General features: G+C 48.3%; 2 protein-coding genes across 8 annotated transcripts in view; one reads left to right on the top strand and one right to left on the bottom strand.

Moving 5' to 3' along the window:
- Window positions 1-6296, top strand: part of Skp1 (S-phase kinase associated protein 1) — a 13370-nt gene extending 7074 nt beyond the window's left edge. For both annotated transcript variants that reach the window (XM_051180734.1, XM_051180735.1), the window contains exons 3-6: window positions 1247-1320; window positions 3162-3305; window positions 4326-4466; window positions 5476-6296. In XM_051180734.1, the coding sequence (XP_051036691.1) occupies window positions 1247-1320; window positions 3162-3305; window positions 4326-4466; window positions 5476-5511 (395 nt within the window). In that variant the 3' untranslated portion in view covers window positions 5512-6296. The remainder of the gene's footprint in view (window positions 1-1246; window positions 1321-3161; window positions 3306-4325; window positions 4467-5475) is intronic.
- A 4361-nt stretch (window positions 6297-10657) lies between these two features.
- Window positions 10658-40065, bottom strand: Tcf7 (transcription factor 7). Of its 6 annotated transcripts, none has more exons than XM_051180727.1 (12): window positions 39664-40065; window positions 39448-39514; window positions 38894-39018; window positions 20104-20215; window positions 19058-19148; window positions 17524-17616; window positions 16339-16458; window positions 15611-15773; window positions 15404-15511; window positions 14654-14702; window positions 13558-13630; window positions 10658-12335 (listed from the first exon to the last, which is right to left on the bottom strand). In XM_051180727.1, the coding sequence occupies exons 1-12, from the start codon at window positions 39913-39915 to the stop codon at window positions 12050-12052; spliced, it is 1539 nt and encodes a 512-aa protein (XP_051036684.1). In that variant the 5' UTR covers window positions 39916-40065; the 3' UTR covers window positions 10658-12049. The 6 variants fall into 6 exon arrangements, with proteins under 6 accessions (XP_051036684.1, XP_051036686.1, XP_051036687.1 ...); XM_051180731.1 differs by having other exon boundaries at window positions 12247-12358; XM_051180729.1 differs by lacking the exon at window positions 17524-17616 and having other exon boundaries at window positions 39664-40063.
- Between the last annotated feature and the right edge of the window lie 30376 nt (window positions 40066-70441).

Genomic DNA, 70441 nt, shown 5'->3' with positions numbered 1-70441 from the left:
TTTATTACTACTTAAACCTTCTTCCAAATAGCTTTGTATTTAAACAAAGGTAGTATTTTATGTTGTCTTTCAATATCAATGTCTGTTACCCAAATAAAAATTTTACAGTGTAGATTATTCTCTTAACAGTATTTGTTTGGTGGTGGTTGGGGGTTGATTTTATATATATGAAACTTGAGGCTTTGCTTTTTGATTTTTGTCTTTGTTTAGTCTAAGGTGGGAAGGGAGTCTGGGACAAGTATTGGAGTTATTAGGAGAGAGGAAATGATCAGTTCTTACCACGCTGCTGAAACTTCTTGTAAAGGACCTTAGTGTCAGTTTCGTTCTCATCTAGATTTGCAGTACCTAAAGATTGACCTTTTAGTTCTCATTTGACTTCCAGGATATGTATGTATATATATGTGTGTGTGTGTGTGTGTGTGTGTGTGTTATGTAAGCGTTTTGCCTGCATGTATTTATGTACACCCTGTGCATGCATTCCCTATAGAGGCCAGGAGAGAATGTCAGATTCTTCTCTGGAGTTACAGACAGTTGTGTAAATTGATGTAGAAGGGGAAACCTTGTAAAGTTGTTGATTGCAGTTGTGTAGTGGCTAAGCACTATGGCAAAGAATCTCAGGCCAAGAATATCCCCAGAGTACTTCAAATATAAAAAATAAATAAATAAATTTGGCTCATATTTAAAAAGAGGGAATAGGATTCAGCTTTTCCAGATTGTTTCTCTTTTATCCATACTTCATTAAATCACTGACAGGTATGTGCCCCATGCCCATCCATACTAGATTTATGTCAGCTTGACACAAACTAGAAGCATTTGTAAAAAGGAACCTTAATTCAGAAAATGTTCCCACCAGATTGACTGGTGGTGGTGGTAGTAGTAGGGGCAGCCCATTGTGGATTTGTCTCACCTCCAGGCAGGTGGTCATGAGTTGTATAAGAAAGCCAGTTAAGCCAGCACTTGGGAGGTAGAAAGCAGGTGGATCAAGGCCAACCTAGTCTATAGAACAAGTTCCAGGATGCCCTGGGCTATTACACAGGGAAACCCTGTCTTGGAAAAGGGGGGAAGAAAAAAGAAAGCTCATTGAGCAAGCCAGTAAACAGTGGCTTCTTCAGTTCCTGCCTCCATGTTCCTGCCTGCTTCAGTTCTCTCCAGCCTGCTTTTGCTGTTTTATGGCAAAACAGAAGCCCTAACTAAGGTGTTATAGAGTTGAGACTCAATAATGACTTCTTTTTCCTGGTTTTCTTAGATTTGGGAATGGATGATGAGGGAGATGATGATCCTGTTCCTTTACCAAATGTTAATGCAGCAATTCTAAAAAAGGTGAGTGATTATTTTGTTTTTCTTATTTTGGTGTTAGGGATTGAATTTAGGATCTCGAACATGCTTAATGAATGTTCTGATACTGAGCTACATCACCAGCCCAGGTAAGGTCTTTTGTGATAGATTTTTTTTTATTTGTTTGTTTGTTTGTTCGTTTATTCATTTATTTATTTATTTATTTATTTGGTTTGTTCTTGTTTTTGAGACAGTTTCTCTGTGTAGCCCTGTGTGTCCTGGAACTCGTTTTGTAGGCTAGCCTTGAACTCAGATCTGTCTCTCTGCCTTGGCCTCTTGAGGGCTGGGGTTAAAGGTGTGCACCATCACTGCCAGGTTTTTTTTTTTTTTTTTAAGGTGGGGTCTTGCTTGATAGCTCAGGCTGGCCTTGAACTTGGAAGTAATCCTACTGCTGCCTTGTGAGTGCTAGAATTGCAGGCATGTGTCACCATGCCTGTTAATAAACTTAGCTTTTAGCTTTCCACTGTTTCTTTGTATAAATTAGTAATTTGGTTTGTATGTGGTATGTGCATACATGTGTTTTGGATGTCTACCTGAATGAAGCCAGAGGAGGATATCAGATGTTCTGATATATTACTTTCTTTGTGTCTTGAATCTTGACCTACACTGGTAAGCTTCCCACCCCATCCCACATACCACAATCATTAGGGGTTGCAAGTATATGCTATCTCAACTTTTTTATGTAGATGCTGAGGATTCAAAATCTGTCCTTAGGTTTGTTCAGTAAGTGTTCTTACTGATCTCCCAGCCCTGCATTTTGGATTTAGTATATATGTATGTAGGTGTTTTACCTTCCTGTGTGTGAATGCCTAGTTCCTGAGCAGGCCGGAAAAGGGCATCAAATCTCCTGGAAGGAGTTACAGATGGTTGTGGACTATCATGTGAGTGCTAGGAATTGAACCCATGTCCTCTGGAATAGCATCAAGGTACTCTTAACTGAGTGATATCTCCAACCAACCCCTCTGATTTTTTTTTTTTTTTTTTAAAGATACGTAAATGTATGTATGTATGTGTGTACAAGTGTTTTGTTAGTGTACCATTTGCATTCAGTGTCTGCAGAGATCGGAAGACAGAAAATATAGGCATTTATGAGCTGCCCATTGGGTGCTGGTCTCCTATAAGAGTGCAGCAAATGCTTTTAATCTCTGGGTCATCTGTCCGGCCTCTTGGTTTGTGGAGCGTTTATTTTATGTTTTTGAAACAGGTCTTGCTCTAACTCTCAGACTGGCTTGGAACTCAGACTTCTCCTACTTTATACTGTCAATTCCTGCCTTATTTTTCCAACTGCTTGGATTATAGGTGCACCTCAAACATCTGGTCCCTCTACCAGTTTTTTGTTTTTAATAGAGTCAGTTATGTTGCTATGAATGATTTGGTTACATCTAGTAAGATCTTTCATCTTCATCTTTGAAAGTTAAAAAGATCATTGAAGCTTCATTTTGCCTTTTGAGCTTGGTTGTTAGAGGATTTGGTGGCTGTGCTTGTAATCACAGCGTTGGATGTGTGGGGTGGTCGCAGGAGGATCAGGAATACAAGGTAATTGGCAGTAACTAGCAAGTTTCGGGCCAACAAGGTATTTTAGTGGATGATGCCTCTTACTGCTAAGCTTGATGGTCTGAGTTTGATCTGTGAATCTACGTGGTGGGAGAAAAGACCAAATTCCTGCCCAGTTGTCCAACCTTCCTGTGTATGTGCAATAAAACTTTATTTTCTTTAACTTTTTTTTAGATCAACTTTTAGCTAGTTCTTATCCTAGTGTAAGGTTGGTGCCTCCAGCATTAAACTAAAGTTTTATAACAGAATGCCTGAAGAATTTGTTGTTGTAGGTCATTCAGTGGTGCACCCATCACAAGGATGACCCTCCTCCTCCTGAGGATGATGAGAACAAAGAAAAGCGGACAGATGATATTCCTGTTTGGGACCAAGAATTCCTGAAAGTAGACCAAGGAACACTTTTTGAACTTATTCTGGTATGTTAATGTATAAGGTAGTTCTGTTGCAGAGCCTTTACCACTTAAAGGGTTGAATTTGTTAAGTGTGGATATTCTCTGGACTCATATGCAATGTTGTATGTTAGTGTTACATTAAATCTAAATGGACCAAGCACTTTTGAGAGGTAGAAATGTCAGGTCAGATAAAGTAAAACTCTTGCTGTCTGTGAAAAGCACAATTAGAATTAAAGATGGAAAAGATATGCTAATACAAATCAAAAGAAAGCTGGAATGGTCATATTTTGGAGCTAAAGAGAGTTGTTTCATAATGAAAAGGGGATTGATTTAGTTATAAACACCTAGAAACAGAACTTCAAGTAGTGAAACATAAAGATCAATACACAATTGTACAGTCACAGAAACTCCAATATTGTTTCTCAGTAATTATAACAAGTGGACAGAAAATCAGTTCAGGAACACTATTAAACAGCTTATTTTAATTGCCCATATAAATTCTTATCCAGATAGACCAATTTCTGGGTCATAAAAGTCTTGGGTTTAAAAGTATTCAAGTTATACAAAGTGGATTTTTTGACCTCAGTGTTAGAAGTATAAAAAACGTTAAAGCTTTGTGTAATAGTGCCCACCAGAATATAGGAGGCAGAGGCAGGTTGAGCTCTGAGTTTGAGGCCAGCCTAGTTTGCATAGCAAGTTTTAGAACATTCAGGGCTACATAGTGAGACCTTGCTTCAAAATAAAATCTGGAAAAAAATTTGCACATATTTGAAAAAATCAGTGATTTCCTAGTTATTTATAAGCCAAATGAAAAAAATTAAATTAGTATTTTTTACTGAATTGAGATAAAACAATTAAAATCTGGGATAAAGATAAAGCAGTATATCAGAGGAAAGTTAGTAAAAGGTAAAGTTACATTGAAAATAATTAGTATTAAAGGACAGATTTCATTAAAAGATGTATCGTTTTAAGCTCAATTTGATGTAGCTTGTTAATCACTCAAAGATTTAGTACACATGACTAAAAACCAGCTGTCATTTACAGGCTGCAAACTACTTAGACATCAAAGGTTTGCTTGATGTTACATGCAAGACTGTGGCCAATATGATTAAGGGGAAAACTCCTGAGGAGATTCGTAAAACCTTCAATATCAAAAACGACTTCACTGAAGAGGAAGAGGCCCAGGTAAGTAGCTCACAGCCTATTTTTGATTACTTTTTAAAGAGCACCTGGAACCCAGTAACATGAAAAAAAGGGTGCCCATCATGAGGCTTTGGGCTAGGGCTACAGGTTATTGGTTCACTTAATTAGGGTGCCTTTTAAAATGCCTTGACACCAGCCAGGTGTGGTGGTATATATCTTTGATCCCAGCACTTGGCAGGCTTTGAGTAAGTTCTGGCCATCCAGGTTGTATAGAGAAACCTTGTCTGAGAAAACAAAGAAAACCCAGTAACATTAACAAAAGTCTTCTTACAGAGGGATAATGTGCACCTCTGTGTCTCACATACTGCTCATCTGTCTCTGAATCTAAGTATTTAGATGATACTGTTCTTGAAGATTTTAATTTTTATTCGCGTGCGTGCGTGCGTGGTTGAGTTACAGGTGATTGTGGGATAGGAACTAAATGAAAACAGGATTCTTAATCTCTGAGTCATACCCAACCTGATACTATTTTTAAAAAATACTTATTCATGTATTTTATGTATATGGGTGTTCTGTCTTCATGGACACCAGAAAGTATCTAATCCCATTACAGATCTTTATGAACCTCCATGTGGGTGCTGGGAATTGAACTTAGGACCTCTGGAAGAGCAGCCAGTGCTCTTAACTGCTGAGCCATCTCTAGCCCCTCAGTCACCCGCCCCCCCAATAAGCATAAGAAAAATGGATTTTGAACCAAAGGTTTCTTCATTACCAGATTGTAGATTTTTTTACTTGGGACATTTGTATAGGCCATAAACAGTTGGCTTTAGAAAGTGGAGCCTGATAGTATAAGAGTGGATGAATTTTGTTTACCAGCTTGGAGAGTGGGACTAGAGCTCTCAGTTGTATGTGCTGTTTGATGATTCCTAGTACTTTTCCCAGCTTTCCATCTGCCCTTCTACATTACATAGGCTACTGATGGTACAGTATAGGTAGTGCTTTGTTGTCTCAGAAAAGACCATTAAAGGTACTTCCTTGTCTGTCTTTCTAGGTACGCAAAGAGAACCAGTGGTGTGAAGAGAAGTGAAGTACTGTGCCTGACACTGTAACACTAGAAGGGTTGTTCTAAATGCTAGTTGCACTGCTTTGTTTATAATTGTTAATATTAGAGAACATAGACAAACACAGCCTTGTCCTCACTGCATGTGTAGTTCCAGTACTGATCTGACCTATGGCTGAGTTTCTTCTATGAGCAGAAGTTTCTTTTTTCTTTTTTTTCTTCCCATTACTCTGAATAAAACTGAACTTTGGGTTCTCTGTGGAAAGTAGCATTTTGGGCTTTCCCTCTTTGTGTAAAACATTTTCTGCCTAGTTCATTGTCCAGTCAATTTCAGTGAGCCTTTCTAAGTTGGCATTGTAAATAAAACAACTTATGAGAAGTATTCTGAAATAGAATTAACAAACATGATCTTTGTTCATGAGTTGGAAACTGGAACAAGGCAACTTGAAGTTAATGTTGTGAATGGGGTTGTTAGGATTAGGATGTCTTTCAGCCTCTCTGCTGCTGGTAAGCTTGTACACAGCTGGGCTCTCTTAATTGGATCTGAGGACTTGTTTTGGTTTTCTTTTTTTTTTTTCCTTTAATTTTTAATCTTCTCAGCTTTGAGTATGTTGCTAGAGATGTAGTTTACTACCCAGTCTGGTGGGGGAGGGCCTGTAACTAGATATTTTGTTTGCTTTTCAATTGAAAAAGACATTTCATGTGGTATGTCATCTTTTTATCATCATTGTTCCCACATGGGGGAGAAACACTACTTGCATGTAAAAATAATTTAATCTTTAACATTAAAGTGTACGGCAAAACTCAGAAAACAGCCTTACTAAGTGCAAGATGCTTTTCAATAAAAAGTAGTAATAGGTAGTAAACAGTTGCTTTTGTGGATGTAAATGTGTCTCTCCACTTAACAAATTAACATTGGTTATTTTTTAATTGAAGAGATTCTTAGGCAGTTTGTCTTTCACTGGAGACTATTAACATTTATAGGTTACTTGAAACCAATGCTTAGTCCTTTTGTTGTTTTTACATTAAAATAGTTTAATTTTTAAATGTGTACATGCATGCTTGGTGTACATGCTGTGGCACATTATTGTAGGTCAGAAGATGACTTGTCAGATTAGGTGGTAGGTACATTAACTTACTGAGCCATCTTATTGGCTTGACACTCCTCCCCCCCTTAAAGCTTTGCTTAGACATATAATTGTTTATTACTATTTCTGGCTTCCCCTTTATGGTAGAAAGTTTTTTTTTCTTATTTTGTAATATTGATGATTGACCTAGGACCTTGCTCATACTGAGTGCTCTGCAATCTAAGCTTCGTTCCCTTTTGTTTTCTACACAGATAGAAAACATACATGTCATACCTTGTTTCAGACTTTGTGTGTGAGATAGTATTTACATTTACTTGAAATCTTTGTTAAAATATAAAAATATAACTGGATGGTGGTGATAAAAGGCAAAGGTGGTGGATCTCGAGTTTGAGGCAGTCTGGTCTAAAGTGAATTCCAGAATAGCAAGGACCATACACAGAAAACCTGTCTCAAAACAAATAAAATACAGTGTCTATGAGATGTCTGAGTAGATAAAAGCATTTGCTGCCAAGCCTGATGATCTGAGTTTGATCCCAGGAACTCATCACAAGATGGAAGGAGAGAATTAACTAATACAGTTGCTGTGCCACTCAAGTGCACGGCACAAAAAAATCCACACACCACTGGGCGTTGGTGGCGCATGCCTTTAATCTCAGCACTCGGGAGGCAGAGGCAGTCCTGATTTTGTGAGTTCAGCCTAGTCTATAGAGCTAGTTCCAGGACAAACTCCAAAGAAATACAGAGAAACCCTGTCTCGAAAAACCAAAATAAACAAACAAATCCACACACATATATAAAAATATATGTGAAAATAAAACATACTATGAAGTGTAATAAACACATTAACCCAGGAACCCTGCTTGTTTTAGGAAAAACCCAAGCCTTGGCTAAAGTCCTAGGGTTGCTGATATATACCAAGTTTATAAGGCAAATGTCAACTTCTAGGGGAAAGAGCCTATGGGCCTTTTTTGAGTCAAGGAGGAGCAAGTACCAGGTCCTGCTGTGTGGCCCAGGCTGATCTCAACTCATGGACGTACAGTCCCCAGCAACTCCAGTGGCTGCAATGGGGAGTTAAGGGGGTTACACTGCCTGGCTTCATTGTTGCTTTGTGAATTAGTAAGCCCAGGAATTATAGGAATGCTAGGATCAGGGACATTGCTATCTGTATGTCAAAGATGGAGTCTTTCCTTGACTTCTTGAAAGCTGTAACCTAATCTTTCTTGCTGTCTCTCTGTCTTAGATATGTCTCACTATATGATATATTGTATTGAATTATATCAAACTTCATTTCCCAAGGGGCAGAACTCTATATGCTCAATAGTTTCATGATTCCTACTCTTATTTTTGGTTCTCTTTGTAGCTCTGGTTGTACTGGAACTTTCTGTAGACCTTGCTGGGCACCTGCTTCTGCCTCCGGAGTGCTAGGACTAAAGGTGTGCAGCATCACTCACTGCCTGGCTTTCCCTTCCTTTTTTTTTTTTAACATTGGCCTGAAGTGGTACTTGACAAGTTGAAAAACAATATCTGCTATGATTTTAGTCTTTCCGTCTGTTTTTTTTTTTTTTTTTTTTAAATGGTAGCATGGTAGCTGATCCAGGATTTGGAGGCCACTGATGGTAGGCAGGGTTTACCTTTACTTAGCAGCACTGTTCCATGCATTCCTGTATAAGGATCAGAAATGAAGTAAATGAAGAAGGCACAGAATGACAATGAGGGGAAACTGCTCGTAGCCTTAGTATTTGAACCCAGGGTTTGTATGTCAGACAAGCACTCTATCAACAGCTACATTCCCCAGCCCAGGAACCAAGAACATCAAGGCTCTTGATCAACCTTCGGGCTTAATTAGGAAACTGCCTTTTAATTTGTCAGCAAAGAGGAAGGTGTTTGGCAGATAGATTGGTGATTTCCAGCTAGGACTGAAGCTGTGTTGGATTATATTTGTATCCATAGAAAGTACATAGCTGCTATCTACAATGCAGTGTTTTTTTTAATGCTGCAAACTCCTGTGACAGTTGTTTGGTTTGTCCACTTTTATGTTCTCTATAATTGTGTATGTGTACAAAATCACCTATGAAGGTCAGAGGACAACTTGGGAGAATCATTTCTAACCAAATCAAGTTCAGGTCATCAACCTTGGCAGCAAACCTTTCTTTACTTGATGAGCCAGCTGTACTTTTTGTTTTGAGGTAGGGTTTTGCTCTGTACCTGAACTTTGTATCCTGTGAAGTGTTGGTGTTAGACTTGTTAAAACTCTAAAAGCCTGAAAGAGCTTCCCCTTAGCCTGTCTAGTTCTCCCTTATGTAGCCAAGCCTAGTCTCTAACTGCCTTTTCTTCTATGTTCACCTCCCAAATAGTGGGTTTACAGGACTGAAAGCCCTGGTGAACTTTAGAAAAGCTCTGAAGAGACTCCAGAGAACTATAGCCTTCCTAACTACAGAGAAATCAGCTCAGCTTTATGTAATTAATTTGTCCTCTTAATTCTGTTTTGACACACTGGCCTGTCAAGTAGGATTTGGTATGTAAAGTGCTATCCTATTTCTCTTTATTTAGGCTTGGCCTTCCTATCATTGCTCATTGTTTCCTGAACAGAGATGCTTTCATAACCAAAAGAAGCTTTACATATAGTTGTAGCTCAGAAGAATCCGGTCACTGATTTCCTAAAGAGGGAAACTTGTCTTCTGCCTTCAAACTGGGAGACATAGGGAGGCCCTGATAATATGCTGGGCTCAACTCTCACCTTGTCCATTCAGCATAGGATAGCAGCTGCTAAGAATGTACTGCAGCAAAGTTGTGGAATGGGTCAGAAAGGATATCTTGTTCTCTAGTGGGTTGGTTCTGGCTTGCTGTGCGTAGAGATTGGTGTATTTGCAGTTAAATTAGGTTTGCATTCTCAAGTCCTTAAGACCTCCTCAGGTATCAGGAACGTAATGTTATGATTTGGGAGGATTCAAATTTCATTTTTGGAGTCTGTTTTTCTAAAGAGTTGCCAATGTGCCCCCACTACACCCTGCACCCTACAAAGAGTGTATTGTTCATGTACCCAGTGTACTTTATAAAGGATCAGATCAGATACAAAACAAACAAAAACCCCAACTTGCTCATGGTAAGAATGTAGTTTTCTAAGAATTTTTTTTTTTTAAAACTAGAGCCTCATCCAGAGTACAATTCTTTAAAATGGGGCAGGTGTCTAAAGATTGGCTGGTCATCGTTACCATCCTCCCCAAAAGAGGTAGAAGTCCAGGATTGCAATTTCTAGTGGTCTATATAAATACTTTGGGATGTAAATCCAAAGAATGTTCTGTGAACTAAAAGCTTCAATGCAGGATAATGGTCTGGTGGTTGTCCTTGAAATTCATTTTCTAAATGGTTGACCTGCAGTGGTGTTGGTACCATTTACATTTATAGTAAGAGCTCTATAAGTTAGCAGCACAGTATACTTTTAACATGGTGGGACCTGCATGTAAAAAAGTTATCACTTAGACTTCATCAGAGAAAATATTTCAAAGTACCTCAACAGACAATCCTTATAAGAATAGAGTGCTGTTAAGTCTTTGTGTAGAGAGTTGGAGAGATGGCTCAGCTGTTAAGAGCACACTGGCTTGCCCTTCCAGAGGTCCTGACCTCAATTCCCAGCAACCAGAGTGGGGTCTGATGCCCTCTTCTAGCATAAAGGCATACATGCAGATAAATAAAGCACATAAGACTTGAACTGCTTTTTTTCCTTGAAATAAGCATGGGGTATCTTTTCTCTTGCCCATAGAGGAAAGTAGATCCTGAATACATTTCAGATAGGACTCTCCAGTGTCTGGATGGCAGCTGCCAGCTCCTTAGTGTGCAGGGGTTCTGGGGAGAAGGCTGGTCTGCCGTGGTTGTGGTGTCAAAGAATTAAGAGTAGAGCTTGGAAAGAACTGTGTCAGTCAGGACTAAGCCCCCTGTAGGAGATTCTGAGAGTGATTTAGTTTTTATAGCTTGGCAGTCTTGGGATCTTTGTATGCACTAGAGAATATACTCCATGTTTTGTGACAGACAGAAAAGGAACATTAGGTAAACATTGTTAATTGAAACAGCTTACTATTCAGTCAGGCTTTGAAAAACCCAGTAAAAAGTATCTTTATTCTCATTTTAAAAAGTTCTTCTATGATAATGCATTAATACAAAAATATTTTGGATACTACATCAGTGTGTTTTTTTTTTTTTTTTTTTTTTTTTTTTTCCTTTTTGAGACAAAGTCTCTATACAACTCTGTCTGTGATGGAACTCAGAGATTTACCTGCTTTTACCTCCCAAATACTGGGACTATAAGGTGTGCACCACCACACTCCACCAGTCTTTTTAATACTTATAACACTACACTAGAAACATGATCTTTGGATTGAGAAACCAGTGGCTAAAATAGAAACAAAACATTTTTTTAAAAAAGTGTGTAGAATATACGGATAACCCCCTTTCTTTGGATTCAGGCTATATACAGTGAAGAGAAAAAAAGTTAAACAAAAAAACTTGTTTTTCAAGGCTCAGGGTTAAGTTTGGCTCAAAAAGGGTTTCTAGAATGTGGCAAAGAACCATGCCCACCACAAGAGGTTTATGGACTCCTTGCTTTAGTTGTAACAGACATAGTTCTTCCTGCAGCCCTTTAGAGAAACTGAAGCTGGCCAGTTGTAAATGCTGAAAGATGAGCTCTGACAGCTGGGGTTTGCCCTCTCACAGCTGCCCAGGAGCTGTGACTCAGCTGACACAGATGAGCTAGGAAGGGAACTGGAAGGGTGCACACTTAATTTAGGCCAACTTCAATTTACTGACTAGTTTCTAAGGCTGATGAGTTTCTCAGAAAAGATTTCCAAGTCATTCTAATTAAAGCTGAGTACTGTCCACCAGTAGCTAGGGTCGGTGTTATTCTGTTGCCTAGGTTGGAAGGGCCTTAAGTGTAATCTATCCCATTTCCTCTTGCAAGCTCCTGAGAACATAGAAGCATCCTCTGGCCCAGCTTATGAACAGCAGCTGTTATTTGTAAACAGAGCTTCTCAGCTCCTTAAGAGAGAAGCGTTATTATTTAGATTTTTGTGGCTGCTGAACAACCACAAAGTCATTTTGTGTGATAAACCAGGTATTGGTCCAAGAAATAATGGCACAGGAAAGGTGTGGCAGAGGGCAAGAGAAGCATTTGTAGGGAAGGCAGCTGTAACTCGATCCAGCCCATCTGACCCGCAACAACCACCAAAAAACCAAAAGACAGTAGGGGCATCCAGCTAGCAAGATGTAAGTGGCTGCCATAGGCACCAGAATGCCCTTAGTGAGACATACAGTTGCACAGATCTGATCCCCACCACTTGAATTGGTGATCTCTGGTTCAGGGAATAGAGCAGCCTTTGGAATCTTCAGCACCTTAAGGACCCTTAGCTGGTTCCATGTGATCTGGTCTTGTTGCCTCCTCTTGAGTTAGGATTGGGCCCCTGGAGCAAGCAGGTGTCCTGTGCATGCTAGGCTGCCTGTCTCTGAGATTCCTGTTGCTGTACCTGTGTGTTGTGGAGGGTCTTTGGGGACTCAGGGACTGGAAGAGTAAGAGCTACAGAGCGACCTGAGAATGTTGGTGCTGGCTCCACTGGGCTAGCAAGCAGTTCTGTGGGGAAGTGGGACAGCAGAAGATATGAGGGTGAGTCCTGGGGAGCTGGGGACGGGGGACAGCCTAGAGCACTGTCATCGGAAGGAACGGGGCTGGGGCAGCGGCCTTCTCCGGGTAAGTACCGAATGCATTTCTTTTTCCTCCTAGGAATAGTGAAGAGAGTTATCTGTAAACAGAGGGTGAGTCCATAGTCACACACCACAACCAGAAAATGGCTGTCCTTGAACTGACCTGGGTAACCACTTTGTCCTCTCTCTGGCCTGGAAATTATGCCCATTCCTTCAGCCCCACCTGGCCCAGATCTAGGATGAGTGCAATTACACATAACAGCCACAAGATGGCAAGAAACCTTTTGTGGGTAGGCCTGTGGGCTGCTTCCTATTTTCCAGGGGAACTATCTCTTAGTTTGGGTCCTTGTTCCATGTCTACCTGCAGGGACTAGATAGGTTAAGTCAAGGGACTGTGAAGCTTGTGAACAATCTTGGTTCTTAAAACCAGGCTAGTGGAAGAAGTGCATGGTGACTGTTGCTTATTAATAACTTGAACATCCTAGGCAAAAAGTTTGTCTTTTGTTGTTTTAGATAAGGTCTCCCAATGTAGTGCTGGTTGGCCTGCTTCAGCCTCCTGACTGGGGTTACAGGTATATACCTGTCTCCAATCATAGTTTGTCTTCTAGGGATAGAGTCTCAGATTATTACTGAGCACACACCACACACACACACACACACACACACACACACACACACACACACACACACACACACACGTGTTCCTCTTAGAGTCTCAGTTTCCTACTGAGCACAACACACACACACACGTTCCTCTTTGCTTTTGGATGCTTCTCTCCCCCTAGTCTCTGTAACCTTTATGGTACAAGATGGCAAGTCACACAGGGCTACCTGAAGGTCAGACTATTTCCAGGAGTCTCTGATACCATTACCTTGCTTTTTTTTTTTTTTTTTTTTTTTTTTAAATAAGCAGGGATTTCATTTTAAGGAAATGAGGGAGTTTGTGGACCTTAATCACTCTGAGGCTGGGAGTAGGGGCTCTGGCCACCTAAGTGTGACAGATTTGTTTTCTGAGGATCTGGTAAACCTAACTGGTACCAAAAGCCACCCACTTGTGCATGCCTTTCTTTTCTTCTAGAACACTGTCTTTCCCTTTCTACTTGTCCTACCTAGACTAGTCATCTCCACAATCTGTGTTCAATGTTCACACATATTCTTAGGAGGCGTGGGTTCCCTTCTTTACAGGGCTTGGTAAGGGACTAACGGACCAAAGGAAGGGGCTGCAGACCCGGCAGAACATGTGCATGAAGGGAAGCAGCTTGAAGCAAAGGGAGGATGATGGTGGGGACAAACCCACCTGCACGGACCACACCAATCCGTCTGCTGGTTGAGGCCAAAGCGAGCACGACATTTCTTAGGCGAGCCAGGGTCTGCTCACAGCCATGCCAGAGGGGCAGAACAGGGCAGAGGGCGAGCAGGCAGGCAGCAGGGCAGAACAGGGCCCAGAAAGAAGAGGTAACATCAGTGTTAGCCAGTTACAGACACCCCATAGCCCCCATAGGCAGAATGGACCTCTCCGTGGCATAGCTGGCCCCAGGGGAAGCCTTAGGACCCAGAGCGAGGTTATGAGAAAAGGCAGTTACCCAGTTGGGCAAGAGTCAGTGGGAAGAATGATGGAGTATGGAGGGAGTCCTCATGCTACCCTCCCTTGGCTGATCATCTTTCTAGCAATGGAGGTTCCAGGACTGCACAGGGGTCCTTTAGGGCTTTTGCATTTTTTTTATCTTGGGGCTATCTGTTCCCTTTCCCCAACTACCCACATGTTTTAATGCAGTTTTTCCTCATTCTTGTCAATGCCCCATCTCCCTCTGGTCCATATTTCTAATAAGACTAAAGGTATAGCATAATGTTCCACACAGATGGAAAGAGGACCTGTTCGAGAAAGGTCTAGGGGACTTTTTCCTGTCCCAGTCTCAGGCTCCAGCCTTCCTGTTCGGGGCAACACAACTAAGAATATCAGATTGTCATCTAAAACACAGGACAAGAATGAGGCATACAGCAGGATGGGTTCTCTGGGCTCTCTGTACACTGCCAAGAGAAACGGGAACTAGCGATGGAGAGATCTCCAGGTTACCTATCAGAAGGCTATGTGACTATTGGGTTTAGATATGGAACCATACGATATTCATTAGCTTCTCTGGTGTAGCCTAGCTGGGCTAGCAAAGATGGCATAGGGGTGTATCACTATGGCTTCTGCTGGTCTGTGCCTAGGGTACAGTTACTTGTATGGGATTAGACTTCAGAGATGCAGGTTTGTTTCCAGAGGGCTTCAGGCCCTGAAGGTTCCTAGCTGAGTATTGTATTCCACCCCACCCTCTGGGCCAGAGTAGGGCTGTTCTTGAAATGAGAACATGGAGAGAGGAGCCTCTATTACTACTGAAACAAGGTCTCACCTGTGGTGGATTCTTGATGCTTTTCCCTTGACCTCCTCTTCTTCTTTCCCTGCAGGAACAAGAGAGATGGTTGGTTCTAGTAGGTGGACACTGGGTTACCTGCAATCTATTGCCTTTGAGATGCTAGGTCAATAGGCACCTCCTACTTTGGGGCTCCTCTTTCTTGGCTGTAGTTCTTGCAAAGCTATTGTAGATAGGGTACATTTAGGAGTCTTTCCCTTTCAATTCAATCTCCCATTTGAATACAGGGAGGGATTTCTAGGCTCCTTTCCCCTTCTTATCGTCTGGAAAATAAGATTCACTGGGACAAGTATAGGTTGATTGATGTTTATTTGGGAAGAAGTCACTTACACTTGGAACAGATTACTGCTGTGGGTTCCTGCTCCAAGGATGTTACCCAGATGCTCTCCACAGCCCAACCAGGAAGTAAGAGTGAGCTGGGGTCCAGGACTCCATACCCAATGGGTGTGGTCAGTGCAACAGGTGCGGGTGGGGTAGATATCTCACTACACCTTCTCACATGGCCAAACCAAATACCGGGCAACAGTCCCACTCATAAGTGAATGTATTCTGGAGTGGAGAACTGCCTTTAAGGGAAGTCCTTTTCTGAAATATTCAAGGGAGGTCTTGGGTTCTCTATGTGTTACTTTGCCTGTACCCTCAAGACAAAAACTCCCCTTCCCATGTTGAAGTTGCCACTTTGGGAATGGTTCCCCCAACCTCCCCTGTGGTGTATAGCTGGCCACTCACGTAGTTATCCCGAGCTGACCAGCCTGGGTACAGCTGCATGTGCAGCTGCCTTTCCTTTCGAGCCAGTTCATAGTACTTGGCCTGCTCTTCTCGAGATAGTGCATGCCACTGCAACAGGGAAGTGGGGTGGACAGGATATATTGTGGAGTTAGGAAGCTGTACTGGACTGAGGGCAATCCCTGCCAGCCCACTTGCCCATGGTCTTACCCTGCGACCCAGGATCTGGTTGATGGCAGCACTTTCCTTGAGTGTACACTCTGCAATGACCTTGGCTCTCATCTCCTTCATGTAAAGCATGAAGGCATTGAGGGGTTTTTTGATAGTTGGCTTCTTAGCCTCCTTCTCTGCCTTGGGTTCTGCCTGTGTTTTCCTGGGGTGCACAACCAGATTACATTACACTGCCCCAACAGTGACCATTATCTAATACCACCACACCCCCCACCACCCCTTTTGTTTTTTTTATGTAGGATTTCTCTGTGTCCCCCTGACCATCCTGGAATTCACTTTGTTGGTCAGGCTGGCATGGAACCCAGAGATCTGCCTCCCAAGAGTTGGGTTTAAGGCGTGCACCATTACTGCCCAACTCCTCCGCTCTATGTAGTGGCTTGTAAGTAGAGTCGTCTAATTGCCACACATGAGAATACCATAGCCAAGTGGGGAGAAAACAGAGACTCATCCTTCTTGGCCCAAACAAAATTTTTCTTTCTTGTCTTTCCCCCCCTACTCTTGCTTTTGAAGATTACAAAGCACAGCAATGGTCAGTGCCAGAGCCACCAAACAGCTTGGCAGGGCTCTCCACTCCAGGCAGTCCTTTAAGATGATAGGAAGAAGGCCTTGAACCTGGTAGGAGGCATGTATATCCTGGCTGACCAAACTGCACACCTGCCTGACTCACACCTTCTTGTTCCCTCCTCCCAGCCTGTGTTTTAACTCACGGGCTTCGGTCATATGGCTGCAGCTCCTGCTTCCCTGGGGAGGGTACAATGGCTGGGTGATGGATGGCTGCTGGGTGTCCAGGTACACCAGATCCCAGCATCAGGGATGGGTGGGTGAACCTGGAGGCAGGAGTAAAGGCAACACTAAACCAGAAATATGGGCTAGACTTTGAACACATATGGAGGTCCCTGCACAGAGGACACAATTGACATACTTTATACCCACTAGCCTGGACACGGTACACAAGAAATGTATGCACAGACACTGCAGAAGACCCACATGTGTGCTATTCAAGTGGTTATCAATACTGCCCCTATCCACATGCTCAGGAACCTCTGAGTCTTTTTTGTTCTCCCACTTTGCTCCTCCAGGCACCTTGCCACACAACAGACCAACTTTTTAAAAGAATGATGCTAGCCCACTTCAGCTCAAGTTTTCCTGATACTGCTCAGGGCCTTTAAAACCCTACCTAAGCACCTCTATTACATCTCTTATCCCATCTTCCTGCATTCCTGTCACCGCCACCCCATCCCTAAGCCAGCTCAAGCTTCTCTGTCTACCTTTCTCAGGAACTGCCTCTCTGACCCATCATGGTTTGTTGGGGTCTTCTTGGGGCTTGTCTTCAGCCAGGTGGCCCATTCAGCTGTTGTGCTGTATCTTTAACTCCTATTGTGGACTGCTGAATGCCTTACTATAGCATGCCTGGCGCTATGTCTGTCACTAGGAGGATAGTAGGGGGCATATGTACACTCACCCCTCTATACACATCTTTCCTGCTGTTGTATGGAGACTACTCTGCCCTTTGCTGCTTACCAGGTGTAAGAACTATTAGTAGACAGGCTCTAGAGGGCAGGAGCTAGGAACACTACCTTCCAAGGTGCTGCCTTAGCTTAGGAAGAGCTCAGAGGATGCCTCAGTAGGGGCAAACAATAGAGCTGAGTTAACCACATATGCTTTGCTGTCCTGGCTGCTCTGGGATGCTCTGTCCAGTGTGGCTTGGGCTGAGACTCTTAATTCTAGTTGTATCTTCAGGTACAGAGCAGCATGGGACTCCCAAGGATACAGACAGACAGATGGACAAACAACTAACACAGGGTAAGCACTGGCCTGAACATAGCCCTGTGTGGGCACTGAAGCCTGGGCAACAGGAAGCAGGAGCCTGGCTGCAGGGATAGGGGACTCACCTGGGATAGGGGGCACCAGGGGCTGCAGTGGGGGCAGGGAAGTGCTGTCTATATCCGCAGGAAGGGGACAGGGGGTAGAGAGGAGGGCTGGGCCTGTGGTTGGGAGAGACAGCTGTTAGCCGTCTGACTGCTAGCCAGACATGGGGAAGGACTTCTGTAACTTGTGCGGTGGGACTCATGTACAGTGAGTGCTGCATGTATCTGGCAGCCTTCTCCCAGAAGCTGGTATGTGTCCCCTCTACTGACACTGTCTGGATTGCTCTTCTGCCCCCATCTGCCTGCTTCAACTCTTTATTTTTTTTTAATGTGTATGACTGTTTTGCCTATATGTATATCTGTGCACCACAGGCATGCCTGGTGCTTTCCGAGGTCCAAAGATGGGATCCCCTGGATCCATCATATGGGTGCTAGGAACCAAACTGGGGTCTTCTGGAAGAGTAGATAGTGCCCTTAACTGTTGAGCCATCTCTTCAGCCCTGCTTCAACTCCAAAGCCTCAGGTTCCCAAGATGAATGAGGTGCCTCTCTGGGCTCCTAGAGTCCCAAGTCAAGAAGTGTTGACAGTGCTTCATAACTATTGACTTCTTGCCTGGCTGTCTACTAGACAGACTTTGTTCTGAAAGGGCAAGGACCTAAGGTCACAGTCATCTCTAACAGTGTTTCTCTAGCACTCAGATTCCTTTGTAGCACACACAGGACTTAATGCAGAGGGTAAAAATGTCCCATGTCTCACCTACAGCAGCTAAGAACAAAGGTTCCCTTCCCTGGGCCTACATCCTTCTCCAGATACTCAAGATTTCCTGGTCTTTGAAGCTTCAGGCCTAAAGGACTTGGGAAGGCTGTCCAGAGAGTAGCCCTGGCTCCATCAGGCTACTGAGCTCAACCTTAGTCTTGGGGGTAATCACGGTAGAATGGAACTTTGTCTAAAACAATCTGGAAACAGAGCAGTGTGCTGATGATGGATAACAGGTAAGTGAAACAAGGTAGGTCCAGGTTGAAGGTCTGGCCTTCACTGCCTTCTTGGGAAGACAACCTTTCCTGCTACTGGTTAGAGACCTATTCAGTTCATACCAGTTAATGAGTAAAAGGCTGGCCAACTGGCTTGTTGAGACCAAATTCCAGCTGAGAATAGACTGGTCCACAGTCAGGCCTGGTTTAGCCTTAGCAGACCCTCCCAGTAGGCTGGTTAGGAGTATGGCTCAAACACCAGACACAAAAGGACCCCGTTCTTCATATAGCTCTGCTAAAGGTGGGTCAGACCAGCAGCAGACACTGAGGCCACCAGGAAGCTACCTGTCTGCTTACCAGGCTGCTGAGAGGCAGTAGCCTCTCTTGGTGGGGTTTATACACCTCCTTGCACATGTCTAATTTTCTTTCTTACCTTCTGGAGAATTTAGTTGGAATAGGGTTGTGGAAGTATGTCAAGCTACCTGGGGGATGCTCACAGTCACAAGAATTGCTAGCTCAGAGCCAGGTTAGGTTAAAGCATGGGAGGGCAGACACAGTGCCCCCTTTTTCTCTGGGGCCACACTTACCAGCTCACAGTGTGGGGGAGCTGTCCCATGCTGCCTGAGGTCAGAGAGTAAAATCCAGAGAGATCAGGGGTCTGCAGCGGCCTGTGAACTCCTATAGTGGAAAGGGGCCAAGTAAGCAGGTCACCCTCACCTGGGAGGTTGGGACATTCAGCAGTTACTATACCTGAGAGCTTTCCAAAGGGGTCTCTTAAGTTCCCACTTCCTTTTGCCAGAGGCCCAGATGTCAGCTGGTTTGTTTAGAACTGTCCTAGGTAATAACAACGGCCTTCTGACAAAGCAAAAGGGATCAAGGACAGAGGTGCTGAGTGACTTGACTTAGGACACTGGCTGAACAGAGGCAAAGCTTGGAGCCACTCAGGGATGAGGTCAGACCCCACCAATTCTTGGTGCACTGGTGCTGTCTTTGGAGCCTCTGCTTAGGAGTCCAGCCCAGCTCATTGGATAGAAGGCAGCCCCCTAGTCTAGAGGAACCTGGTGTGAAGAGCCAGGGCTCCACCCAGCCCCAGGGTGAGTCAGCAGGTTTCCCACAGCTGACAATGGTGGATTTCAGAATGACTTTGGCTGAGGCTGAGGTGAATCAGCCATCACAACCACCACTTTCCATTTTCTCACAGAGGAGAAAGGCCATGAGCTCTGCATTTGCTCTCACACTTGCACAGGGAGCCAGAAGCCTCATTCTGACCCTGTCCACCTCCCCGTGCCCTATGGTGCTCTCAGACTCAGTCCATTTTTCTGACTTTTTTTTTTTAACCCCTCTAAGGCAGGATCTTGTTTTTGTAGCCCAGGCTTGTCTGGAACTCACTGTATAGCCCAGGCTGGCCTCACACTTCCAATCCCCCTACCTCTGCCTTCCATACTACTTGGATTATAGGTGTGGTGTGCACCACCACACCTAGTTCCTTTCTGACATTTTCTTTAGGCCCTGGGTTTGCAAAGACCCAGCTTCTACTGTTATAAAATGTGAGCCAGCCTGTGTGGCCTCAGAAGCCAGGAACTTGGGCCATGGGTTCCCACCTCAGTGGGCCTCTCCCATCCCCTTCCCATACCTTGCTTCTGGCTGATGTCCGCAGGTGCAGGGGTGGGGTGTGGGCTGCTGAAATGTTCGTAGAGTGGAGAAAGTTGGGGGACGCCATGTGGGGGCTGGCCAGCCTTGTTATGCTGAAAAATGACCAGGAGGCTGGTGAACATGGAGTGTTCTGGGATGGGGACATGAGGGTGCACGCAAAACTTCTGTGAGCTCTGTGGTCACCCTGGCAGTCAAAAATAACAAGCTTTTCAGAAGAAGGCACTCTACACACCTTGTGTCCTGTGGCACTGTTTTCCTGTGCCCCAATCCTGCAGACTGCCTATGCAGTCCCACCTCCTAGTGAGCCTCTTCCAGGACATTCAATGTTTTTCCTCTCAGTAAGTCCTTCCTAGCTAGCGTCCTGCTCCCGGAGATCCCTCCTGATTCTATGAAGGCCAATGGCTGTCTGCAGCCTTTTCCCACCTCAGTTCTAACTGCATGTGAACTTGGGTGAGGTCAGGGGGTACCTGGCTACCCCCAGGGACAGCCTGTCCACACATAGCTCTTCTGGTTTCAGCTGCAGGACTTTTTTCCCAGTCAAATGGTTCTGTCAAGAGATGACTCAGCAGGCTGAGAGCAAGCACATGAGCCAGCCACAGGGAGTTGCTTGCTGCCAGGCCTGGTGTCTTCAGTGGAAGCCCTTACAGCCAGAGTTCTGGGGACATCTACGACTGAGGCTGAGCTTCCACCCAGACAAGCTTGTCTGTGGGAACGCTGCTGGCTGAAAGCACACAGAAGTTGCTGTTCACCGAGGCACAAAAGAAATAAACGGGACATCGTGGAGGAGGGCAGTGGATGGAACACCCGAGAGAAATCAGGTAGAGACTGTGGGCATTTCAGCAGAGCAATCCTTAGATCTTGGGTGTCCTCTCCTGGAAGTGAATGAGGCCTAGCACAGGTCCCTTGCTTGTTACTTGGCTACTGCAGCTCTAGGCTAAACCAGAGGGAAAGCTGAGCCTGAACCCCAGTGTAGCCAGGGCATGAGGCCTCTAACTGGGCGTAGCTCCAGCAGACCTCCACAAAAGTCCCAGTCCACCATCTTTCCCTGTATTCCTGCCTCCAGCTTGTAAGCTACACCTTTCTCTCAATTCTTGGGCTACCCATGCTTCCCCGTCTTAGACAAACAAGAGTTGATGTCTGAAGCTAAGTATATTGGTGGTCCTTTAATCCCAGAACTCTGGAGGCAAGCAAGTGGGTGAGTTCAAGGTCTGCATAGTTCCAAGCCAGCCAGAGCTACATAGTGTGTCTATTACGGGAGGGAGAGTCAGCTGGGGTAGCTATGAGACGTGTGGACATGTATTAGCTACCAATTACCTGCCCCATGCCAGGCACTGTGTATGTTTGTAAATTCCTCAACTTTAGGCCTAAGATGTCCCCAAACTGCATACTCTTGCAAGTGCTTTCTTACTGAGCTACATCCTCAGCCTTCAAATCAGAACCTTTGACTCTGTATGCTGTGGACTTCCTCAGTCACCAGACGCTCCATCCTTCCATTAACTGAGGACTGCTCAGAACAGACAACCTGTAGTCATTTTTGACCCTGACCCATGTACAATTTCACAGCAGATTCTCATGTTCTACCTTCAAAATCTAGACCTTAACCACTTCCTGCCTCCTGCCTGACCAGTCTAAGCCATCACTTCTCACCTGGACCACTGATCCTTTGTGCTCCTTAGCCAGGCTCCAGCAGACACAGACCATGTCATTATGCCTGACGGTCTCCTTACCTGGTGACAGACAGATAGCTCTGTGATCACCCCCTAACAGCAGAGCCTTCTACCGTGTATGCTCACAGTGCCCAGGAACCCCGCAGCACTCTTACCCAGGACTAAGTTTTGAGGTATACCATGATGTAAAGAAAGTTTGGAAGCTCTAGGCTTGCTAACCATTTACTGATCCTGTCATTCTAGGATCCTGACCTGGGCCTCTCCCCTCCTAAATAGGAATGAGAACCAGTCCTGCCCACTTCATCAGTCATTAAAAAAAAAAAAAAAAAAAAAAAAAAAAAAGCCTTGCTGAGGTCTTTTACAATTGGAAGCTTCCTGACAATCTTTAAGGCCTTTTTACCCTCATGGATTGCAAGACAGTGCCAGCCACACAGCAGTCTCATGGCAACTCCACTCCTTCGGGAGCATGAGACCTTGGCATAAGACACTGCACCATTCACTGCCTAAGGCCCAGTTTTTGCTTCCTGTGCCTCAGGTTGCAGTGCACCTCAGGCTGGGCCTAAGAAACCTCAGAGATCCAACTCGGCCTACAATTCCTGGTGTGTGTGTGTGTGTGTGTGTGTGTGTGTCCAAGGCAGTGAGGTTAGGATTGGGGGTCCTGGGAGTGAGGGGCCTGTTCTATCTACTAGTGTTTCCTGGTGTTTGGGGGAAAGCCTCATTAATTAGAAGTCTGCAGCCAAACCACAGAAGCACTGAGCAGGCAGGGTGGAGCAAAGAACCCACCAGCAGCAGCTAAAAGCCCTGAGAGGCCAGGGTTCCAGGAGGCCCTGTGGGCCTAGTTAGTCCTTCACCCAACTCCTCAGCCCCTTCCAAGCCTGATGATACTAGCCAGGGGCCACTGTCTGGCACAAGGCTCCCTGCCTTCTTCAGCCAGTAGAACGTCCCGCTCCAGGGCTTCAGCACAAGGCTGTCTCAGTGCCAGACTTCCCAGACAACAGGGTGGGGTTGCCTAGGGCCTGGTTTGTGCATGGGAAGTCCAGGCACTTGAGCTCCACCTCCCTATTCTGCTTGAAGGTAACTGTCCCTAGCCTCCAAGGGAAGGAGGAACATTGAATTGACTGTCCCTACCAGACAAAGAGCACCTCAACAGCATAGTCCCCCATCTGGTTAGTACAAAAAAGAACACAGTAAGTATCAGAGCATAGTAGGACATAAACATGCAAGCATGAGTCAGGGAATCAACTGCACTGGGTTCTTTCCCCTACATCAGACACCCCACATCCCTACTCCTTGCCTTTGCTTGAGTGCTGCCAGCTGCTCCCACCAGCCTGTGGTACTCTAGGAAAGATCCAAGACTCAGGCCCAGGGGTGCCTATAGCTACCCTACTATTCCTGCCAGGAGTTATCTAGCCTGCTACTTACCTGGTGACTAGCTCCCTCCCAACAGAGGTGGTCCTCCCTGCTATTGGCATGTTCTTGCTGTTCAAAGACTCTCCCACACCCACATGTCCTAAGGCCATCTTCTGGGAAGTCCCCAACTCCAGTGCCCTAGCCCAGCTACCTCCCCAGGGCAAGGCAGCACAAGGTCGAAATGGGGGACCCTTGAGCTCTCTGCTCAGGAGTTGATCTTGGGCCTAGCTGAGCTGCCCCTGGCCCCCCACTTCCTGCAGGTTCAGGTAAAAAATAAACACAGTCGGCATTTTCCCTGCAGACCGCAGCGGTCTGTTCACAAGGCTGTGAGCTCGCTGAGAGCCCCTGTCACTGCCAGCAGAGAAACTCCCTCGCCTCTGACGGTTGACTCTGAAAACCCCCAAGTGCTTAAGCCTCATAACACTTTCCCAGCGAAGAAAGTTGCCGTTTCCTCTGGCCTTAAAGCTCGAGGGGGGTGGAAGAACAGGTCCTCACAAGAAAGCCCTGTGGCAGGGTCTGAGCCAAAAGAAGCGTCCCTGAACATCCAGGACCCATAAGCTTGAACATGTGTCAGGATGTGTCCCTGAGCTCCTAGCATGTGCCAGGTCAAAGAATGTCTGAGGCTGAGAACAGCATTTGCTAATGACCTAGTACTGGGCGTGGGACAGGCACAGTTCTGAACACCAGACACCCCCTCCTTGAACAGACCTACCATTTGCAGGCAGCACAGAGACTATCACCACTGGCAGGTAAGGAAAGCAAAACATAAGGTCACAGCTAGAGCTCGGCAGCCAACTGCTACAGTGCAAAGACCTGTGATTAGTATGGATAGAGCGGGAGGCTGGGGTATGAAGAAAGCTGTATCAGTCTTCCCCTTCACCTGGACTAGCTTAGACTCTGCTGAGTCTGTGCTTCCCCGACTAAAAATAGCAATCAAAAGCCCACCTCACAGTGAAAGCTGGTACATGGCCCCTGAGGCCCTATCTCCTTGCCCACCACTGGCATGCTCCTGTGCTACCTCTCTGCCTCAATGCCTCTTCCCACCGGTGAGTCTCCAGACTTCCTCTGCTCCTTGCCATGCTGGCTCCTTCACAGACCTAGGTCACCTCTAGCCTGGCTAGGGGGTCTGTCAGCTTGGCAAGCAACTGTCTGAGCGACCTTCAAAACCAGTCATCTCCAGCTCTGTAGCTTTGCACTCAGGCCATTCCCTGAAGACCTGGAACAAAGGCCTGGCAAATTCTTGGTGCCCCACATTTCTGCACATCGCACCCACACTTGTCGTTGCAGCTGGGACTTCAAGTCCCTCAGGGTATGAGGCTGCTCCACCTCCTCCTGCAGAGCTGGAAAGTGGCCCCTAGGAACATCTGTGGAAGGAGAGGCAGATCCACTCTTTAGGCTCTGTGCTCCAGGGCAGGCGCTAGCAGAAAGGTGGGTCACTGCCATGGTGGCTCCCCCACTATGTTTCCAAGAGCTCAGCAGTGGAACTGAGTAGTATAAATGCTGAGGCAACTCATCTCAGGTAGGCATCAAAGCTGGGCTCTGAGAAGAGAGCACACAACACACAGCCTGCTGGGCCCCTTCAAGGATTCTCAGGGTCACCACGGATGCCAGATAGTCACACCCCTCTGAACTTTGCTTTTCTCACCTGCACTAGCTACACAAGACTGGACTTCTCTTTCTCCTGTCTGATATATAAGAGGCTGCCTCTGGGAGGCCTTTCCAACTCTCCATATGTGGCTGCTTCCCTGCTGTGTCCTTACCTGCCTTCTCCCTGTGTTCTGGGATTATGCCTTTAATTTTTGTCATTGAACTAAAGTTGGTATCCAGGCTGGTTCTCTAGAAGTGGGTGCAGATAAGCCCACATTCAAAGAGCAGACCTGCAGCACTGGGGACACCTGGGACTGGATGTAGGGTTACAGCAGCATACAGGAACTGGGGCTACTCTAGGCCGTCTAGCATGTAAGCCCCCTTGCTTTCCTCCTTTTTACACCTCTGTCTACCTGAGGGACTCTGAGAATGAACAGAAAGTAAAAACTAGACCTACCACTAGTTCATAGGCTGCCTTTCCTCTAATTAGAATAGGTATACTCATGAACAGATGCCCGAGCCTCTGTTCTGGGGAACACTGTGCTGGCTGGCTTCATCCCCAACTTAGCTCCCCTAAACAATCCAGTGGTGGCCACTGAAAAAGTCCCCACCAATTCCCACTTGTCTTCACGCTGTCAAAGAGACTGGTGCCCATGTGGAGCACAAGAGTATCACCACCCAGCACCAAAGGCAAGTGTGCTTAGGAGTTTGACTGCAGTGCTCCCTACTGTCTGAGCTCATGAGAATGAACTTCCCAGGACGCAGGTTTCCACAGACCCTCTTCGGCAGACACAAGAGGAACAGACTTGAAGAGTCCTTGCTCCTTTTGGCCCAACCCCAGCTCCTATTACCAAAGACACAGTGCTCTCAAGGGATAAACTTCTTGCCAACACCCTATGCCAGATGTCCATCACAGAACCAGGGCCATGGCCTTAGGGTCAGCAGAGCTAAGAGGACTTGGGGATGGCTGGACCACACCCTAGACCAGGAGGCTTTAGATCCACCTGCCAGCAACAAGGCTGTTGCCATGGTTGCAGAGCCCTTAACAGGTGCATGTGGCTAGTCCACTAGCCTCCTGGCCCTGACATCAGATAACGGGCCTGTCTCACCGGAGGTGAGGACCAGAGTTCCTGCACGCAGCCTTGGCAAACCACAGGTTTCTCCACCCAGCCCAGCCCAGAGGCACCATCAGAGTGAGCTGAACCCCACAAGCTGAGTGGCCTTGCCCATGGCCTCTCGTGGTTTCTATTCATTTGTCTGCTTATGTTTTCCTTCCTCCTCTTTGAGGTAAACGCCCCTCAGGACAGGATGTTTTCAGAGGAAAATTTGAGCTTCCGGGAGCTGCTGCAGCTGAGCTGCTAGCTAACACTATGAACACCCTGTCTGGGGAGTCTGCAAGCAGCCTAGGGCTGGGCATGCTCCAAGTACAGGCAGTCACCCAGCTCCTCTTAAGTGTCCACTGTGGAAGTGGCCTCAACCCTGCCTGGGCACAGCTGGAGAGATATAAGTCCAAGAAGAGCAAAGCAAGGGCAGACTTAGAGCTGGTAGTCCCTGCCAGTCCTCAGTGTCCAGCAGTTTATAGGTTCCACCTGGTGCCAGACTCCTACCAGTTTCCCCTAGCCACTGCACTGTGCACAAAGAATCTGCAGACAAGGATGGTGAAGCAAAGAGCAGTGAGCAGTCTGAACCTGAGGCTGGCCCTCTGGGTTCTCAGTCAGAAGCTCTACCACCACTTGGCCAGACCTCATGGGCAACAAGCACTTCTTATGATGGCTTGCTCCCTGCCAAGGCAACCCGGGTGGGTTGGTTGGATATTTCTGAGAAAGGGTCTCAACTCTGTAAAAGTCTGTAGCTCAGGCTGGCCTGGGAGATTCCAGACAAGCCCTAAAAGGTGAAGCTGAGAGGAAGGATGTGGAAGAGAAGGAACTCAGATACCTCATGCTCAGATAGCCTGCATTTTTACCCCAATTCAATCCTTGAAGGACAGCACAGGGCCTGCCAAGTTACCTGGACTGTCTAGACTGCCTCAAGAAGACAGTTTTGCTTGGAGACCACTTCAGGATGCCCATTCTGCTCTGACCCTCCAAGCTACTTCAGGTTAAGGCCCAGGAGCTCTGTATAGACTCAGTCTAGCCATTCATCCACAAGGCTACAAGACAAGGAACAGAAAGAAACTGCTAAGGGATCCCAGCCCTAGAGTGCTCCCCACAGGCCCTATACCCAGTGTTAGATCAGGGGGAGTTGGGCTGTTCCAATTGCCACAGGGCCCTGAGATGAAGCCCCTAAGGCTGCGTTAGGGAGCTCATGTAAAATCACTATACAGACACTACTACATACTTGTAGGAACAGTGTTCCTACACAGGGCAGGGAACATCACACTCCCATGGGCAAGGAGGCAGATGCATGAGAGCCAAAAGCACCCAGCTGCCAGTACCATGCATACTGCCTACAGGGCATTGTGGAGGAGCTGGGTTCAAATCCCTCTTCCAACACTTACACTCTTGGTGTCCACTTCTGGGTCTATAAATGCCCATGGAATGTGCAGAGGCCTAGGTGAGTTCTTATTTGCTAATATTATTTTTGTACTTAAGATCAAAGGGAGGAAGAAAAAAACAAAAAAACAAAACAAACAAACAAAAAAGACAAAAGCAAGCCCTGTCCCTAGATAAAGGCTTTTCAGGAAAGCCAGCTCCATGCCAAGTCAGGACTGCTGGCTTTCAATGTCCTTTGGACCACTGCCTGGTCACCAGCAGACTGGCCTTCTGAGCTCCTCTCTGGCGTGCAGTGACCACAGGGATGGTTCAAAAACACAGTCCTCAAAGTGCTCCCATGAGGCTGGCAGGGGCTTCCGGCTCCCAAGAAGCTTGGCCATAGGTGTCATCCCCAGGCCTTGGGGTGCCCTCAGCTCCTTAGCCCAGCTATTCCCAAGGACTCGGAAAGAACTAGGAAACTTCAGCCTGACCACAGGCATCCCAGAAAGGATTATCTTGGCCTGGGAAGCCTAGCAGCAGGTTTTGAGCTAAGTGAGGACCAAGCTGGCAAGGGAAACTCTAATAGACAATTTCTTACCATCTTCTGCCTCACACCAAACCTGGCTCAACCTTACAGGGCATTTACAGACTGTCCCTGTGTGACATTTTCTTGGAGTAGGGAGAGTCCTGGAGTCTGGTCTTCCAGCCAAGAAATGCAGCCCTCTTCACTCTGAGAGGACTGACCTTTCTAGGTGTTCAAGGAAAGGGACAGCCTGGCCCAGGCCCAGAGCTAGGAGTGGCAGGGAGAGCCCAAGTCCCTTCTTGGGGCCAGAGGGAAACCATGCAACTCCACAGCCTGCACTGTTCCCGTCTCTCATATTTTAGGACAAATGGAGACAAGCCACAATGAGCACAGACAGCAGGGTGGGAGTCACATCCAAATCCTCACCACTAAGTACTTCTATGAGCCTCAGAACGATGACAATAGTCACTGTGTGTATTTACATAATTATGCCCATGTATATGTAAGGTTATGTGCACAAGCATGTGAGTATATCCAGTGGTTCTCAACCTTCCTAATGCTGTAACCCTTTAATACAGTCCCTCACGTTGTGGTGACCCCCAACTATAAAATTATTTTTGTTGCTATTCCATAACTAATTTTGTTACTGTTGTGAATCATTAATACAAATATCTGATATACAGGACCCACAGGTTGAGAACCACTGGAATACAAGATATAGGACAAGAGAAACACTTTCTCCCTATCCCCCCCAAAGTGTGAGTGTATATGGCAGTCATTTTCTATTTTCTGAGGCAGGGCCTCTCAGGAAAACCAGAGTCCACCAGCTAGGCTGGCACACTCCAAAGTTCCAGTGTCAGCCTGTGCCTTCATCCTGGCACTGGGGTTGCAAATGTACACTAGCACTCAGCTTTTCATGGGTGCTGGGGGGCTGAAACTCAGGTCTCTCTGCCTATACAATCACACTACCAAATGAGCCCCACCCCACCCCTGACCAAACAAACCAAACCAAACAGGGCCTTGTGTAGCCTTGAACTCATAGCTGAAGGTCTGTCTGATCCTAGGATCATAGGTGTCTACCACCATACTCAGTTTATGCAGTGCCAGGCAAACACTTGGAATCTACGCTGTTTTAGTTCTGGCATAAAGGAAGATATATCATGATAGATGAGATGTTTAACTGTTTTCTGAGCACCTGGTGAGTGCCAGCACCCCCCCTTCTCCCCTCACCCCCCCCCCCCCCGGGCACCGGGAGTCTAGTATTAAAAGGAGCAGATACAGCCTGGCCCTCTATCCTTTCCAATCGTTTCTGTTCAAAGCTACCATCCCCAAGTGTTTCACTTGACACAGCAACCAATCTCCTGGCCTTGAATTTCTCGGCATCGTTTGTTCTCTGTATCTCCACCCACAGGGCTGCCCACCACAGCAGGGCAGCTCCTGGGGCCGCACACTGCTTCAAAGCCCACCATCATGCTCTGGGGTGGCTGCCACAACCGGCACACCCGAGTGTCCAGCCATGCCTGGCAGAGGCTCCACGGCTCCCCGCAGGCTGCCTCTGAGCATCAGAGGCCCACCCACCCTCTGCCTGCCTGGCCACCAGGCGGCCACAGAGCCATCTGATCTGAGTGAAACTTCAAACTTAATGACTTTCATGCTAGTTATTTAAAACGCAATGTAATTTTCTTAAACACCCTATTATTTCCTTTGATAGCTACAAAGCTTCCCCCAATCCCATAAGCATGTTTATTTTTAGAGAAAAGAGTGGTTTGCAGTTGGTCAGAGACCATAGGGAGAGGGAACCCACAGAAAGCAGGGCAAGAAGTCAGTGCTAGCAGCTGGGAGGCCCTCCTGCTGCTGGCTTTCCACACCACCCATCATCAGACAGGCCCACCCTCCCTTACCAGCACCACAGCCAGTGGGCCTCCTGTCCCACACTTGACAGTGACCAGGTCAATGTTGAGCTGGGCCTAGGTGCCCTTGGTGGTTCCACCTGCTGCTCATGGAGCCTCCCACAGGATTCCAGGCAAGGACAAGCCTAGGGAAGGGTCTGCAACACACCCTCCAGCAGCCTTTCTCCTGTTCCAGACAGTCTGCCCCAGGCAAAGCCTCGGGCCTGAAGCCTTGACCAGCAGAGTAAGAGACATGTCTAGATACAGCAGCCTCAGGCTGTTGCTGCCCACATTGGGTGGGTGGGTATGTGCAGCCCTGCCATTGGGGCTCCTGAGTGAGGGAGGTGGCATGGAGGAGGGCTTGTGTGCAGAGGTCAGCTGAGCCCCACCAGTGCGGGGCGTCCTCTGGGAGCAGCTATTTTTAGGTCTGAAGCTTTCATGTGGCTGAATGATGGGAGTTTACAGAGCATCAGTAATGCGTTTCAGATGGCGGCCCAGCAGCCCAGGAGGCTGGGCCTGACACCAGGGACAAGTCAGAGTTACTCAGCATCTCCATCCTGGGTTCCCATCACCTGTCCATCTCTTTCTATGGCCCCTGCTACCAATGGTGGGGTTAGTCCCTGCAACAGCCTTCGATTCCTACCTGAGGCCCTCCCATCAGGCCTTTCCAGTTTATAGCTATCTGAACCTCAGAAATCCTGCTGGAGCCAGGATTCCCATCCATTGAGGACACTGAGACCTAGGGAGGTCAACAGGCCACCACAACCCCTGGCCCTCACAGGAAAACCAGCTTGAAGGGAGTGCTCCACCATCACTGACCCCAGGCCCACTCAGACTTAATGGGGTTTGGGCAGCACTAACCATGTACATCCTGAGCCCACACCCATTGTTCCCTGGGGCCCAGACCTGCCCACCCAGGCCTGGAGTCTCTGCAATACACACACGTCATCTGGAAGCAGACAGTGTGGGGCCCAGACAGCTCCCTTGGCCTTGCAGAGGGAGGTGGCTGTTTTAATGGGGGGTAAGGGGTTGTGGAGGAAGCGTATTTATTTGACAGCGTGTCTGCTTCCTCTGATCTCCAGGGAGTTCTGGCTATAGAGTCAGGGCCTCGGGGGAAGGCTGTGTCACCGGGTTGGCTCTGGCTCTAAGGCAGAATCTGGGTGCAGTCCAGGGAGGCAGTCTTCATGGGTGGGACAGGCCACAAGAGCAGCCTCCTGGCAGAAGAGACCCAAACTGACACCCTTCCCAGCTTTGTTGAGGCAAAGGCCCCCAGCAAATGACACTCATCCTCCATCCCAAGGCCCTGTACCAAAAGAAGCCCTGTGTACCAAATGGACATGCAGCAGTAGATGACTTCAAAACCTCTGATGACAGTGAACCCCTCTGAGCTTTGGTGACACAAGCCTGTAATCCCCAGTACCTAGGAGGTTGAAACAAGAGGAGCTCAAGAGCTGCACATGCTCCAGAGTGGGTGCAAGACCGGCTTAGGAAACATAGTGATATCATATCTCAAAAAGTACAAGCAGGTATGGTAGCTCCCAACTATTGGTTCCAGTACTCGGGTGGCAGAGGGAGAAGGACCATTATAAATCCCATGCCAGTGTGTGGTACACAGCCAGTTCCAAGTTAACCAGGGCTACACCAAGTGGGGGTGGGAGAGAAGAGGGGTTTTGTTTAAATCCCCAGTATCACCAAAACCAACCAAATAAAAACCCCAATCACACAGATGGTGAGCCCACCCAGGCTAAGGAAAGCTTTCCAGCCTGAGGCCAACTACCCAAGCCACGCTTGTTTGAATTTTTTCTTTCTTTCTTTCTTTCTTTCTTTCTTTCTTTCTTTCTTTCTTTTTTTTTTTTTGGAGACAGGGTCTCAGGTACCCCCAAGCTGACCTTGAACACAGGGATCAACCTCAGGGCTTTGTGCAAGCTCAGCAGGTACTCTACCAGCTGAGCTCCAGCTTAGTCCCATCTTTTTAGTGTCTGGGTTGTTTTTTGCTTTGCTTTATTTGTAGGTGGTTTGTTGTTGCTGTGGGTTTTGGTTTTTTGTTTTGTTTCTTGAGACAGGCTCTCTCTATTTAGCCCCAGCTGTCCTGAAACTTGCTATGCAGACCAGACTGGCCTTGAATTTACATCAATCCACCTGCCTCTGCTTCCCAAGTACTAGGATTCCTCCATCCTGACTAGATCACCAATGGTCTCGATGACTCTCTGGTCTTGCACTGGCCAACATCCTTGGGTCTGTCTGGCCTAGAGCTCAACCCTCCCATGGTCTGCTCACATTCCTCCAATCACCCTGCCACTCCCAGTGTCCACCCTGCCCCAGCTGCCAGCTCTGCCTGCCACGGCCCTCCGCCTCCATGTCCAACCCAAACCATCTGTGGTGGGTACCGCCCTGCCGTGCCAAGGCTGCCAACACACCCTTCCCAGGCTCTGGAACCAGTGAGGCCTGGGTCCCAAGGTCACATGCAAGACCCTCACTGGCAGCCTTCCCTAGCCTCACCTCACGCTCCTCAAGGACCCTGGTGTTGGGTCTGTCCAAGTGTCAGAGCCCATCTAGGCCTCTCTGCTGTGCCCCACCCAGGGCGCCCACCCACCCTCCGCTGCAGACTGTTCTCCCAGGAACCCTCACCAGCTGGCCCCTCAGGCAGCCTCTCACTCCTGTGCCTTCTCTCCAGCTCAACAGAAACTCAGCTGAGCCAGGGCTCTCAAGCAACAGCTTTGTCTCGCCAAGGACTGAGCTCTGTGGGCAGTGGGAACCTCCCACTCATGCAGCGCAAAACTTATGTGGACCCAAGATTCTTTCTAGCAGGCACTGCTACTAGAGGATGCTGGCTGCCTGGGGGACCCCAACCCAGCCTGAGCTATAGGAGAGCACAGCTGCCATGGCCCAGTCCCAGGCCTTCAGGGCAGCTTCCATTCCACTGTGGACTTCACATGTGATGTCTCGCTCCCCAGAAAGAACAGAGCCCTCACATCCTTCTTTCAGAGGGTGGCAGGTGACTTTCCCAGGGCCATCCAGCTGGGGAGTGGCATATCCAGCAGGAGCAGAGATGGACTGTCTAAACTAAATGGTTGTCTTCTTTGTGCTAAGACAAATTCGTTCCCACCTGGCTTCCATCCCCACCTGCAGGGGGGTGTTCCTCGAGAATCTGAGCACTGTACAGTTGTAGGGTGGTGATGCTGCTGTGACCTGATTAAAAAAAAAAAACACCTGCTTCCTCCAACGGAGCCTTGTTTGTACACAGTGGCAGGAAACACCAGTCACAAGGTGTGAGGGGTGTGACTCGATGGCTCTGGGACCACAGCGGGACTGGCTTGCCCCACTCCCCACTGCTCTGGGCCCACCGTGACCTAATATAACCTCAGCAGTTATAGGACTTCAAAATGGCTTCCCTAGAATGCTTTACAATTCAACCTTGCTGCTTTCAGGGGCAGGGAGGGCTGTGGTGTCTATAGAGCGCACCCTCCACCCCATCCTTCTGTGACTGCACCCCAACCCACAGCTCAGAGCAACCACAGAACTAGGCAGAGCTGGGGCAGAACACTGGGTCCTACTGATCCTAGCAACCACCCCACCAGGGCTTTGTGCTGGCCTCTGAGCCTGAGCACAGCGTCTCTCTGCCCTGGTGAGCTAGCTCACCCTGCCCTCCCAGGAGTCAGAAGCAGCCCTGCAGTTGTAACATCATTGTCCAGGGCAGGGTGGCCCAGCACTAAGCAGGGGTCTGCAGGGTAGGCTTCCAGACCCCGACAACAGGAGTAAGGTGCAAGGCATCCTCAGAGATTTCCAGCTTCGGGATAGAGGAGAGGCGACAAATAGTCCAAATGCTACACCCGTCTTTACAGCCCTCCCAGGCAGTTCCTGGGAACTCCAAGCTCTGCCCATCCACTTAGTGAACATCAACAGAGACAAAATATCACTTCAATCCAGGGGTACTCAGGCTTTGAGTCAGCTAGGGAACAATCATAGGCTCAAAGCCTACAGTGAGTGACCCGGGGCTGCAGGACTTCCTGGTTCCAGAGTTACTCCGGATATTGTGTTCTAGAAACATCATCCAAACGGATGCTGAGGTAAAGAACTGGGAGCACATACATGGGTGCTGCCTGGGGGGCTACACTTCAGCAGAGCCCTACAAACCAGGAGCCTCTGTGCACAGTGTTGCCAATGGCTCAGCACCCAAAGATGGGAAATCTCTTCTCCCTTTTCCATACAAAACCTAACTTCCTCACATTGTGAATAAGGGCTTTGTATGGACCAAACCTCTATGGTGGTGTGGGGGGCGGGGGCTTTCAGAAACAGTGCATCCCATCTAAGAACACCTGAGTCCTATACCTTCAGGGTCAGACGATCAGACCTCTCTGGTCCAAAGAGAAAGCACAGCCCTCTAGATGGGAAGCTATGTGAAGGTTCATGAGCCACTTATGGGCCCAGGAGAGCCAAGATCAACCATGGCCAATGCCTGCCCCCAACTGCCCTGGCACCTCTCTGACAAAGCTGCAAATCCTCACTCTGCTTCCAGAAGGGTGCTTGGTAATCCGCTGTCCAGATGGGAAACCAGGAGACATTAACAGAAGGACACAAGTAACCTGGAGAGCAGCACCCACTGCCTTGGTCTGATGAGCCGCCAGGGTGAAAGAGGTAGCCAAGGTCCTGGGCCCAGCTGATCAGAGCTCCTGGAGGAGACACCTGAGGGCACTAGTGTGAGAGTCAGGTAAGGTGGGGAGGTGTCTCTAGGAATGGGCCTCACAAGGACACAGAGCTGGCTACTGTGAGGGTAGGGAGAGATGATGGGGAGCCTCAGCCCTCAAGCTGGGGTACCCTTTCACTGCTATGTGACTGTTGCTTAAGGTATGGGTCAGGGACGGAGAGGGGAAGGGGACCCTGGAGGAGGCATCTGCTGCCATCTGGAAGGTAGCAACAGGCTGGATACTGGGTGGGTGGCATGACAAAGTAAAGAATGCAAAGGTCTGAGATGTATCTGGAGACACATCCCTGATCCACATAGCTGTCTGGAGGGAGGCCCCAGTGCATTCCATGTCCTCCCTTGTCTTGTTCTGTTGAACAACCAGTGGCTTTTCAATGCTGTTCACTGGAATCCCTCACAGCCATTGCTGGGCCTTCCCAGGGATAGCCGTGCTTGTGGTCATGTGCATCCTGATGCCACACTTCACCTAACTCTCCCTAACAAGCTTCACTATGACCTAGACTGGTGCCCAGCTACCACTAAGGCTCACCTAACTCTCCCTAACAAGCTTCACTATGACCTAGACTGGTGCCCAGCTACCACTAAGGCTCACCTAACTCTCCCTAACAAGCTTCACTATGACCTAGACTGGTGCCCAGCTACCACTAAGGCTCACCTAACTTTCCCTAACAAGCTTCACTATGACCTAGACTGGTGCCCAGCTACCACTAAGGCTTGCAGTAAACCCACTCTGTGGGGATCTTCTCACCCAGCTCTGACAGGGAGCACACAGGGCAACAGTACCTCCCTCCTTGGCTCCCAGGAGTCCTGATTAACCTCTCACTCCCACTCTGCCAAGGGTTCACTGCATGGGTTTCAGCTTGGACCTCAATGCAGGAACACAGATGGGAGCCCAGGAGCCCAAGTGTCTCCCTTCCCTCTCCAAAGAGGAACAGCTGTTAGGCTCACCAGATGACTACATATACAAATACCAGAGAGCTTCGGGGACTTGGGACAGGGAAATATGGCCTCTGCCATGGACAAAAGCCTCGGCTTTAAAAAAAAAAAAAAAGACAAAACAAAAACAAGTTGAGAGGTAACTCCCATACCATAAAATAATGCAACACTTTAAAGCATCCAATTCTGTGGCTTTAGTAGCTATGGAAAGCTGTGCAACAGTCATCACTATCTCATTCCTCTACATCTTCATCACCTCAAAAGAAACTCCACAGCCACCAGCAGTCACCTGCCCCCACCCCCATTCTTAACCACCTGCAACCCCTGGCAAACACTAAGCTATCTTGTCTATCAGTTCTGGATTTTGCCATTTGCATAATTTGCCATTCCAGGTCCAACAAGAGCCCATAGAAGGGAGCCAACGATTCATGTTGCCCCTGTCCAGTTTGGGATAGCACCATTATGCAAAGCCATCTGCCTCAGTTTCCCTAAGCAATGACACCTTACTCAGCCCAGCACCCATCCCCAGATCCCAGCCTAGCGCCATCAGTTTGCTCCCCACTCTCCCTACCCCAACTCTGAGTCAGAGGAAACAAGATAAAAAAACAAGCAGAAGCCTGCTGCCAAGCCCGAAATGGCAACCTGGGTTTGATCCCTGGAACACACATGGAAGGAGAAAAACGACTCCCCCAAGTTCTCTGACACACATGTAGCAGCATGCGTGAGTACACACATACACACGAATGTAGAAACAAACAAAAATCCAGCACAATTCCTAACTATTGGTCTAGATCATTAATGGCCCACAGGCCAACCCAACAGGAGATGCCCCACCAGCTCCAGTTGAGGAGTCAACTTTGACCAATTTCCCTTTCCTAGAAAAGGTGTAAAAGAAGCCTAAACACCAAAAAATGCTACTTGGGCAGGGGGTGAGTCTGAGTTCCATGGCAGTTGGCTGTGAGTCAGGCATTTGGCTCATTGCTCTGGGCAAGGCCCAAGCTGGCCTATTTAAGATGTCTCCAATGTGGTAGCCATGTGGGCAGAGAAGGTCCCTGGAGCAGGCTTTCCCTGATACCAAGGGAGGCCTGCCCATTGGTCTTTGGCATCTCAGCATAACCACTGATGTTCTATATGTCTTCAGGAAAAGTTGGGCAAAGAGAGAGAGCCCTATGTCCAAGGCCAGTCAGCAGGGCATGAGCAGCTAGCCTACCGTCTGTACTGCTACAGAGGAGTGTGGGAAAGGATCAGCTTTGGCAAAAGACTCCCTGCCCCAGGGCCCTTGCAAGGCACTCCTTACCTGTTAGGAGAATGAGGGCGTCTTTCCCAGCACCACACAAGTGAGCCTTGAAGTCAGATGACAAATGTGCTCTCAAACCATGGGATGACCAACTTTGCTTTGTAAAACCAAACTCTACCTGGAACACCCACACAGTTCTTCATGGAGTGCAAGCTACTTTTACTTTTTTTTTTTAAACCTTTTATTATGTGTTCTATCAGGTTTGCTTAAAAGACTTTCTCATGCCAGGTGGTGGTGGCTCACGCCTTTAGTCCCAGCACCCGGGAGGCAGAGTTTGAGGCCAGCCTGGGCTACAAAGCTACACAGAGAAATCCTGTCTCGAAACACACACACACACACACACACACACACAGAGAGAGAGAGAGAGAGAGAGAGAGAGAGAGAGAGAGAGAGAGACTCTTAGGCTAGGAAGATGGCTTAGCAGCTAAAAACACTGTGCAAGCTTGATGATCTGAGTTCCATTCTCAGAACCCAAGTCAAAGTGGAGAGAACAGACTTCAGCGAGTTACCCTGAGTGTGTGTGCCCTCATACACACACACATAATAAATAAAAGGTAGTCTCTCTACACTCATGCATATCTATCTCCCCAATCCAGTATCCCTCCAACACAAGCTCCTACTTCTCTCTTTCTAGCCCTGCTCAGCAGCTGATGCCATCCATAGTCAAGAAAATCAGTACCAGAGCCTGTCCTTCCCCTCTGGTGTTACCAGAAGACAGTGACAAAGACAATGGCTGAGAAGGAAGGCAGGGAGACAGTGACACAAGACTCCAAAGCAAAATCTGCACAGCACTAAGCCAGGTGAGTGCTACCGGCCGTGACTGTGGGAATCCACTGTTCTCATGCTCTTGGACTTCTCTGAGTCCTATCACCCTTACCCTTAGACTGAATAGCCCCCTCTGCCCAATGCTGGCACCTCTAGCTGTCTCCTGTCTCTGGCTCAAACTGTGAGTGAACCTCTTAACCACACTGCCCTCTCCCTGTATTGCTGTGCAGTCCTTAAAGCCTACCCTGCCAGCCAGGTCCTGGGGACTCTGCCTCATACCTAGTCACAGTTACCAAAGTGAGCCTAGTCTCAGCCCAAATAATGCTTGCCAGTGATTATGCCAACTGGCCCCCAGATCAATGGCTTTAGACCCATTAGAGGATTTTAAAAGGTTATCTTTGTTAAGCATTGCTTGTATGAGGTACAAGTCCCTAGAGCAAGTGGCAGTGTTGGGAGTCAGCCACCTCTTCACATAGAAGAGAAGCACCTCATATACCAAGCCGCTCTAGAGAAGAAAGGCAGGCACACACCACACAGCAGACACGCAGAGCTTACAGGTGAAGAATGGGAGGTCAATCTCTAGAGTGGACCGGGTTTCCCTTTGCTAAGTGGCCCAGATCCTCCGCCCCACCCTCCTGGCATGGAACTTCGCTAAAGCTTACTTCTGAAGGCTAGCCGGCATCTAGCATCTCACCTCCCACAAGCTTCATTAGGTAGCTGCTTTCAGGGCACCCTGAATTCCGTATGGGCCTGCCACTAGCCATCAAAGATGTTGTCTATGATGCCCATACACCCTAGCTCCCAACTGAGGATAGTCTGAAAGCCTGGTAGGGACCAGCTCAGAACCAGCAACTCATGCTTTGCCTACAGCAAAGGGCCAAAGGTCTGGCTCATGTTGAGCAGAACCATGTCACAAAGTCTGACACTAATTCATGCAGCTGACCCCTAACCAACACCCTTGATTTGAAGCACATTTATCAAATCCTTCCTGGTGTGTGTGAGGCCAGGCCAGCATGCTCAAAAGGGTCCCCAGCAAGGGCCTATGCATTGTTGCCAGTAAGGACACAGTTGACCAGGGAAGGTAGCTTCTGAGACACAAGTAGGAAACGGAAAAGATTAGGTCTACCCTTTCTTCTCACCAGGGGCTCCCTTGCTTATCTGGAGAAAGCTAACCGCAAAGCTCGCTCCGGTCATGCACAACACGCTAGGGAAGCATATGGGCTCAGCTCAAAGCAGTTTTCAGAAGACCCTGAACCCCGAGCCCCCCCAACCCCAACATGGTACAACACACACACCTGCTTGAGCAAGCTGGGAGGACAAAGGCCAACAGCAGGTGAGGAAGAGGGGGGGAAGCCCAGGCACCCCTTCAGAGTTCTCCTTTTGGGTTACACTCCAGAGTGTGAATGGGAAAAGCGCATCTAGAAATTCTCCCCTAGGCAGAAGTCCCTTTTTGTCCAAGCTTCATCAGCATAGACAAGGAGGTAGCCAGCCCATTACAGGGCCTGACTGCTGGGGTCACTTACCAGCTGGGGTTGAGACTGGGGGTGCTGCCCTGCTCCCGAGGCCGGTGGATAGTGCATGAGCAAATTGAAGGCAGAGTAGACAGTCTCTTTGTACATGCCGCTGGCACACTCCGGGGCCTTCAGGCCTGGAAAAACCACAGCTGGGTCAGACACCAGCCCAGCCAGCTGCTCCTAAGGGCTGAAAGCTGTCTGATCAAGAGAAAAACAGAAAAACTGCCAAGGGGTCCCCTTCAAGTTCGTGACTTGATAGAGAACGGTAATCAGCGAACCGGTGAGATTATCCGCAATGCCAAGTTTTGGGGTAAAGACCCAGAGTTCAGGACCTGATTCCTCACCCCACCCTCTCGCCTGGGAACCTTAGCCAAGGCTTGCTCCTCAAGGCAAAGGATTAGTCAGTCACCTGGGCTGAAGGGGAGGCGGAGATGGCGGGGGTCTGTTTACTCCTATAAAGGTCAGGGCACCGGAAGTGACTCTAGCTCAGCGGCGCCCGGGAAACCCGCCCCCCACTCCCCCACCCCGAGTTCTAGCGCCTTCCCGAGCCGCGCAGAACTCACCGTCCTCTAGGGACTCTGGAAGTTTGTCCGGGAAAAGCCTCTGCGAAGTGTGCTCTCGTCCCAGGGCCTGCAGAGCAAAGTAGAGGGGCCGTGAGGAGCAGAGGAGACACGAGGGGATCCAGGGATGGAACCCACGAGGGCCGCGGGCGCGGGGGGCGGGTCCGCACGATCCCAACCCGGGACAAGGCCCTCCGGGGAGGAGCGGGCCGGGCTCACCTCGGGCGCTCCCTCGGCCTCTCCATGCACCCGGACGCCGGGACCCGGGACACCGGCGCCTGCGGCCGCGCCCTCAGACTCATTCACCAGTGAGGACTTGAGCTCTGCCAGGTCCCGCTCGGGGCCCGCGGCGCTGTCGCGGCTCTTGTCGTCCTGTTCCTCGCCTTCGTCTTGGAAGGCCAGAAGCTCGTCGGGCGCGCCGAGATCGTCGCCTGCACCCGCACCGCCCCCGCCCGAGTCCAGCTGCGGCATGGTGCGCTGCGCCCGCCGGGGCGCAGGGTGCGGGGCGCGGGAGGCGGCGAGCCCAGGGTGCGGAGCTCCGAGCCCGGAGCGCGGCGGGCGGAGCGCGCGCTGACTCCGCCTGAGCGGCCAGTGGGCGCGGGGCACAGCCGCTTCGGGAGCTGGCGGTTCGGAACATCAAAGGCGCCGCGGGCAGAGAGCCGGGGGCGGGACGGGCGCCGGGGCGGGGCCTAGGTGGGAGGAGCTAATGTCCCAGGCCCCGCCCCTCATCTCCCTGGAGAGACCGGGACAGGCCTACTGGGCATAGTCTTAAAGGGCTAGATCTCCTCGAGCTATTATTCTCAGCCTGAAATCCATCCCGAAACTGTAGGACTCCTCTTCCTTACCTACAAGACTTGCGCCCAAGTTTCTCTTCCAGCTGCAGAGACTGCGGTTCCTTAGACCCGTGAGATGTGTGGGTGGCTTGGAACTCCAGTGTGAACAGCGTCTTGTGCCTGATCTGGAGGCTTCCTAGTGCTCGAGCTTGCTGGAGAATGGACCCCCCCCACACACACACACACTTCTCTGCTTCTTTCACCATCCCTGCGCCGACCAGGGACCTTATTCCAGACCTCCCGCCAACATAGGCACCTCAAGCATTTGCGCCTCAAGTTTATTGAGCGCCTGTTGCACGCGCAACTTAAATATTGAAAATATATGTGTCAGCTCCCAGAGCAGAGTACGAGAAAGGACCATGGCCACTCACCAGCCCGCTAAGACTTTCCTAACTAAGTTCGACGCCTAGAACCTGCTGCCCAGGAACTGAGACTTCCGGCGGCCACGTGGGCCACTCAACTCGGTCTTGGGCTCTTTAGGCAACAGTTCAATACGGGAAATTGCATCCCCAGAGCCCATTGACTCTGAGGCTGCTTAGGACCGCGGCTTCAGTGGCTTCTCCTTCTCACCCAGGGTCGTATCCACGGACACGGTTGGCCTTTGCCGGCCACTGTTTCTGCAAGAAACTAGGCCCTTTGGAAAGTGATGTAGTGAATTGAAGGCGCACACACCTCCGCCCCAAGCACGTTTCTGTGTTGGAGACAGTGTGGACCCTTCCACCTCTTGCGAGAGCAATTGGAACAGAGGGCAATTTGTGGAGGAGGACACTAGCCGCCTCTCTGGCTCCAGGCCCCAAAGGACCCCTGGCAGCGGCGCAAAGCCGGCCGGAAGACAGCCGCACCGCCCCTCCCGGTCTAGGCCTAGCCTGCCTGGCCAAGGATCAAAGAGACCAGGGCCTTGCTTCTCAGCGCTCAGATCCTATCAGCGCTCTGCCAGCGAGACTTCTGGGTCCTCCAGCTCCCGGTTGGGATGCCCTTTTTTTTTCCCCTCCCTCCCCAGAGTTGAGGGACTTGGCCATTAGTGCTCAGCTTGGCAAAAGAGATGCAGTGCAGATCCCATCTGGAGTTTTCTCTCCCCCCCCTCCCCCGCAGGTGCCAGCTTGCTGATTTTTACCCCATCCTCTCAAGAGTAGAGGCAGGGCAGGGGCACCAATGGAAAGAGACTGGAGAGGAAAGGTACCAGGGCGAGGCCACCCTGACCTCAGATCCGAGGTTATCGGGTCTGATTCTGGGGTGACCACCTTTCTGAGAAAGTTGCAGAGGAATTAAGTTCATCTTAAATCAAGGTACTGTGGATCCTCCTGTGTTTATGGGCAACTCCAGTTCAGGCAAAGTTGCTTCCATGCTGGTTGGCAGACTTTGAGGTCCCAACTGACACAGGCCATTGGGGATCAAATTTCTCTCTATCCAAGAAAAGTCAGTGAAGGGGAGTTGTGATTCTACCCCGGCCCCAGCCCCCACCTCCGGCCCCCTCCCCCATCCTCTCCCTCCCCATAGGGTAATTTTTTTTTCCAGCTTGGTATTGTCGTCCCTTTATCAAAGAGCAAGTAACCTGTCTTCAAACGGTAGTGAAAAGGGAATTTTTTTTAACTATGCCCTTCTTTGGCGAAAGAAAATATACTTTTTCCTGATGTGTTCACTCTCCCACCCTCAAGTGTCTTTGGATGACTTTATAGAGCTGTGAAATCCCCCCAGGCTGGGAACCACTGCCCCGAGTGATCCTGGGCTCTCAGCCTCATCCCATCAGGATGAGTAGTGGGGAGGAGGCGAGAAGGGATGCTACAAGCTTGAGGAGGGGAAGGGCAGGGGTAGAAGGGCTGCGTCTTCTCTACATTCACACTTAACTCAGTCTAAAGGTTTGCTGAGGAGCCACTATGTGTACTCACCCAAGACAGGAGTGCAGGTACCATGGGATCAAGAGGCCTGGAGGGGTCAGCTTGGCTTTGGGGTGAGTGAGGCGCCGTGTGTGTGTGTGTGTGTGTGTGTGTGTGTGTGTGTGTGTGTGTGTGTGTGTGATTCATCTGGGTGTGGAAAGTCCGAGGAGTTGGAAAGCTAATCCAGCCTGGGCTATGTAATGAGATTCTATCTGTAGAAAATAAAACCAAATAAATAGGTATGTCCCAGCAGGAGCCCCTTGCCCAGACAGCACTGTTTCCTCGATTATCACCTGACAGATGGCTTCATATACTAGGTGATTACTGTGTGCCAGCATGCTTAGGAGCTTTACACATATCATCTCATTCAATCATTACTGAACCCAGTGACACGGGGACAATTGTCCCTCTTTTACTAATGAGGAAACTAAAGCTCAGAGAGGTTGTGTGAGTCACCCAAGGTGTCATAGCTTCAATATGAGGGTGCTGAGCTTAGCTTCCAGCTCTGGTGGTCAGACACCATAACCCACACCTGACCATCACACTCATATCCCAGTAGGTTCTCAGAGGAACTTTTCTTCCCCCTCCCACCAAGATGGGGTTTCTCTGTATAGCCCATGATGGCCTCTAACACACAGATCTGCCTGCCTCTGCCTCCCAAGTGCTGGGAAGGAACTTCTTATTTGATATGTGACACTAAACAAAATGCTGAGGAACCAGCTATTGCTAATGTAAGATCATGAGTTTGGAGGTGATTCTTGTTTCATGGAAGGACTATGGAGAGGGCTTGGGATGTGGCTGGGTTGGTAGAATGACTGCCTAGCACATGTGACTGTGAAGCACTCACTGGGTTTGATCCCACATAAACTGAGGATGGTGGCTTGTGCCTAGGGTTCTACAACTCAGCAGACATATGATGCTTCTCAGTGGCCAAGCCCTTCTGTGGCAGACTCCTTTGGAAGTTCCCAGAGAGTAGAAGGACCGGACTAGCTTTGGGGGAGATCCGAGTTTTCTGTGGCCAATCAACGGGGCAATGACTGTAAAAGAGACTTCATCTTTATGCAAATGAAGCAGAGGCTGGAGTCAAAGGACACCTTCAGGCTTGGCAGTGGAGAAATGCAGCTCCCTCTGGAGTTCCTGCCCTGTGGGATTCGGGATAAACCAATGGCCTCAGAACCTCAGCATCCTCATGGGAGGAATAGGTGTCTATCTGGGCCTGCCTCTCCCTCATGCTAGCATGAGGCTGGGTGAATCATGAATCACTGTCTCCTAGTAAAGAGCTCGCACAAAGCCTGGCACATTCCAAGGCACTAATAAATGGGTGCTCGTGAGCTCGATATTTTTCGGAAGTTGTTAGGCTAATTGGCTCTTCATGTAACGCCATGTAAATCATCTGACTGTTCTCATGGCCTGAGCCCACTTAATCACGGCTAAGGCTGAAAATACACATTTCCTCTCCTTTCTTTTCAAGTTCCTTTAACATGAAAGGCCCCCGTGAACTCTCTGACCTTTTTTAACAGGGAGATCCTTGAAATGTGGCATTTCCAGAAAATGGCTCAAAGGAGCCCCAGATGGATTGAGTAAATTACAGCAGGGAAGGAGACTCTGGGGCAAGCAGAGAGCAGCCCTCTTCCTGCCTGCCAGCCCACTTGCCATCCTGTTAGGACTTGCCAGGAGCTGCCTGCAGGGTAGTTGCAGGCTCTGGGCAGAACCACTCCCCATGGGTGAACTTCTCTAGGAGCAGAGCTGGGCACAATCCCTGAGCCAGACTGTGGTCTATTCCTAGAAACTCTCTGGGAGCTGTGTAGTCTCTGTCTCTAAGGGAGGGTGTATATGTGTGTGAGTCAGGAGGGATGTGTGTTAGGGTGTGTCAGGAGGGATGTGTGTGAGAGGGAGATGTGTGTAACAGTGTGTGTAAGAAGGGATGTGTATGCAAAGGTATGTGTGTAAGGGTGTGTGTGAGGGGGATATATATATGTGTGTGTGTGTGTGTGTGTAAGGGTGTGTGTGTATAAGGAGGGATGTGTAAGGGTGATGTGTGTGTGGTGTGGGTATAAGTAAGGGTGTGTGTAAGGGGAGATTGTATATATAAGGGCATGTGTGTGTAAGGATGAGTATAAGAAGGGATGTGTGAGCCGGGTGGCACATGCCTTTAATCTCAGCACTAGGGAAGCAGAGGCAGGTGGATCTCTGTGAGTTTGAGGCCAGCCTGGTCTACAAAGCTACACAGAGAAACCCTATCTTGAAAAATAAAAAAGTAAAAGAAGAGATGTGTGTAAAAGTGTGTGTAAGGGGGATGTGTGTAAGAAGGCATGTGCATGTAAGGGTGTGTGCATAGGTGTGAATGTGTGTAAGGACGGATTGTATGGCACACACAACACCCATGGTACAGTGGCATCATGCAGTTGCCTAGAAATGGAGCAAGAAGTGGTAGGGTTCGATTTCTTTCCTTCACAGAAATGAATGAGGACTAGGTTGTACCTCAGTGGGTAGAGTGCTTGCCAAGCATGTGATACACTCTGGGTTTAGTCCCCAGCACCACATAAACTGGTTCCCAGCACCTACAGACAGTTCACAACTATCTGTAACTTCAATTTCAGGCCACTCTCTAATGATAAATAAGGTGTGTGTGTGTGTGTGTGTGTGTGTGTGTGTGTGTGTGTGTGTGTTTAGAGTCATCTTTGGCTACATAGCCAGTTGGAGAGATCAGCTTGGAATACATGAGATCCTGGTATCAAAAAAAAAAAAACACAACAATAATAATAATAATATTAAACCAACTATAAGGAAGAAACATGGCTTGCTAGGCCATGCTATTATCCCTGCTTTTGGGAGGCTGGGGCAGGAAAATGGCTAGTTCAGGATCAGCCTGAGCTACACAGTGAGTTCAAGCACAGGACAGGAAACCTAGCAAAATCCTGTCTTTAAATGTTTAAAAGCAGATGGAGTGGGGGAGCAGCTTGTGAAAGAGCTTTTGTCTAGCATGCCTGAGGGGAGGCCTGGGGTCCAGTGCCCAACAGAGAAGAGGAGGAGACAGTGGTAGTCTTATGAAATACCAAGAACTATTATAAAAATATAAGCTGCATAATGGCTGGGCTTGGTGGTACATGATTTTAATCCCAGCTCTCAAGAGGTAGACACAGGTAGATCTCTGCTAGTTTGAGGCCGGCTTAGTCTACATAGTAAGTTTCAAGCCAGCTAGAGATACACAGTGAGACCCTGTTAAAAACAAAAAATAACAAACACAAAACCTAAATAATAAAGCTATTTTAGCTATGCAATTTGTTCTGATGAAATCCAAAAGAATTTTGCCTAAGATAGGGGATTAAGAAATGTGTCTCACAGATTCAGAGGGCCTGTTACCACTATTTCCCACAGGCCAAATCCCATACTGGATTCCTAACAAATGGACCTGGAATTCACTCATCAGAAGGAATGCTCTAGGTCAGAGACAGAAAGGTAAGCCTGAGGTGTTTTCTGTGTATACTGGTCACTGGAAAACTGGACAGGCCCAGTACTGTGCCGACATCCCCAATCTACCAAGGGGCTTGTTGTGCAAATCCAAGTAATTCTCTGCAGAATTATCCAAAACCTGCAGGTATCCCTTACGTGATTTCAGGGGTGGTGCAATGAGGGGTCCACAGCCATGAACCCAGAGCTAAAAGTCAAGAAGCATTATGAGAAGGGGGTGTGCCAAGCCCCTGCCTGGATGTGGGAGCTGCCTGCAACTTTAAGAGAGAAATACCCATATCAACAACGGTGTGGGCTTTCCAGGCTTCCTGAAGTAGGAATGTCTCAGGAAGCAAGAGGAATCATTAGATATTTGTCAGTCTGTCTATCTCTTTGGTGTGGAGAGTGCTCTCCTTTCTAATACACACTGACTTGGAACTCACTATAAAGCCCAGGCTGGCCAGAAACTTCAATTCTTCCTTCTGCAGTCTCCTGGGATGTTAGGTGTAACCCGTCACCCTGGCTTAAGGTCTTTATTCTCTCTCCCTCTCCCTCCCTCTCTCTCCCTCCCTCCCTCTCTCTCTCTACCTCTCTCTCCCTCTCTCTCCCTCCCTCCTTCCCTCTCTCTCTTCTCCCTCTCTCCCTCCCTCTCTCTCTCCCTCTCTCCCTCCCTCTCCCTCTCCCTCTCTCTCCCTCTCTCTCCCTCTCTCTCCCTCTCCCTCTCCCCTAGGTACCCAAGATTGACATTCAGCTCCCACTCTTTTTCTCAATACTGGGCTTGCAGACCCACACCACCACTTTTATGTGAACCCAGAACTTCATGCTTGCTAGGCAAGAAGTTTATCAAGGCTCCTGGATTTCCATCAGTCCTAGTTAGGGTTTTTGTTGCTGTGATGAAACACCATGACTGAAGCAAGTTGAGGAGGAAAGGGTTTATTTGGTTTACACTTCCATATTATAGTCCATCGCTGAAGGAAGTCAGGACAGGAACTCAGGAGGGCAGGATCCTGGAGGCAGGAGGCATGGGAGAGGGCTGCTTATGGCTCATTCATTATGGCTCGTTCAGCCTGATTTGTCATAGAACTTAAAAATCACCAGCCTAGGGATGGTCCCATCCACAATGGGCTTGACCCTCCCAATCGCTAATTAATTACAACCAGATCTTATGGAGGCATATTCTCAATTGAGACTCTCTCCTTTCAGACAAATCCAGCTTGTGTCAAGTTGTCATAAAACTAGCCAGCACATCCAGCATCCAGATTGGATAGATCACAACTGCCTATAACTGCCTATAACTCCAGCTCCACATGGTTCAATGCCTTTAATCCTAGCACTTGGGAGGTAGAGGCAGGCAGATCTCTGTGAATTCAAGGCCAGCCTGCTCTTCAGTGATCTAGGGATCACTATTCTTTTAGTATTTTTTATCAGGAGGGAGGGGTGCTATGCTGAATTGGTTTCTTCCTTCCTTTTTTTTTTTTTTTTTTTTTGGGTGGGGAGAGGGAGTCAAAGCATGGTTCCTCTGTGTAACAGTCCTGGATGTCCTGGAACTCACTCTGTAGACCAGGTTGGACTTGAGCTCACAGAGATCCTCTTGCCTCTGCCTCCCAAGTGCTGGGATTAAAGTTTTGGCCACCATCACCCTGCAGGAGCTTTTGACTTATTCTCCTGCCTCTGCTCCCTATTTCACCATAGGAGTCCTGGGGTTAAATATGTGTGCCACCCATCTGTCTTTTTCACATGTGTTCCAAGGATTTAAACTCAGGTCACCAAGCATACACGGTAAACACTTTTACTCACTGAGCCATCTCTGTGGGTTTTCTATTTATTAATGTTATTACATTTATTTATTTACTTATTTATTCTGTGTGAGCGGGGTGTAGTGTTTGAATGCTGTGCACAAACTGCAGAAGTCCATTCTTTCCTTCCACTATGTGGGTTCTGGAAATTGAATTCATTGTTGTTGTTGTTATTATTATTATTAGTGTGTGTGTGTGTGTGTACACACGTGTGTACTATGAGGCACACTCAAAAGAGGACAGCTGTATGGAGTTGGTTCTTTCCCTTCGTATCTTTTGGGTCTCTAGGGTTAAATTCCAATCACCGGGCATAGAGAATAAGCATCTTTACTGGCTGTGCCATCCCACTGACTCCAGTGGACCTTTCTGAGTGTAGATAGGACCCATACAGAGTGTTGCAACTAATAAATGCTTTCCATCAGAGGATGCAGCCATTGTGCAAAAGTCCAGCATGGTTCCCAAGCTCCTGAGATACTGTGGTCGCACTTCAGTATGTTAGCTGGTATCTCTACAGTGTCTGAAGGTCTCGGCACTTGATGGTCTTTGCCTATTCCAAAAGCCTGCCACCTTTGCAGGTCCACAGGGGTCCTTTTTCCCTGCCCACCGGGTCTCCCATTGGCCTCTGCCCTGGAGACACTCAGGCCATCCCAGGCTCTTGCTTTGATCCCGAGTCTCCTGTCCTTTGGTTGCTGTGTCTTTGCCTCTTGGAGATCAAGAGCTGGGTTCTGGCCTGGCATAGTGCCACGGGTCTGTGACCCCAGTTGCAGAAGAGTCTCAAGCAGGAAGGTCTTGAGTTTAAGGCCAATCTAAGTTGTATAGAAAGTCCAAGGCTACAGAGCAAGCCCCCAGTCTCAAAGGGGGAAGGAAAATTAACGATTAAAAAGGGTTGGAGATGTAGCTCAGTTGGTGAAGTAGGCTTTTATGCATATGCATCCCCAGCATCAAATGAACTGGGCATGGTGGTGCATGTCTGTCATCTTATTACCTGGGAGGTGGACACAGGAGGGTCGGGAGTTCAAGGATCTCATCAACCACATAGTTTAAGGCCAGCCTAGAACCATGGCAGACCCTGTCTCAAAAAAAAAAAAAAAAAAAAAAAAAAAGCAAATCTCAAAAGTAAATTTTTTCCATCAGAACTGAATTGTGTACATTGTGGGCAAGGCCTTCTGGAACCTTAACTGGGGTAAGGATGATGCTTGTCTGTCAGAGTTGAGAAGGTGGGGTGAGTTCCTGCTGGAGACATGCTCAGGGTGCCTGGTTCAGGGCAGGTGATTGCATATACATGGTGGCTATTGGCAATCACCATCAGTGTTCCCAGCCAGCAGGACTAAGCTGGGGTGAGCCCCTAGAGGTTCTTACCAGCCACTACCTGGGCAAGTAGCAGCAGTGCCATGATCGTGGGTGGAGACCTGCTATCTACTGCCAGCAGAAGCATCCAGAACATTCTGCCTGCTGGGAGCCTCCTCCAGCTAAGAGTCTAGTCTCCCCATGTCTGCAGGCTGAAGGAGTGCTGGCCCTGAGGGTACAGACAAGACTAATGGGAGGAAATTACTCGAGAGATTTCATCAGGCCCAGACGAAGCAGTGTACCAACCAGTCAGAGCTGGTGGACCATGGCAGCCCAGCTCTGCTGAGTTCTCCAACTGCAGGGACATGGGAGCAGCAGGAGGGCTTCAAAAGGCATGCAGGATATGCAGGTGTCACAACACCACAGGTCCCCCAAGGATGAGGACAGTCCTATATTTTCCAGGTGACTCTGCTCTGCCTTAATCCCATGAGCCTGGGCATGCCCGTGCCCAACTATAGGGTAACTGACTCCAAATGGGGGCTGAGGGCTGCTTGGGGAGGGGGGTGGAGGCTAGGGACTACTTGGGGAGGAGCTGGGGGCTGTGGGGAGGGGCTGGGGGTTGTGGGAAGGGGGCTAGGGGCTGCGGGCTGCTTGGGGAGGGGGTGGTTCTACAATAGATCCATGTCAGTGGTGCTTAGCCAACAATGGCATCTTCTGGGGAAAGACAGTTTGGTCCGTTGTGGAGTTGGAGTCTGCCAGCCTTTGTGTCCCAGTACCCTCGCCACCCTGCTAGAGCCAGAAAGGGCAAAGACTGGAAGGCAGAATCTCTCTCACTTACTTTAGTTTGTTCTAAAACCAGGGTCTCGATTTTGGCTTTGCCATTGACTTTGGGAAAGTCACTCTGGGCTTGTGGATGTCCTGATCACACTTCCTGTCTCTTACAAGAGTTCGTGTGAGGATTAGATGAGCTCTCACAGCCGGTGAGATGGTTCATAAGTCAAGCGCTTGTCATGCAAGCCTGATGACCTGAGTTCCATCCCCAGAACCTACATAAAGGAAAGAGAGAAGCAATGTCATAAAACAGTCCTTGTGGCATCAGTGCTACCCCCACCACCAACAACAGCAAGAACAAAGATCAACAGCAATAATAATAAAGGGTTAATGAGTTGGTTTAGCAGGTAAAGGTGCTTGCCACTAAGCTTAACAACCTAAATTTGATCTCCAGGACCCACATGGTTGAAGAAGAGAAATGCCTCTCCTATGTGGTTTGATCTTTACATATGCACTCTCAAAAACAAACAAAAAAAAAGTAGTAAGAAAATGAGCAATTTTGGGGAGTGTTTCGAGACAGAGTTTCTCTGTATAGCCCTGGCCATTCTGGAACTCACTTTGTAGACCAGGCTGACCTCAAACCCAGAGATCCATCTACCTCTGCCTCCCGAGTGCTAGGATTATAGGCGTGTGCCACCACTGCCATTTGCCAGTCTGCAAATACAATTTTTAAAAAGTTATTGTTTTTAACATAGTCTCATATTAACTAAATAGGTTTAAAAAAATCGGACAGCTCAGCCCTACATAGGATTGTACAAGGGACCTTACACCAATTATCTTGTTTAGTGTCTACAACAGCCTACAGTTGGAAGGGCCATTATTAGAGAAATTGAATCTAGGAAGATCAGGATTATGTGCCTTGCCAAGGTCAAGCAACGACAGGAAGGCTGGCAGCTTCTCAAAGGAGTGGAAGTGTCCCCCAAAATGGGTAAAATATACCAGTCAGCCCCTTGGGCTGGAGAACTTGCTGGTTGGAGTATGGGTTACAAATTGAAATCCTGCTGAGCAATCTCCCCCATGGGAACCAGAAAGTAGGGAGTTTCTGGGCTGGACAGTCCCAAGGTCAGAGGAGGGGCTGGCTGTACATCCCTTGGAGGTAGGTGATCCTGTAGAGGGAGCTGGGCCACCATAAACAATCTAGAGGGAAGGGACAGGGCCTGAGAGCTGGGAACCCTGGTCCCCTGCTTAGAGTCTTTGAGCACCAGGCTGGGACTGCTCATATCATTTTGAACTCCTTCACTGGCAGAGAATGGATGCCCAGTATATAGTAGCTGGGCCCAAGATGACTCCAGACGCACGCCCAGCACTTCACTGTGTACCAGTGCCTTCCTGTCTGTTATCTCCTGTGTACTGCAACTATGAACACTCTCCGTCCATTTCACAGATGAGGAAATTGTTGCTCAAAACAAGGAAGTGAGTCACCCAAGGGCTCACAGCTCAACCCTGGTCTTCGGACTCTCCCTTTCCTAGTGTGAGAATACTAGAGGGCAGGAAGAACCCCATAGGAGAAGGCCCCAAGGCTCCTTCAACACACAGGTGTTTCTCCAGATGTTGTGAGGAGAGTGGCGGATGGATCGGCCCTCTGAATGCCAGAGCTCCCAGGTTTTCTAATGGGACAATGTGTCTCAGGGGTCCCATGGTTACTTATTCACCAGACCAGCTCTCTGAAGTTTCTCCCAGACACAAGGACTGGATAGGTCCTTCCCAGTTCTCACATCTCAGGGATGTGGGTTGGACAGGTCCAAGCCATTGTTCCAAAAAGTGGCCAACCAAGCTCTGCCTTCCTGAAGGGAACAGTACTGCATAGTGCCTCCCTGCCCTGTGCCTCTATTCCCTGGGCGGATCTGGCTGGGAGCAGGGTGGTGGCTGGGTCCTCAGAATGCCACAAGCTCTCACGGTGAAAGTACCTCCTTTACCTGGGGTCACTGGTGGCCTCCGCTGACACTGCGGTTTTCCTCAGCGTCACTGTGCTGAGCTTTTGTTCACTGCTCTGTTATTAGTGACAGAGGGATTTCCCTCAGGGTCAAGCTTCTCTTTTTTATGGCTTTGGAGTCCCTGTCCTCTCCCCAACTCTTCTGATTTGCTCTTGTGGAGCAAAAGGTAGTAGGGGCTAGTTTAAAAGTACCCCGTTTGTACCCTTGCCTTCCTGTCCTTGGTCTCAGCTGGCCTGACAGGACCGCACAATATCGCCAGCTCTTCTGAGGGCAGCCTCTGGGGAAGATGATGCTTTTGTGCATACACTATGGTGTGTGTGTGTGTGTGTGTGTGTGTGTGTGTGTGTGTGTGTGTGTGTGTGTGTGTTTTAGACAGGGTCTCATGTTGCCCAGGCTTAGCTGAGGACCACCTTGAATTTCAGCTCCTCCTGCCTCTGTCCCACAAGCACTGGGGTGATAATATTCTGTTTATGGGCTGGAGAGCAAACCCAGGACTTTGCACATGCCAGGCAAGTGCTCTACCAACTGAACTCCATCCCTGGCCCCGGAGACTCTTTTTCCTGCTTTAGGCTCCCTGTAGAGTTACCCACTCACTCTCCTTTACTCCAACTTTCTGCCCACCACAGGCTGCCCCCGCTGCTGGGGAAGTGTCTAGTACAGAACACTTTCCTTTGTGGCTGCATGGCAGAGAAGAGACAGAGATGGGCCCCTCTGTAACTCCTGATTCATTGTAGTACTGGTTCTGTGGCTGAAACCTCCCCTTCAGAGATCCACAGCCCCTTGGGCTAGAGTTGGGTCTTGACTGTTAGTTTGGATTCAGAATGGCCAGGGCCCAGAGTGCATCTGGGAAGCCCTCTGTCCTGACCCAGGTTTCATGCTTGACAGTTGGGTTTTGGGAAGGCTGGAACCAGGATTGAGGAACCCCCCCCCCAGAGATTAGCCCCAACGCCTGCCTCTGTCTTGGAGTCAGAGAAATGCTGCCTGCTCTGGGGCCCCTAAAGTGGAGAGTGGAGTGTGTGTGTGTGTGTGTGTGTGTGTGTGTGACAGTTTCAAAGTATCTATCCCAGCCTTGCCTTAGCAAAGCAGTGTGCATGTGTGTCAAATGGCTCCTGCATGGGTGAGTGGCTGCTCTCCTATTGGCTTTGGGGAAGAGGTGCAGGCCTGAAGGGGAAAGCCCTCAGCCCCTTCAACTGTTGAGAATCTTGCGTGAGGCCGACCCACAGAGCCTCTGTGTTCCCCAAAGGCCTTTCCTTTACACCCACAGAAAGTCCCAAAGTTGCCCCAGGTCCAAGCTCTCAGGCTGGTTGGGAACTCAGTGGAAGGGTTTACAGGGTCTACCTGTCACTGCAGCTGCACAGAACAGGAAGCTAGAGGGTGTCACTGTGTGGACGGGTTGTAAGAGTTGCCAGGCAGGTCTCAGAGGGGTTTGTGAAGAGCCAGGATCAGTGTGATCAGGGAAAGTCTGGGAGGCAGAGTGGCATTGGAAGTGGGGGCAGGGAGTGGGGGGTGGCATAGAATAGAGGGCAAGGGCAATCCTATCCTACCTTCCTGAACACTGAAGAAGGAGTCTGCTAGAACTCGAGAGGCTTGGAAACAACAGCAGACCATGTGGACGTGAAACTGAGGGGAAACAGGCACACAGTCAGTGAGAGTTCCCTACCTCATCACTCATGAGTACAGGTACCATCGTAAGACAGGCTCTCACTCTAGTCCAGACTGACCTGGAACTCACTATGTCACCCAGGTTGTGGTCCCCAAAGTAGAATGTGTGAGCATACTTCTGCCTCAGCCTTTCTGAAGTGCTGGGGTTGCAGATACAAGCTACTATTCAAGTAGTCTTGAAGTCTTGACTATAAAACAAACAAGCCCTGAGTAGCATTTCATATAAAAGCATTCTTGTTCCTGGAACAAAAACCTAAACTATTTAATGTTATTTTTTTAATGCATGAAACAGAGTGATGGTTCAGTGTGTAAAAGCACCTGCCACCAAGCCTGATAACCTGAGTTCTAGTCCTGAAAAAAGTGACTCTTGTAACTTGTCCCCTGAACTCCAAGCATGATTTCAAAAACATTTATTAAATTATTTGCATGTGTGTTTGCATGTTTGTCTGTGTACCACGTGCAAGCAGGAACCCATGGAGGTCAGGCCATTGGATCAGCTGGAATTGGAGTTACAGACATTTGTGAGCCATGGTGTGGGTGCTGGGAATTGAACCCAAGCCCTCTGAAAGAGCAGCCAGGCTCTTTACTGCTGAGCCATCTCCCCAGGCCCCACAAATGATTTTTTTGGTGCAAAAACAGGAGGCTGATGCACACTTGTAATCCCAGCACTAATGGAGGAAAAAGGATAGGAACTTCAAATTCATCCCCTGCTACCTAGAGAGTTTGGGACCAGTCTGGGATACAAGCAAGACACCCAAAAAATTCAGGTGTGGGGCTGGAGAGACGGCTCAGCAGTTAGGAACTCTTCCTGGTCTTCAGAGGAGGAGAGTCCACATCCCATTTAGGGTGGCTCACAACCACCTGCAAGTCCTGCTCTAGGGGCTCTGACATCTACTTCAGTCCTCCACAGGTCCCTGAACACGTGTTTCTCTCTCTCTCTCTCTCTCTCTCTCTCTCTCTCTCTCTCTCTCTCTCTCTCACACACACACACACACACACACACACACACACACATCTTTTTAAAAAATTAAATGCAGATGGAAAGCAACCAAACCTTCAACTGTGGGTAGGGTGGGGCTGAGGCCCTTGTATTACCAAACAATCCACTCATTCGCTGCACTGGCCTAGCCTTACCAGTGGCCCATCCAACAGCTCCCCTCCTCTCTGCATAGAGAGGCTGTGATTCAGTGGTCAGCTGAGAGCAGTGGGGGCTGTGCATAGGCGCCCCCCGGTGGTTGTCTCTGGAAGAGGCCTAATTCTGCCCAGCAGTTCGGCTATTCAGATGCTGAGTTCCTCAAAAGAGAACCCATCCCCCTTTCCTTTCCAGTAGTGGCCATTATGAGGAACTCTGTCTCCCCAGGTCATCAGGGTTGTGGCAGTGTGTTCGCCTGGGCTCTAGAGCAGGCCTAGTGGTCAGACACATTGGAGTTCACTGGCCACAACAAGAGGTTTTTGTAATAGGGTTGCTAACACAGGGTCCAACAGTAGTGTCATACTGTCAGAGCTGACAGCTTCTCCAACTGTCCCCAAGTCTCCTGCACTAACCACATCTTCAGTATTTATGACTGAGCTGTGACATACAGCTGGCAAGGACCCCGGAGAGGGGTAGCACAGGTGTTTCTGAGAGTAGGTTTGGCTCAGTTTCTCGGACTTGTAGGGTGATAATGACAGCCTTGGCAGTGACAGATTTGGCGTTCAGATTTACTGAACGCCAAAAACCTGTGATACCCAGTGAAATCTCTGAGCAGCTCCAGGAAGGGACTCTGATTTTGGTGTTTTGAGACAAGGTCTCATATGTCCAGGCTGGCCTTAAATTCACACTATAGCTAAGGATAGCTTTGAACTTCTGGTCTTCTTGCTTACACTTCCCAAGTGCTGGGGACACGGGTGCATGTCATTACCTTTGGCTATGTCATTTCACTTTTAATCGCTGAAATGTCTATCCCTAAATATTTTATTTTGTTTTTACTTTTTTGGAACAGGGTCTCATCTAGCCCATGTGGCCTTGAGCTGGCTAGCTATATGGCTGAGAATGACCTTGAACTTCCGATCTTCCTGCTTCTACCTTTTGAGTGCTGGGATCACAGACATGGTGCCTGGTTTAAGAATATAGATATTTTCTTGGGCCATCAAGATGGTGCTTGGTGCCAAACTGGATGACCTGGATTTGATCCCTGGTAGATCAACAAAGAACCAACTTCTGGTTGTCCTTTGACTTCCACACATATGCTGTCACATACACACACACACACACACACACACACACACACACAAATTAATGTAATCAATTTTGTTTCCATTTTGTTTTCTTGCATGACCACATTCTTCAAAATCAATAATTCCCCATGCTTAAGTCAGGAGGTGTCGGTCACTTTCAGGTCAACAGACTTGAAGGACACAAATTATTATGCCCAAGGCCACAGGGCTTCCAAATTTTGGAGATGGGACTTGAACCTAGGGAGTCTGGTTTGGGAGCCCATCTCTGGGCCTCAGTTTCCCACTCTGGAGGTGAAAACAGATGCTTCTCTGCCTCCCGGGGCAATGGCTGGTGTACCAAGCTACTCTTGCTTCCAGTAACAAGGAAGTAATAATGGAGCAAGGCAAGCAGAAGGCAGAGTTAACAGAAAATGAGCATAACAGAAAAGAAATACGCCAGCTAAGAAAGCCAAGGTGTGCTGAGCCCTCCCCTATACAGTAGATTTCTTCTTATCTCATTTATGCTTTACCTCAACCTTTTGTGCATAATTAAGAGCTTCATTTTACAGGTGAGGGAGCTAAGGGGCTCAGAGGGAGGAAGTGCTCTGGGTTGCATTGGAAGCTGGCAAGAGTAGCTTTTGAAGCCAGGCTGGGGTGCATGCTATTTCGAATTATTGCTTGCAGGCTGGAGTAGTCAGCTGTGGTGGTCCTGGACAAACAGGACTTCATTGGAAGCATGTGGGATGGCTCACGGGATGGATTAGGAGGAGGAAGCCAGGCTGAGAAAAACAGAAGCGTAGCACAGTCCTCGGGCCTGGAGTCAGCAGCTTGTCCATCTAGGCCCTGCCCTTGGCATGAATCTCCAGCTGCCTGTTTCTCTGCTTGGGTGTGCCTTCTGAGACTCAAAGGGACGGATCTGGGGTGGCAATGACATACAGTCCCTGCCCATCACAGAAGACAGGAGGTAGGCACTTTCTTGGAAGGTTCTAGAGCGATGGGCCATGGCCAGAGTGTTTTAGTGGAGTGAAGTAGCTTGAGTTGGGGGGGGGGGATTCCCCCCTTCCTTTCCCCCTCCCAGACTTGGCCAGCTCTGGTTTTCACACTGTAATTTTGCTTCTGGCCCTCCGGTGTGAGTCACACGTGAAAGTATCTTGTTTTGCTTTGCCTCCTGTGTCCTACTGCTGCCACCCTCACTGCAGCTGTCACCTCTAGGCAGAAGGCTGGGTCCCAGGCTGCACAGAGCCTGGTTCTAGATGAAAGGGCAGGACGTTCTGTCTGCCACTGGGTGCTGTGGCTGTGAGAGCAACGTGAGCTTCAGGGGAATTTTCCAGCCTTTGGGCCACAGGCAAATCAGATGCAAATGATAGGTGAAGAGAGGGTCCCTAGAGGACTTGGGAGAGCAAGGTGCGGCTCTGGCTGGGGCACCTTGTGTCCCCTGACATTCCCAGAAGGCCTGGCTGCTTCTTCCTTCTCCTGGAGAGTTGCTCTGGCCCCGAGGGCCCCTGCGGAGAGACTGGACGAACAAACAAAGGAAATGGGGGAAGGGTGATCAGAGTTCATTGGTGCATATATGAAATTGTCAGAAATAATTAATAATTATAAAGCGTCCCAGCTGGCTTGGTTGCGGTGAGCAAGCTAGAATGACGAGGAAAATTATGGGAGCGTGGGAAATAAAGGAGCACTGCCCCTCAGTGTCTGGTGGAAGCCCCTTGTTAGTTAAGGATGCAGATGCAGGTAGATTGCTTTGATTTCCAGGCCAGCTAGGCTTACACAGTATGACCCTGAGTCTTTAAATTCATTTTATTTTATTTTATTGCTAGGCAGTGGTGACACACATACACCTTTAATCCCAGCACCAGGGATACAAAGGCAGGTGGATCTCTGTGAGTTACAGGCCAGCCTGGTCTACAGAGAAAGTTCCAGAACACCCACAGCTACACAGAGAAACCCTGTCTCAAAAACAAAAGCAAAATAATAATAATATTTGTTGTCCCAACACCACAACATGGCTTAAAGCCTTTCTCCCTCCCCAGCTGTCAGCCTGGACCTCTCGCCACAATAAAGACACGATCAAACCCCTTGTGTGAGGCCCCTGTGGCTCCTCGTTTTATTTGACCAGATTGTAATCCCATCCAAGCATCTCCAGAGCCGCCCTGCAATCTCACTTATCAGAAACAGAGAGAGACGAGAAAAAGAGACGTTTCTTAGCAATTGTTCAAGAGAGATAATGTGGAAACCCAGCCAAATGGCACATGTGATTGGTGCCAAGCTTCTGCACAGTGACTCTCCCTGGGGAAGTACACACCATTCCTTGGGGTATCTCCCCCCCCATACCTCCCTGTATTTTAATTAACTCCTGCTCCCATTCTGGCTCATCCTGAAATGCTTTTTCTGTGTTGAAGTCAATCATGGATGGTTTTACCTGAATCAGGCAGATGATTGAGAGAAATCCCCCTGCTGCTTCGGTGATCGCACCGAGTGGTGTCTCCAGCCTGCTGTCCCTGCTGTCACAGCAATGGTACTGCATGCAAGTGCATATGTCTCTCTCTCTCTCTCTCTCTCTCTCTGTGTGTGTGTGTGTGTGTGTGTGTGTGTTTGCCTACATGTATGTCTCTGCACCACTTTCATGCAGGTGTAGGAACCCCTAGAACCCCTGGAGCTAGAGTTATATGTCGTTGTAAGCTGCCTGATGTTGTAGGATGCTAGGAATTGAACCAGGAACTCTGCAAGGGCAGCCAGTGCTCTTAACTAATGAGGAGCCATCTCTAGTCCCCAGAAGATATTCTTTATGCCATTTTATTTATTTGTTCATTAGTGTGTGTGTGTGTGTGTGTGTGTGTGTGTGTGTGTCACAGGACAACTTTTGGGAGTCTGTTCTTTCCTTCCACCATGCAGGATCTTGGAATTGAACTCAGGTCCTCAGGCTTGGTGACAGGAGCTTTACCCACTGAGCTGTCTCATTGGCTTGAGAGGAGATATCCTAAAGAGAGACCAGGTATGGGGTACACGCCTGCAATCCTGGTGCTTGGAAGGGGGGTCTGGAAGTTCAAAGATATCTTTGGCTATGTAGTGAGCTCTAGGCCATCCTGGGCTGCAGGAAACCCCATTGAGAGAGGAGGGCAGAGGGAGAGAGGAGAGAGAGAGGGAGAGAGAGGAGAGAGAGAGAGATTGAGAGGGAGAGAGACTTGTGTCATTTTCTCCCTCTGGCTGTCAGACCGTTGTAGCAATGCGCCCCAGAGAATTAAAAATTCTCCAGGAGTTTCAATCTGGTGGAAGGGAGAGAGGCTGGTGCCAGTCAGAGAAGGACTAGACTAGCGGGAAGAAATTTCACAGTTCTGATTCTCACAATTCAATTAGTGTCTGCCTAGTTCCTATTTTTTTTTTTTTTTTTTAATCTTTTCTATAAAACTGTGACACTGCTGTAGGAAAGATGGAGAAAAACTGGAGACCTTTCCTCCTCACATCAAACTGTGACTGAATACACTTTCCTTTACCGATTCCTAGTCATGATTTTTGTTTAAAATATAGGGAAACTGTGTGACAGGAGTATGGCCTTAAATGTCTGGGAATGGCCTCAGCATTCAGGAAGTGGAGCCCAGGAGTGGGGACCAAGCCACATGAGGTGCTAAGGCATCCCCACTCCACCCTCCTCATCAAAAGCAAGCAGCTAGGTATGCTGTTTCATGCCTGTAATCCCAGCACTCAGGTAGGCTAAGGTAGGAGGATTGCCATGAATCTCAGGCTAACCTGGACTCCAGAGTGAGATGTGTCTCAAAAAACAAAACAGACTAGAGAGATGGCTCAGAGCACTTGCTGTGCTTTCAAAGGACCTGCAAATTTAGTTCCCAGTATTGATATCTATGGGCTCCAGGAGGTCTGAAGGCCTCTTTTGGCCTCTAGGGGCACCTGCATGCATGTGTACATATCTTCACACAGATTCACACATGCATACACATAGTTGGACATAAATCTTATAAGGGCGGGCAATGAGATGTCTCAGCAGGTAAAGACACTTGCCATTAAACCTGAGGACCTAAGTTTGATCTCTGGGACCCTCATGTGGAAAGGCAGAGCTGATTCTCTCAAGCTGTCCCCTGACTTCCACATGAGCACTGTGGCACACTAGTGAAAATATGTGCACAAATAAATAAATGAAAACAAAAACAGCTAGTCATAGTGGCACACACTTTTGTAAATCCTAGTTTTTGAGAGGCAGGAGGATTGCTGCAAATTTGAAAACACACACACACACACACAGTTTTTGAGACAGGCTTTCTCTGTGTAAAATCCCTGGCTGTCCTGGAACTCACTCTGTAGACCATGTTGACCTTGAACTCAGAGATCCACCTGCCTCTGCCTCCCAAGTACTGGATTAAAGGCTTGTGCCACCAACGCCCAGCCATGGTCTACATATTGAGTTCCAGGTCAGACAGGGCTATAGAGCAAGACCTTGTTTCAAAAAGATAAGACAAAACAAAACTGAGAGGGGGTAGCTGGAGTAATGGCTTAAAAGTACTGGTGGTTGTTCTGGAGGACCTGGGTTCAATTCCCAGAATCCACATGGCAGCTCACAACTGTCTGTAATTCCTGTTCCAGGGCATCCAACACCTTCATACAGACATGCATGCAGGCAAAACACCAATGCATGTAAAATAAAAACAAATCATTAACAAACAAAACAAAACTGGGTATGGTAACACATGCCTGTAAACATAGCACCAGGGAGGCAGTGGTAGGAGGGTCAAAAGATCAAGGCTGGTCTCGGCTACATAGTTAGTTCAGCCTGGACTACAAGAGACTGTCATAAAACAAAACATAACAGCAAAACAACAGCACCCACTGCTCTCTCCGCAGTGTCTACACAAAGGGCCTGAGCTCAGGCTGGATTGAATCTCGGCTTGTCCAGGGTGAGGCAGACAAGCACAGCTGATAGCCTAGCAACCTGGACTACACTTCACTTAGGTTCACACACTTCTCTTTTAATAACACATCTGGCAGCCTGAGACCCTTGCCTGCAGGCACTACACACACACCCCAGCCACATCTCCTAACAATGCACCTGGCAACCTGCTAGCACCCTAGGCCTGAATGGAGATGCATATACATCCCTCTCCAAACAATAGATACCTTTCTCCTCTCCTTAACAATCATCAAGCCTGGAGATAGTGGCTCATGCCTTTAATCCCAGTACTCTGGAAGCAGAGGCAGGCAGATCTCTGATTTCAAGTCCAGTTTAGTCTACAGAGCTAATTCCAGGATAGCCAGGGCTACACAGAGAAACCCTGTCTCAAAAAAAAAAAAAAAAACATATATATATGTATACATGTATATATATATATACATATATATATATATATATATATAAAAAACCAAAACCAAAAAACAATCAACCAATTAAACAAACAAACAAACAAATCATCAAACTCAGATTCTATTCATTCATACTCCACTTCTGTCTGGATAAGAAGATAGGGGCCCAGCCATCATAGGCTAGTTTTGAGTGAAGGCACAATAAGGCAAAGTGTCCTCAAGTGACACTTAGAGAGAATCACCTATTTACCCTCTTAAGCATATGCATAATCGGGTGTGCATGTGATTAAAATTAGATGTATTAGCCAGGTGGTGGTGGTGTACCTTTAATGCCTGCATTCAGGCAGCAGAGACAGGTGGATATCTGTGAGTTCAAAGCCAGCCTGGTCTACATAGTGAGTTCCAGAATATAGTAAAACCTTACTTTGAATAATATAAAACAGAATGAAGAATAAGAGGAAGAGGAAAAGAAATAAAAACTAATATGGGAAGGATATTGCCCAGTAGAGAAATGGTTACTTAATTTAGTATGTCAATCAAAATAGAGCCCCATTGAAACTACCCAAATGTCTTCTTTAGAACCCCTTAAAAAGAAGCCTGTCCTAAACAATATCAGAACCTGAGTATCCTCACTCCTTTGGCCTGTTGTCAACCTTTTAAAAACTATTTTGGTGGCGGGGAGGGGGTGCTTGGGAAAAGGGCTTAGCAGTTAAGAGCACTTGCTACTCTTTCTGAGGACAGGGGTTCAGTTCCCAGCAGCTCACAACCATCTGTACCTCTACTTCCAGAGGATCTGATGCCTTTCTCTGGCCTCCAGGAGCACCAGGCACTCATGTGACATACACACATGCATTGGAAACACTCATGATAAAAGATGAAAAAATAACCTTAAAACATTTATTTTTATTTTTAATTATGTGTATGTGTGTGTGTGGGGGGTTTCTGCACATGGATGCAGGTGCTTGAGAGGGGCTGGAGGAGGTCATTGGATCCCTTGGAACTGGAGATACCGTTTGTTGTGAGCCCCCCTGATGTGGGTGCTGGGAATTGAACATGGGTCCTCTGTGAAAGCTGTATGCATTCTTAACCACTGAATCTTTCCAGCCCCTGCTGCCAATCTGATCTTTACTAGACATTTCCTTAGAATCAAGTTTCCTGTGTTACTTTTTTTTTTTTTTTTTTTTCTGTTTCAAGACAGGGTCTCACTTTGTAGCTGTTGTCCTGGAACTTGCTCTGTAGGCCAGGCTGGCCTTGGTCTGCCTCTTGAGAGCTGGGATTAAAGGCGTGCACCACGATTGTTATTTCACAAACCTGTGTCAGCCTTTTGCTTCAGTTCCTTGAGTAAGAGGAGAAGGAACCTGGGAACACCCAGCCAGGTCTCCAGTCACAAAGTAACAGCTTTCCTCCCTCTAAGTAGTCTCTTTCTGGGGCCTGAGTTGTCCATGGTGTCCAGGGACTTCCAGAAGAGGTAACTTCCAGGCGCCTGTACCCAGCTGTGAGCCCATAACACGCCTCATTCTTTCCTCGCCTGGGGATTCATTTAGTGGGTTCCGAAGCTGGGCAGCCCTGGGTGAAGTCTGTGATGCTGTGATGTGAAAAGCCCCTTCCCCAGGACCTCCGTGAGTTGCCACAGAGCTGAGTCTCAAGCTAATGAACTTTGTTGGGACTTTTTGTTCATGAATGTTTTCCATTCCGAACTTTAATTACAGACATTAGTTAGGGAGGACCTTTTCTTTCATTGTGAATTTATTTCCAAACCAAGTTCTGAGGTTAACTAATGGTTGTTTTTGTTAATCAATCCAGGCTGGGTTTCCAAGAGATTCCAAGATACCATTATCAAAACACTGGGCTTGGGGTAGGGATGTTTGAGACCCTGGCAGTTTCAGTGATTAGTGAAGGACCCTGATGGTCTCGGGCGAGGGCTCCCAGGTGTGGAAGGCATCTCTTGTTTAGCGATACGTTTGGGGAGGCAGCTGCTGATGGACGGGTGGACTCAGTTGAGGAGCTTCTCTTGTGAGCTGAGGGTTGGAAACCTACAGCTCACTGAGAACAAGCTGCAAACTTTGTGGAGGCTTTGGGGTGCCTGTGGGGGAGTCTATCTGGAGATGTGAGGTGGAGAAGGGACATCCATCAGGCCCCAGGGCAGGCCAAAGCAGCTCTCAGAGTCCCTGTGTCTCTGTTAGAGCGAGACTTGAGATTTTTGTTAGGGTGTCTCCGTCCTGGCATTACAAGCATTTGGGACCCGGTGAGGGTTAGTTACATTGGTGGGAATGGGGATAAGGGTGGGTAGGCGTCTATACATTGAGCTAAGGGTGAGCAGGTGCACATGTATACGAAGTGGAGGCCAGAGGTTAACCTTGAGTGCTGCTCTTCCGGTGACTTCCACCTCACCCTTTAAAGCAGTATTGAGCCAGGTGGTGGTGGTGTACATTTTTAATCCAGGTACTTGGGTGGCAGAGGCAGTTCAAGGCCAGCCTGGTCTACAAGAGCTAGTTAAAGACAGCTAGGGCTACACAGAGAAACCCTGTCACCAAAATTAAAAAAAAAAAAAAAACACAAAAAATAACAACAAAACCCATCACCAACAAAAAGTGGTGTTGACAACTTCATTTTAATTTTACTTAATCATTTTTGATATTTTGAGACAGGGTCTTACTATGTAGCCCTGGCTGTCCTGGAACTCTCTATGTAGACCAGGCTGGCCTTGAACTCACAGAGATCCGCCTGCCTCTGCCTGCCTCCAGAGTACTGAGATTAAAGGCATGTGCCACCATGCTCAGCTGTTTTTGTTTGGTGACCCCCTGAATTTAACCTGGGCTGCCTTTGGTGGATGGGTGTGGGGCTATCCACTGGACCTACACCACTGGTAATGAGTCCTACTGCCACGGGCGACCATTGGCTGGCCAGGAGCTAGGCCCCATAAGCCCCTCTCTTCACCTTATATATATTTAAAAAGATTTACTTTATTTGTGTGTGTGTCTTTCTGTGTGCATAAGTTGGAATGCAGGTGGAGGCCAGAAGAGGGCATAAGAGTCCCAAAACTGGTGTTAGAGGCAGTTGTGAGTCCCTGTGTGAGTGCTGGGAACCAAACCTGGGTCCTCTGCAAGAGCAGCTAGTGCCCTTTACCACTGAGCCATCCCTCTGCCCGTCCCCCATTTAATTTTATAAATATTTATTTGTTATTATTATGGGGGGCATTACCATAGGCTATGGAGGCCAGAGGACAACTCTGTAGAGCTAGAGCTATCCTTCTTAGTGTGGATTCTAGGGATTGAACTCAGGTTATCAGGTTTTTGTGGCAAGTGCCCTACCTGCTGAGCCATCTTGCCAGCCCGCTGCCCTATTTTAATGGTGCTGTAATATTATTCCATGTGTATACTAACCGTGTTTAAATGAGCTGCCCCTCTTTTGAGTGTCAGGCAGGTGTTTCTGATACTGTAGCAGGAATCCATAGCTGGATGCATTCCATACACAGGCAAGTCTATTTACGACTAATCCCTAGCTGCAGAAATGCTCAGTCAAATAGGAAGAGCTTTGGCCTGCCATTGTGATAAGAACACTGCCTCCATAAGGGAGCTCCCAGCTCGGAACTGTGTGTGGTTCACCACAGTCCCACTAGTATTACCAAATGGGGTGATGCCCTTCTGATAGGGCATCCGAGATCTGTTCTACCAGGGGAATGAAAGCCCACTTTCAATTCCTCGGCTCTCTGTAACTCTCATCCATTTAGCTTTGGGTTGTTAGACTTCTGATATTTTAGGAGTGACATGCTTGAGCTGAGCGTGGCCTTACATGCCTGTAATCTCAGACTTGGTAGGGAGGCCAGTGGTTAAAGACCAGCCTGGGCTACATGAGACCTTGTCTCAAAAACAAACACCCCGTGAGCCAGAGGTTGGTGGCGCATGCCTTTAGTCCCAGCACTTGGGAGGCAGAGGCAGGCAAGTCTCTGTGAGTTCGAGGCCAGCCTGGTCTTAACAGAGCAGGCTCCAAAGCAATTCAGAGAAACCCTCTCTCTAAAAACAACCCCCCAAAACAAACACCCCTTTTCACTAGAGCCATAAAAGCGAGGGGCTGGGAGATGGTTCAGTGGGTGAAGATGTTACTGTGGGAACGAACATGGGAACAGGAGTCCAGGTCAACCAGGTGTTTCTGACACTGTAGCAGGAATCCATTGCTGGGTGCATTTCACACACAGGCAAGTCTATCTACAGCTGATCCCTAGCTATGGAAATGCTCACCCAAACAGAAAGAGCATTTGGCCATGGTTGTTCATGTTTGTATGTGTGGCTAATTGAATTGAATTTCAGTGTGGCCGTGGCTGCTGGCTTGGGTTCTGAATCTCTGGGGTCTTGAGCCTCACTCACCAAGTTACCCAGCGATCTGGGCTCCTGGAAAATGAGAAGTGACCAGCATGGGGTATAACATCACCTCACTTCAGACTCTAGGGAACCCCAGTCTTTTTGTTGTTGTTACCAAGACTTTATTTATTAAATTGTGTGTTTTATTGTTTTTATTTATAATAATTTTGGTTTTTGTAATTAGAATTAGCTCATTTTCACCATTCCCTTTCCTTCCTCCAACTCCTCCCATCCACTCCACCTTGCCCAGTGTCTTTTCTCCTTTAATTGTTCTTACACACACACACACACACACACACACACACACACACACTTCTAAATACATGAAATATATAGCCTATTCTGAAGGGAACCCTGCAGGTATTGAAGCAGGCAGGGAAACTCAGTTCAGACAGACTTGATCAACCTGATCAAACATAGGGGAGTCTGGTCCCAGGCTGCCTGTAGCAGGCTTTCTTTCAGATCAACAGCCAGCCCCCAAATCATGACACAGAGACTTCTTAGTTATGGATGCTTCACCTTATCTTAGCTCCTATTCTAATTTGTTTCTCTTTATTTCTGTTTGCCTTGGGGCTTTTTACCTTTCTTTATGTTTATCCTACTTTCCTGCTGCCCATGTCTGCCTGTTGGCTGCCTAGCTTCTGACCCTGGGCATGTCCCTTTCCTTCTCCCTCCCTCCTTCTCTTCTCCTACCTATCCCTCTCCTGCCTTTCCGTAACTAAACAAATGCAGCAACACACCTTTACATCACTAACTAAGGCAGCAGAAATAAATGTAACACACCTTCACATAGTTAAAGTAGTAGTCCACGGCATAAATAAAGGAACCCATCGTTTTGCCTAGTTAAAATAATATTCCACAACAGTGGTCCACTGGCAGCATACTTAAAAAACAAAAAAACAAACAAAAAAACCCCAACAATCTGGGGAAAAGTTTCCAGGGAACAACCATCCCAATTCCAGGTGCACAATAAAGCTTAAAGCGTGACTACAATGAAACTCCCTCCCCAAGTACAGGGGAGCATGAGGCTGAAAAGCCTAGGATCTAGTGTGGTCTGCTGGGATTAAAGACTTCTTGTACCATTACAACTGGCCTTAAGATTTTGTTTATTCTTATTTTTAAATTTTGTATTGAGAAAAAATTTTATGTGCTTTGGTGTTTTGCCTGCATGCATGTCTGTGTGATGTGTCAGATCTCCTGGAACTGGAGTTACAGACAGTTGTGAGCTGCCATGTAGGGGCTGGGGGAGAGCAGCCAGTGCTTTTAACCTCTGGGACATCTCTCCAGCCCCTTATTCTCATTTTTTTAATTATGTGTATGTGTGTGGGTATAGGCCAGAAGCATCAGATACCCCTGGAGCTGGAATACTTAGGTCCTCTGCAAGAGCAGTGTGTGTCTTAACCCTTCTACCATCTCCCTGGCATTGAGCCCTGCATTTAGCCGGCTCGCTTGCCCTTTTCGAGTAGAGTCGGCCATCAAATGTATGGCCTCAGACATGTCGACCTCTGTCACTGAGCTGCATCCCAGCCACATTTCATGTCTTTCAACCTGCTGCTGTTTTGCTGGACTGGTTATGGGTCCATGAGTCACTCCACTGCTCTGGTGTCTGAGCTGGACCCTGATGACAGTCAAGGCTCAGGCCTCAGTTGTCCCTAACATCTGGTTGCATCCGCAGTTTGCATGTAAAGGGCCAGAGCTGCCTGGAGGTCAGTGGACTGCACCTTGCAGGAAGGATCCCAGAACATCCAATGGTGCCTGCTTTGATAAGGCAGGTTTCTGCCTACTGATCCTATGTTAAGCCAAATAGCAGGGCAACAGGGGTAAACCACCCCACAGGGCCCTCTGAGCTGGAGCCACACCGCTGGTGGCTGGGGCACTTCAGTGGCATTGGTGTTATCAAAGGTAGGTGAATAACAATTACTTCTTGTGATGCACATGGGGAACTCAGGGCACTCAAAGCTTGTGGGAGAGGTCGGTGGGGCCCCACTGTGCTTCTCAGAAGAGAGAATGGCCAACAGGCTGTGGCTGTCTTGGTTGGATTCTTGTCTGTCGTCGCCCTCTGCATAGCTTTAGCTCAGTCCCCTCTGGGCAGTTAGGAGGGATGTCCTCACCTCTGCTACCTCAGAGCTTGGTTGATGTTGTACTGTCCTGCCTGCCTGGTACTGACTCGCTCTTTTCAGCCCAGCACACTGTTTAGAGCCCAGTGCAGGGGCCTTGGTGGCCATTGTGCAGTCAGTCCCTCCAAGGACTTCACCCCCACAGCAATGGGGTTACATCTGGAGTCATGTGGAGGACATCACCAGCCAGTGAGCACTCACACTTACAAGCCTGGAGCCACTGTGATTTTCAGCTCTGAATCTCTCTCTCTCAATTGTGTGTGTGTGTGTGTGTGTGTGTGTGTTTATAGCCCATTAGCCTTGCATCTTGTAGGGACAGGTTGCCTCAGTCTGCAGCCCAGCCTGTTTTTTGTTCTCTCTCTGTCTCTGTCTCTCTCTGTCTCTCTCTGTCTCTCTCTGTCTCTCTCTCTCTCTCTCTCTCTCTCTCTCTCTCTGTGTGTGTGTGTGTGTGTGTGTATGTGTCTGGTATCCCAGGCTGGGCCCTGAACTTGAGACAAGAATGACCTTGAACTTCTAGTCCTTGCCTTACCTTCCAAGTGCTGGAATTACAGTGTGAGCTGTTAGAGAGCTAACTCCAGGCTTTGTGCATGGTAGGCAAGCACTCTACCAACTGAGCAACATCCCTGGTCTGTGGCCTGTTTCTGTTTTTCTTTCTCCCTCCCCTCTTCCCTTTCATATATCTATATCTATATTTTTGAGACAATTTTGTGTGTGTGTGTGTGTGTGTGTGTGTGTGTAGCCCTGGCTGCCCTGGAATTTTGTCTGTAGATCAGGCTGGCCTTGAACTCAGAGATCCACCTGCCAAACATTGAGATTAAAGGTTCTCACTACCATGTCTGTTGTCTGGCGCCTTTCATTCATTTTTTGAGACAGGGTCTCATGTAGTAGAGTCTGGCCTCAAACTAGCTTATATAGCCAAGGGTGACTGTGAGACCCTGGTTCTCCTGCCTCCTCTTCCTAAGTGCTGGGATTGAGGTCTGTATGTCTCTCCTCTACTCATCCCCCTCCCTCCTTCCCCCTCCTCCCTCCTCCCTCCTCCTCTCCCCTTACCCTCTCCCTCCTCCCCTTACCCCTTCTTTTTCCTTCACTCCTCCTCACTTCCTCCTCCTTCTCCTCCCCCCAACCTCTCCAGGCTGGCCTCAAACTCAGGAACTCCCAAGTGTTGGGACCATAGGTGGGCACTACCATCCTGGCCGGCCTGTTTTCATGTGAACATGCTAAAGACACATACAGGTCTACCAAATTCCTCACATCCTTGGGGCCCCACTCACATAGAACCCAATGTGAGGTGTACATACATATATGTAATGCATGCACATACACACACACTTTCCTCTCAGGGTACCAACTAAGTTTTAAAAGCCATGTGTTTTAACCCCCACCCCAGAGGGCTTCCCCCAGGAGGTCTGCACCCAGCCCTCAGGATCACATCTGACTCTCTCCACAAGGCGTACCCCAGTACCTACAGGTTCACTACCAGCCAGGGAGCCACATTTCTACCTGGAGCAGATGGCTGGTAAATTCCTGACTCTTGGGGCCATGAATCTATAATCACCTTTGTGCCCCTGCAAAGATGATGATGTGTGACCTCAAAGGGGACTTCTATTGCAGATGTCTTTGGTAAATCCTGGCAAAGCTGTGAACTGTCAGATTGCCTAGTCAGTGACTGCCAGGGATCCTGTCATTTCTGCCTAGGGCGATGGAAGCAGGAGGGTCAGGAGTTCAAGGCTAATCTTGGGTATGTTGTGAGTCTGAAGCCAGCTGGCCACATGAGACCCTATCTCAAAAAACTGCAAGACCAAAAAAAAAAAAAAAAAAAAAAAAACAAAAAAACAAAAAAACAAAAACCAAAAACAAAAACAAAATCCAAGAGGTTCAGATCTTTACAAAATGCTGTACCGGATCACTGAAGTGAGTTGATTCCCCATTGATTCCCCATTCTTAGACCCACCCTGCCCATTTCTTTATTTGAATGCATCACTAATTGTCCTAGTGCTTAGAGAGTGGGATGTAAGGTCGCATGACATTCTGCAGCATACAGGTGCTCTAGCAGCCTCTGTCTCTGACCCCAGACCTCCTCACACAGGGCAGGACCAGCTGTGTGAACTGGCACCAGCTGAGCATATGAAAAACGTCCAGGAGCTGCCATGCCCAAGTAGGGATTCAGTGTCTTAGACAGGTACCCCCAAAGGAAGGTGGCAACTTGGAACTGTTATTGTCAGTGAAAGGGCTTGTGTGCAGATCAAAGCTTGAAGGAAGTAGGTGGTTCTCTGACAAAAACGTTGTATTTTTAGAAGTTCTCTGTGGTATAGGATGTTTTGCCCCAGGCTGCTTGTTGAAGGGGTGACACCGGAGGTGCCCCCCACCCCAGGCTGCCATCTTGAGCTGAGGGCTGGTGGGAAAGAGTTTCCTGGCACAGGCTGGAGCTGGGAGGCTGAAGGCGTGTGGGGGGTGGGGGGGAGGCTACCCACCTTTCCTGAAGGGCAGAGTACCTACTTGGGCCAGTGCTATTTCAGGTTAAGGGGCAAGGGGGCTTCAAGTCTTGTTCATTATGCCTCTACCTCTCCAGGGCTGAGGGGGGTCCACTACACCCCACTGAGGTCCCACTGAGAGGATCAGAACTGTCCCACCTTCAACATACACATGCCCTCCCCCTCTGGAGACTGGGGTCTGCACAGAGGGAGAACAGTGTGTCCATTCTGTAATCAGGGCTAATTGCTATGGTCTACAAGAGGAGAGATGCCAAGCTCCAGGGGGCAGAACAGCAGTGGGTTGCTAAACCAAATGCCCAGGAATTCATGAGGGGTCACAGCAACCTCAGGTAGCTGGCGGGATAGTTAGGAATGGCAGGAAGGGGGGTCAGCATGTCCATAGAGTGGATGAGGATTGAGGATGAATGCTTCAGAATCTTCCCTGCTAGTTGTTGGAATCTCTCGTTCTTTAAATTGCCTGGGAGAATCGAGCTGGCTCCTCCCTTCAGGCAAAAAGGAGCAGAGAGAGACAGGCCTTGGGGGGGGGGGGCTACCTAGCCCTCCCTAACTCTCTTCTGTGTCTCTCCCTTATAATCAGGGTACCTTTGCCTTAATGTTTATGCCAAAATCCCCAGCAGCCAGCCTGGAGTGGCAAGCTGTAATTTACATAATTTTGCATCTGGGCTACAGGCTCTAAAGACTCAGCCTCTTGCAAATGGGAACCACATTGGAGAGGGAAACCAAGAGGAGGCCGCATTAGGATACACTCTCAGGAAGCCACCTGATTCTCGTTTGGGATCTGCATTGGTTTGTTGTCTGGTCCCAGTGCCCAGTGGTTTTTGGAGATGGCAGAGCAGTCATGGGCATTCTCCTTGATG

The sequence above is a fragment of the Phodopus roborovskii genome, unplaced genomic scaffold (genome assembly GCF_943737965.1).
Source record: "Phodopus roborovskii unplaced genomic scaffold, PHOROB, whole genome shotgun sequence".
Taxonomy (NCBI): domain Eukaryota; kingdom Metazoa; phylum Chordata; class Mammalia; order Rodentia; family Cricetidae; genus Phodopus; species Phodopus roborovskii.
This window is presented reverse-complemented; position numbering and strand designations above follow the sequence as displayed.

What these genes read in the sequence shown, in the direction of transcription:
- Tcf7 (XM_051180727.1), bottom strand. Translation starts at nt 39,915, where the DNA reads ATGCCGCAGCTGGACTCGGGCGGGGGCGGTGCGGGTGCAGGCGACGAT. An exon ending in AGGCCGAGGGAGCGCCCGAG is followed by an intron (nt 39,515 to 39,663) that starts GTGAGCCCGGCC and finishes TTTGCTCTGCAG; the next exon opens with GCCCTGGGACGAGAGCACAC. An exon ending in GGTCAGCTCGGGATAACTAC is followed by an intron (nt 14,703 to 15,403) that starts GTGAGTGGCCAG and finishes TTGTTCCTGCAG; the next exon opens with GGAAAGAAGAAGAGGAGGTC.